General features: G+C 39.7%; 4 protein-coding genes across 4 annotated transcripts; all 4 read left to right on the forward strand.

Moving 5' to 3' along the window:
- Positions 1-5,586: 5,586 nt before the first annotated feature.
- On the forward strand, positions 5,587-6,531 carry LOC125283550 (olfactory receptor 2W1-like). Its single transcript, XM_048225570.2, has one exon. It carries the CDS (start codon positions 5,587-5,589, stop codon positions 6,529-6,531), a length of 945 nt encoding a protein of 314 aa, XP_048081527.2.
- Positions 6,532-33,906: 27,375 nt separating this feature from the next.
- On the forward strand, positions 33,907-34,851 carry LOC125283549 (olfactory receptor 2W1-like). Its single transcript, XM_048225569.2, has one exon. It carries the CDS (start codon positions 33,907-33,909, stop codon positions 34,849-34,851), a length of 945 nt encoding a protein of 314 aa, XP_048081526.2.
- An 11,222-nt stretch (positions 34,852-46,073) lies between these two features.
- On the forward strand, positions 46,074-47,018 carry LOC125283548 (olfactory receptor 2W1-like). Its single transcript, XM_048225568.2, is given in 1 exon segment — positions 46,074-47,018. A coding segment is annotated over 1 exon segment (945 nt).
- A 22,064-nt stretch (positions 47,019-69,082) lies between these two features.
- On the forward strand, positions 69,083-70,027 carry LOC125283546 (olfactory receptor 2W1-like). The gene has a single exon (XM_048225566.2). It carries the CDS (start codon positions 69,083-69,085, stop codon positions 70,025-70,027), a length of 945 nt encoding a protein of 314 aa, XP_048081523.2.
- Positions 70,028-72,089: the final 2,062 nt, after the last annotated feature.

The following is a 72,089-nucleotide window of genomic DNA, read 5'->3' on the forward strand; positions in this document are numbered from 1 at the left end:
GCACTGGAGGAGATAATGCTAAGCGAAATAAGTCAAGCAGAGAAAGACAATTATCATATGCTTTCACTCATTTATGGAACATAAGAAATAGCAGGAAGATTGGTAGGAGAAGGAAGGGAAGAAGAAAGGGGGGGTAATCAGAAGGGGGAATGAACCACGACAGACTATGGACTCTGGGAAACAAACTGAGGGCTTCAGAGGGGAGTGGGGTGGGGGAATGGGATAGACCGGTGATGGGTAGTAAGGAGGGCACGTATTGCATGGTGCACTGGGTGTTATACGCAACTAATGAAGCATGGAAGTTTACATCAAAAACCAGGGATGTACTGTATGGTGACTAACATAATATAATAAAAAAACATTAAAAAAAAAAAGAACACTTTGAGAGAAAATGCCTTGTAAAGTCTGCTTATTCCATAACCAGGAATTCGTATGCCAGGTATGCACCCTAATCATCCTGCATACATGCCCCAAGAGACATAAACAAAATTGTTCAGCCAAACGTCTTTTATATGAGTGAAAAACTGTAATCAGCAAAAATGGCAATCAGGAAGTGAAGAGACAAAATAATTCTAATATAGTCACACAACTGAATATTATACAGCAGTGGAAATAAATGAACCACAGCTATGCAATAAACACTGAATAATCTCACTGACAAATGGTGAAAAAAGGAAAGTCACAAAAGTATATATATGATAACTTTTGTGGAAGTTCAAATAAACTAATCCTTAAAATACATGCTATTTAGGCAAAGACGTGTGTATGTGAGTATGTTGATATAGAAATTATATTCTAATGCAAGTGTGTGAAGAACACAGAATGAAAATCATGATTTCCCTGGTGGACAGGCAGGAAGAAGTAGGCTGTAAGGGCACAGAAATAGCAATAGCTAGTAGTAAGATCCCGGCTTTTGACTTGAGTGTTAAGCTACACATGTTCATGGTACTATTTTTAACTCATTGAAAATGGAAAAATGATGATATGGCTCACGAACCACACAATTATGATTATTTACTAATTTAAAAAAATATATATTTTCTCTCCTGCAAATACACACCTAGATAATTGCCTATATTTCTGAAACTTGACTGATGTCTTCCCCACCAAAAAAAAGTTCAATTAAATGTGTTTATCAATATGGTTTACATTAATTTTCAATATTCAATAGTAAATTTCATACATAAATAAGTTCATCTCTGAAATGAATTTCCACGGAGGATATCTTAAAAAAAAAAAAGAAAAAAGAAAAAGAAACAGACAAGATGGGTGGTGGGGAGGACACATATTGCATGGTGCACTGGGTGTTATACGCAACTAATGAATCATCGAACTTTACATCAAAAACCAGGGATGTACTGTATGGTGACTAACATAATATAAGAAAAAAAAATTTAAAATAAAAAAAGGAATGTTAATAAATTTTAGATTACAAATTGTTTTCAATAAATAAATCTATTCATTCAAAAAAGAAAAAGACAAGATGAAATATGCCTTAAGGGAAGCTTTCCTAAAATAGTTGTTTGGATAACCCTCTGACAATAGTCTAAGATCTGTTAATCACCTTTGTGGGGCACTAGTCCCCCGGGGTCTACACCACATTAACCTTTAGAGTCCTACAAAAACACTTCTTGGAGCACACAGAGACCAGTAGAGGGCTCTCCTGGTTGAACTGGTCAGAGATCCACCTACAAATGTGTCCAACAGGAGTGCACACAAAAGACAACAAATATCCCATCAAAAATACATTCAACAAACCAAATTCACCAACATTTTCACCAGTCCCACATCTAATTTTCCTCCAGCATTCACATTAAAGAGAGACTTCACTGAATCTTAGTTCAGCTGTTGCATTCAGTGCAAATGTGATCATGACACGTGTTAGTACAGGACAGTGGTGGCCAATCAGTATTTCATGGACTCACTGACTTGCCAAACAAGAATCCTTCTGATTACCCGTGAAATGAAGGCTCGTCATCGTGGGAACATGGGTACCACCGGACTACATGAGACACAACAGCTGTGAATTCTTCCCTCCTGAAACGTAAATATGTTCTAATTTTCTTTCTTGTTTTCTCTCCACATCATTCTGTACATTCAAATTATATTTAAATATGTTTGCTTCATTTGTCTTACATTTCAAGGAAAAAAGTAATTTGTAAATTCACTACACTATTAGAAAATGGATTCCATACCATGAAAAATGAAAAACCTGCTTCAGTGAAAACATTGCGTGCCTCTTTTTTAACACCTGTTTCTTCAGCTTGTGCTATCTCATTTTTTTTAAAGATTTTATTTCTTTATTCGACAGAGATAGAGACAGCCAGCGAGAGAGGGAACACAAGCAGGGGGAGTGGGAGAGGAAGAAGCAGGCTCATAGCAGAGGAGCCTGATGTGGGGCTCGATCCCACAACACCGGGATCATGCCCTGAGCCGAAGGCAGACGCTTAACCGCTGTGCCACCCAGGCACCCCTGTGCTATCTCATTTTTAATGTCACCTTCACATTCAAATTAAAATTACAACAATAGCTAAAAGTTGACCCAAGGCTAAAATGAATATGGAAAATGTTCACAGGCACAGAAAGACAATTCCTATATTTGATTTCACAACATTAAATTAATGAAGTATAATTCCAAGCTTGACACTTCTGAAAAGGATATCTGGATTCTTATAAGACCCAAAGCATAAACTGACCTGGTAATGTTTTCCACCTGCTAAACTAACATATATATTAGAAACTGTACATGCATCATGGATGCCCACTGTCTTCTTCAGTGGTATGCCACACCTACAGTACTGTGTTCACTTCTCAACTCATAACCAAAGGCATTTGATAAAACACGGTGAGTCAAACGGATAGCAAGCAGAAAAACACGGTAATTAAACATCACCCAGTGCTAGGAAGAACTGACAACTACCAAGCACTTATGGGAACATAAAGCTAAGGGTATCTTTGATAATAGCTTCTAATATTGAAGGAAACTCAAAACACATATAAAAAATTTTAATGAGCCAAACTTAACAATATTGTCTAGAGATGCACATTTGGGTAACCAAGCTATTAATACAAGGAGGTGATTATTATACATGAGGATAGTGGATACTCTGAGGGACAGGGATGGGTAACAATCAGGACAAGTCACAAAGAGAAGCTCTCAGCGTGCTTTCCAAGTTCTATTTCTTTTTTTTTTCTTTTTTTTTTATAATGATTTTTTATTATATTATGTTAGTCACCATACAGTACATCGAAAACCGGGGATGTACTGCAAGTTCTATTTCTTGACCTGCATTTTATTTACAAGAATATTCACCTTAATTCATCGAGCTTTTGCTTTTTCTGTATCTGTGTTTTATTATAAAATAATACTGTCTTTATAATGAAGCCATGTTGAATTGACTTAGTCCATGTTATTTCCAGAATAAAAAGAGCCAATGCTCTGTTAAAGAGGCATCTCTCACTCCCATAAGGAGTCAGAGGCACAGATGAAAGGACAGCTATGAAGCTCTGAAAACAGGATTCGTGTGAACATTCTCTGGAAGACCTCCTTCAGGGGCAGAAGCCTGGATCATGCTTTCTGAGTCTATTTCAACTCTAAAATTCTATGGCCTTTTAATTCCCAACACTATCCCAACCTTACGTGGTCAAAGAATACTGAGTACATTTTGTAATCAACCATGTTGGGAGCTAAGTCCTCTGTCCTCTCCTGCCTCTGGATTTATCAGTTCAGTACGTACATCTTGCTTGTGGGCCCTTTTGTGTACATGAGTGTCTGTGCATTTAAAAGTTATGCAAATATAAAATTGTAAGCATTCCAGTTTAGTTCTAGACCATCATAAAATCACCAGTGTGAAAAATGAAGACGGGAAGGAGTGAGTAGAATAATAATGTGTGGGTAGGTGAATACAATTTTTAATTCTGAGAATTAATATGAGCCAAGCACAGTTCCTAGTGTTTTCACAAATACTAACCCTCACCACCTCCCTTTGAGGAATATTATTATCTTCAGTGAACATACAGAAAACCTGGTGTACAAACAGGTTACATAACTGCCCAAGGACACATTACCTCCAAGTAGTGAAGCTGGGGTTGGACACCAAGCTCTGAGTCCAGAATCTGTGCACTTAAGCACTATGCTCGACTTAGCTGACCTCCGACCACATAAAAACTTCACATCATTAATTAAATTAAATTCCCATTTTGAGAAAAAATATAACCCTAACCCATACTACTTGGTAATAACAGCTCTTTCTCCATGATTGTAACATTTTCATGTTTTAACTGAACTGTTTGTAACAATGATATACTGTAGGTAATTTACCTTATTTCGATGTAACTGCAACAAATCAACTTATTTTTCCTTGGCCCCAAACACACGTGAATATAAAGCACCCTACATCTGTAGTTGATGGTCAGAAATTATATACATAAAAAATTATAAGCCAAAAAGATAGAAAATATTTTTAAATTAATTCAGTCACTAAAACTTCCATCTATTTAATGATATGATAAGAATTCAGAAATAGAGAAAAAAGATACATTTCTTAGATATACCCCCTTTCTGTATTCATTTAGAATTGAAATGGGGTTCTACCTATACAGTCCCGAAGCAACCAGAGGATTACCTCAGATGGCTGGTAAATTATACACGGAAAAACAACTCGCTGACCGATAGATGAGATGCTTTTTGATCGAGTTCCCTCCCTTGCTAATTTTGCTGACTGGCCGGTGAGTAGGAGCTAACACAGGTGGTGACTGGTGCATGTGGTAACCAGAGGCTTCTGGAATTAGTTCAGTTTTTAACTCTGAAACAAATCAGTGAGGCTAAAAAATGCTGTAATCACAGTCATGAAAGGTATTCCAGGAAACACAGGGCCTCTGTACATGCCAATGAAAGTTAATAAGAAAGATGAGTATTCCTGGCACCAAAACGCATGCACAAAATGGGCCACTATAGGGGAGAACACCAAAATTGATACAGGAACAGCAGTGTCTACACTGCTGAATAGGAGGGAAAACAAGAGGAGGAGGCTGGTGGTGATGTGATGATGATGGCTGGAACGAACACGTCTGGACTGAACGTGGAAACTGATCCTGCTACATAATGCTGGCTCTTAAGTCAAGAAAATGGATCATTTAACTTTTTACCCCAAACTCCACTCCTTTGAAAAGGGAAACATTTGTCATGATCAAGTGATGCTTATGCCATACATTCAAGAAGAAATAATTCCTCCAAATATATCTGAATCTTAAAATTATATCATTAACTTTGTGGATTTACTACTTAACCAAAATACACACAACCATAGGTGTCATGGCATAGTTAAACCCTTTTAATGACTTACAATTCGGTGCGATTGGGTTTACCATATTATTTTCAGAACCACTCTGGTTATGAGTAACACAGAGAGGTTTTGGGCACTGAACACAGGGAGAGTGTTAACAGAGGTGTTCCAAACGGGAGAGAGCACACCAACAACTGCATCTGGGATACTCAGAGCAAACTACAGAGATTTTTATTTCTATCTAGGGGTAGACGCTATTTATTATTACCTTGGTTTGTCTCCTAGACTTTCCTAAGGAGCCATGGACACAAACAATGGAAGTTCCACTACGGATTTCATCCTGCTGGGGTTTTCTGATCGACCCCAATTGGAACGCATCATCTCTGGGCTTGTCTTCATCTTCTATATTGTGACTCTGGTAGGAAACACAACCATCATTCTTGTATCTTACCTAGACGCCCAGCTCCATACTCCCATGTATTTCTTCTTATCCAATTTGTCTTTTTTGGATCTCTGCTATGCAACTAGCATTGTCCCCCAGATGCTGGTGAATCTATGGGGTCCATCAAGGTCTATTACCTATGGAGGGTGTGTGCTCCAATTCTTCTTTGCCCTTGACCTGGGATCTGCTGAATGTCTTCTCTTGGCTGTGATGGCCTATGACCGCTATGCTGCTGTCTGTCAACCTCTTCACTACACAGTGATAATGCACCCTCAGCTTTGCCAGAAGATGGTGCTCACCGCCTGGTTGGGTGGCCTTGTAGGTGCTTTAATTCTTTGCTCCCTGACATTGAAGTTACCAAGATGTGGGCACCGGGAAATGGATACCTTCTACTGTGAGATGCCAGCATTGATCAAGATGGCTTGTGTCTACTCAAAAGTAATGGAGATCGTTGTCTTTGCTCTTGGAGTGGTATTTCTTCTAGTACCTCTATCACTAATTCTCATCTCATACGGATTTATCACTCAAGCTGTCATGAGGATCAAGTCAGAGGCAAGGTGGCGTAAGGTCCTTAATACATGTGGCTCCCACCTCACAGTAGTAACTCTGTTTTATGGAACAGCCATTTACATGTACATGAAGCCACAGAATAGCACATCCCAAGATGAGGGGAAGTTCCTTTCTCTCTTTTACACGATCATCACACCCACCCTTAACCCTCTGATCTACACTTTAAGAAACAAAGATGTAAAGAGTGCAGTAAAGAGAATAATGTGTGTAGGAAAATGGTCAGCCAAGTCATGAGTTAGGTGGAAGAGAACTAGGAAATAATATTGACCTTTATCAACAGAATATTAATGAACTCATTTATGCAAAGACTATTTTTGGGGTGTTTACCATGACCAAGAATTGTACTAGGTACTGACTTTCTAAATAAGTAGGAACTAGACAGAAATTATAAAGAGAGAGAGATACAGACACATAAAGAAACTTCAATTCATACATTTAAAAGGCTTCAGGACTAATCAGGGGCCACAGATAAGTAAACATATAGTTACAAGATGTGATTAAGTATAGTAACAGAGATATGTACAAAGTATTAAGAAAATATTTCACAGGGAAATTTATTTAATATGGGATTAAGAGGATACTTATTACTTTCTTTGTAGAAGTATCACTTTTATGGGAAATAACACTTTCTTTCATCAACCTAATACTGACAACAGGGCCTTTGTGGTAGAGACCAACTGCCCACTGATACCCATTCCACCTTCTGCTTATATGAAGCCATTTGCCCTCACCCTACCATCTCCCCTTCCTCTGGCTATAATGAGAATGTGGAGGTATCTAGCTTTGGAAAAAAAAAAAAAAACAACATGGAATGGAACAATAAGATGGACTCAGAACCACCCACCACCAGTCAATGCCTCCAGTCTATTACAAGAGAAATGCTTCTATGTTATCGAATATTAAATAAGCCACTCTGCTCTGGTGGTCTCTCAGAGTGGCTTAACTTCACCCTCCACGGCTTGATGAGGAGGTTGGGCTTTTTGCTGTAAGGTAGTGTGTCCTTCAATCAGCAGCAACAGCATCACTTGGCCCCTTATCAGAACTGGACACTCTTGGGCCCACCTCAGACCTACTGACCAACCATCTGAGGATTGACCCAGAAACTGATGCTTTTTTAACAAACACTTGAGGTGATCAGACAAAAGTTTGAGAATAACTGTCACCAAAAAATAGGGAGATGTTGAATTTCTTTTTTTTTTTTATGTCTTTTTTTATTATATTATGTTAGTCACCATACAGTACATCCCTGGTTTTTGATGTAAAGTTCCATGATTCATTAGTTGCATATAACACCCAGTGCACCATGCAATACGTGCCCTCCTTACTACCCATCACCAGCCTATCACATTCCCCCACCCCCCTCCCCTCTGAAGCCCTCAGTTTGTTTCCCAGAGTCCACAATCTCTCATGGTTCATTCCCCCTTCTGTTTACCCCCCGCTTTCTTCTTCCCTTCCTTCTCCTACCGATCTTCCTATTTCTTATGTTCCATAAATGAGTGAAACCATATGATTAACAGATGTTAACAAATGTTGGTGAGGACGCAGAGAATGGGGAACCCTGTTAAACTGCTGGTGGGAATGTAAACTAGTACAGCCACTCTGGAAAACTGTATGGAGGATCCTCAAAAAGTTAAAAATAGAGCTACCCTACAACCCAGCAATTGCACTACCAGGTATTTACACAAAGGATACAAACATTGTGATGTGAAAGGGTTTATACCAGCAATGTCCACAATAGCCAAACTATGGAAAAAGCCCAAATGTCCATTGACAGATGAGTGGATAAGGAAGATGTGGTATATATATATATACAATGGAATATTACTCAGCCATCAGTAAAGGATGAGATGTTACCATTTGAAACAACATGGATGGAACTAGAGGGTATTATGCTAAGTGAAATAAGTCAATCAGAGAAAAAAATTATCATATGGTTTCACTCATACATGGAATTTAAGAAACAAAACAAAGGATCATAAGGGAAGGGAGGGAAAAATAAAATAAGAGGAAATAAGAGAGGGAGATAAACCATAGGAGATTCTTAATTATAGGAAACAAACTTAGGGTTGCTGGAGGGGAGTTGGGTTGGGGGATGGGGTAACTGGGTGATGGGAGGGCATGTGATATAATGACCACTGGGTGTTATATGCAACTGATGAATAACTGAAGTCTATATCTGAAACTAATGATACACAATATGTTAATTAATTGAATTTAAATAAAAAAGATTAAAAAATGACACTAGGTGATATTGCAGGAAAAGACATACTGAGTGGTAGAGCAGAATTCAAAGCCCAAAATATACCAGCACCCTCACATGCACACACACATATGCAGATCCTTGATATAGTCAAGAGCTATGATGGCAATTTCAATAAATCAAACTGGAATTTGGTTACTTATATGGAAAACCAAGTTTGGACCTCACCCTCTACCATACACATACATTAATTCCAGGTATATTTAGGGTATGACTTTTAAAAGTTTAGGAAAAAATATAACTTAATATCTTTCTCATTTTGGAATAGAGGATTTCATAAAGACTAATTAAAAGATTCTTCCAAAAGCTTTTTATCTTGATGAAGTCCCAAAAGTTCATGTTTGCTTTTGTTTCCCTTGCATTTGGAGACATGTCTTGAAAGAAGTTGCTATCGCCAATGTCAAAGAGCTTGCTGCCTGTGTTCTCCTCTAGGATTTTGACGGATTCCAGTCTCACATTGAGGTCTTTCTTTCTTTTTTTTTTTTTATTACAAAGAAACATGTTTTATTTTTTTTAATAATAATATTTTTATTATATTATGTTAGTCACGATACAGTACACTTTCAATGCCATCCCGATCAAAATACCAATGACATTTTTCAAAGAACTGGAACAAACAGCTCTTAAATTTGTGTGGAATCAGAAAAGGCCCCAAATCGCCAAAGAATTGTTGAAAAGAAAAAACAAAGCTTGGGGCATCACAATGTCGGTTTTCAAGCTGTACTACAAAGCTGTGATCACAAAGACAGCATGGTACTGGAAAAAAAAACAGACACATAGACCAGTGGAACAGACTAGAGAACCCAGAAATGGACCCTCAGCTCTTTGGGCAACTAAGCTTTGACAAAGCAGGAAAAAACATCAGTGGAAAAAAGACAGTCTCTTCAATAAATGGTGCTGGGAAAATTGGACAGCTACATGCAAAAGAATGAAACTTGACCACTCTCTCACACCATACACAAAGATAAACTCCAAATGGATGAAAGACCTCGATGTGAGACAGGAATCCATCAAAATCCTAGAGAAAAACCAGGGATGTACTGTGTGAGGTCTTTCTTTCATTCAGAGTTTATCTTTGTATATGGTGTAAGAGAATGGTCCAGTTGCTTCTGCATGTGGCTGTCCAATTTTCCCACCACCATTTATTGAAGAGATTCTCTTTTCCAATGGATATTTTTTCCTGTTTTGTCAAAGATTAGTTGACCAGAGAGTTGAGGGTCCTTTCCTGGAGACTATATTCTGTTCCATTGACCTATGTGTCCTTTTTTGTGCCAATACCATGCTGTCTTGGTGATCACAGCTTTGTAGTATAGCATGAAATCAGGCAACGGGATACCCCCAGCTTTATTTTTTTTTTAACATTTCCTTGAAGATTCAGGGTCTTTTCTGGTTCCATATAAATTTTAGGATTGTTTGTTCCAGCACTTTGAAAAATGACATTGGTATTTTGATCAGGATGGCACTAAAAGTGTAGGTTGTTCTGGGCAACACAGATATTTAACATGTTTATTCTTCCAATCCACGAGCATGGAATGTTTTTCCATCTTTTTGTATCTTCCTCAAATTCCTTCATACGTGTTTTCTGTAGTTTCTAGAGTATAGATCCCTTAACTCTTTGGTTAGATTTATTCCTAGGTATCTTATGGTTTTGGTGCTATTGTAAATGGAATAGATTCCCAAATTTCTCTTTCTACAGCTTCTGCACAGGAAAGGAAATGGTCAACAAAACTAAAGGCAACCCACGGAATGGGAGAAGATATGACATTACAGATAAAGGGCTGGTATCCAAGATCTATAAAGAACTTCTTGAACTCAACACCCAAAAAACAAAGTCAAAATATTGGCAGAAGTCATGAACAGACATTCCTCTAAAGAAGACATACAAATGGCTAATAGACACATGAAAAAATGTTCAACATCATTAGCCATCAGGGAAATTCAAATCAAAACCACATTAAGATAACACCTTACACCAGTTAGAACAGCAAAAATTGACAAGGCAGGAAACAACAAATGTTGGAGAAGATGTGGAGAAAGGGGAACCCTCTTACACTGTTGGTGGGAAGGCAAGTTGGTACAGCCACTCTGGAAAACAGTGTGGAGCTCCCTCAAAAAGTTAAAAATAGAGCTACCCTATGACCCAGCAATTGCACTACTGGGTATTTACTCCCCAAAGATACAGATATAGTGAAAAGAAGGGCCATATGCACCCCAATGTTCATAGCAGCAATGTCCAGAATAGCCAAACTGTGGAAGGAGCTGAGATGCCCTTCAACAGACCAATAGATAAAGAAGATGTGGTCCATATATACAATGGAATATTACTCAGCCACCAGAAAGGATGAATACCCGCCATATGCATCAACATGGATGGAACTGGAAGGGATTACGCTAAGTGAAGTAAGGCAAGCAGAGAAAGACAATTATCATACAGTTTCACTTATTTGTCAACATAAGGAATAGAAGGGAGGACATTAGGAGAACGAAGGGAAAAACGAAGGGGGTGAAAACAGAAGGGTAGCTGAACCATGAGAGACTCTTCAGTCCTGGAAACAAACTGAGGGTTTTAGAAGGGAGGAGGGTGAGTGGATGGGTTAGTCTGGTGATGGGTATTAAGGAGGGCACATGTTGTAGTGAGCACTGGGTGTTATACACAACAACGAATCATGGAATACTACATCAAAAATTAAGGAAGTACTGTATGGTGACTAACATAACATAATAGAAAAAGAAGACATACAAATGTTTAACAGATACATGAAAAAATGTTCAACATCATTAGCCATCAGGAAAATTCAAATCAAAACCACATTGAGATAACACCTTACCAGTTAGAACAGCAAAAATTGACAAGGCAGGAAAGAACAAATGTTGGAGAAGATGTGGAGAAAGGGGACCCTCTTACACTGTTGGTGGGAAGGCAAGTTGGTACAGCCACTCTGGAAAACAGTATAGAGGTTCCTCAGAAAGTTAAAAGTAGAGCTACCCTCTGAGCTGGCAATAGCATACTGCTATGTATTTACCCCAAAGACACGGATGTAGTAAAAAGAAGGGACACACGCACCCCAATGTTCATAGCAGCAATGTCCACAATAGCCAAACTGTGGAAGGAGCTGAGATGCCCTTCAACAGACGAATGGATAAAGAAGATGTGGTTCATATATACAATGGAATATTACTCAGCCATCAGAAAGGATGAATACCCACCATTTGCATCAACATGGATGGAATTGGAGGGGATTATGCTAAGTGAAATAAGTCAAGCAGGGAAAGACAATTATCATATGGTTTTGCTACTATGTGGAATATAAGGAATAGCACAGAGGACATTAGGGGAAGGAAGGGAAAACTGAAGGGGGGAAATCAGAGGGAGAGACAAGCCATGGGAGACTATTGGACTCCAGGAAACAATCTGAGGGTTTCAGAGAGGAGGGGGTGGGGAATGGGGTAGCCCAGTGATGGGTGTTAAGGAGGGCACATGTTGTAGTGATCACTGGGTTTTATACACAAATAATGAATCATGGAACACTACAACAAAAACTAATGATGTACTGTATGGTGACTAACATAACAATAAAAAAAGATTCTTCCATTTTTCAGTTTACAAATTCTGATGTCCAAGAGACACATTTTTAAAGTAAAATGTCAAGCGGGGCACAGTCGTTAAGCGTCTGCCTTCGGCTCAGGGTGTGATCCTGGCATTCTGGGATCGAGCCCCACATCAGGTTCCTCAGCTGGGAGCCTGCTTCTTCCTCTCCCACTCCCCCTGCTTGTGTTCCCTCTCTCGCTGGCTGTCTCTCTCTCTGTCAAATAAATAAATAAAATCTTTAAAAAAATAAAAAATAAAGTAAAATGTCAAGCAACAAGCATAGAAAATGTCGCAGAGCACACAACCAACAGACAGTTAAAAGCAATTATAAAGCCCTTAAAAATTAATAAGAAAAACAGAGAAGCAATGACAAAGAATAAACAAACAGGTTTTTCACAGAAAGACAATTGTACATAGCAGTAAGTATATGAAGATGTAGTCAACCTCATTCGTTCTTAGGAAGATGAAACTCAAGGCCACAGCTAGATAGCATTTATAATCTTTCAGTTGGCAATGACTTAAAACTTGCAATACTAGGTGTTGGAGAAAATGCAGATCAATGGAATAATTTATACAAAACTACGGTACGATAAATTGATAGAACCACTTTGGAAGAAAATGCCTTGTAAAGTTTGCCTATCCCATAAACAGCAATCCCTGTCCTAGGCATACACCACAAAGACCTTCCTGTATACAGGACCCAAGAGTTCCAAACACAATTATTCATCATAATGCCTTTCATATGAGCCAGGAACAGTAATCAAAAAGTCAACACACAAAAATAATATAGTTCACACAATGGAATATTATATAGTAGTTGAAATAAAGGAACCACACCCACACAAAAATACTGGATAATCTCACTGACAAAATGTTAGGTGAAAAACGTCAAGTCCCAAAGCACATACAAGATATGATAATTTTTGTGGGAGTGCAAATTAATATTAAAATACATACCACTTAGGCATTGACATATATATTTGAGTATGTTGCTATAGAAATGATATTCTAATGCAAGTGTGTGATGAACACCAAATTCAAGGTCATGATCTCCCTGGGGGTCAGGTAGGAACAAGAGAGAGTGTAAAGGCATAGAGATAGCTATGGGCTGGTAGTGAGATCCCCGTTCCTGAGTTGCTATGGGCTGGTAGTGAGATCCCCGTTCCTGAGTTGCGTGGTAGGCTCCTTATGTTCATGGTACTATTTTCAACTCACTGAAAATGGAACAGTGATGATGTGGCTCATGAGCCACATAATTATGTTATTTACTAATCTTTTTTTAAAGCAAGTATTTTCCAAGAAAAGATGGCGGAGGAGTAGAGGACCCCTTTTTCAGCTGGTCCCCTGAGTCGAGCTGATTATCTACCAGACAAACCTGAACATCCACGGAATCAGCCTGAGACGCAGGAAGATACACCTGGATCTCTATGAATGAACATCTCCAGCGCTGAGTATTGAGGTACGAAGCTGGGAGCCGTGAATCCGCGCACAGATATCGGAAGATAAACGGAAGGGGGAGGGAGCCGCCGCACTCGGGTGCCGGGAAGCAGTAGCCACCTGCACTGGGGAACGGGCCAGACTAAGGACCGGTACCTGCGAGAAAGCAGACTGAGACCGTGATCCTGGGAACACACATGAGACCAGACTGAAAACCGGAGCTCTGGAGTGCTCTCTGGAGCGCTCACTGGAACCGGACTGAAACTGGGAGCTCGAGAGCGTGCGAGTATGCGCGCGTCCAAACTGAAAACTGGAGCTCCGGTCTGGCCAGAAAGAAACCCAGCGATCTGGAGCATGCGCGAACCACACTGAAACAGGGAGCTTGGGAGCCCATCCAGGTAACGGCGGCTGGCGGTGTTAGAAACACAAAGGACAGAGACGAGCCAGCCTTGGAAGTGAGGGCTGGGACACCGGCTGTGGGGCGCACAACCCCAGACGCTGCAGGGTTTTTAGCAGCAATGACAGAAACAGAGTTAAAGTGGCCAAGAGAGCTCAGTGGAGAGCGGACTGCAATCTCTCTGTTCTGAGACAGAGGCTGGGATTCGGCCACTGCTGCTCTGACTCTCAGAACAGGCACAGCAAACTGCCAGGGAAAGCCGCCAGAGAACAAAAGCCTGGAAATACCAGGTCACATTGTGCCCATCCCCATTCCCCCTCACAGGGGACACGGAGACTCTACCCAAACAGGGTTGCCTGAGTATTGGTGCGGCAGACCCCTCCCCCAGAAGGCAGGCTGAAAAATCAAGAAGCCCACATCCCTAAGGTCCCTATAAAACAGGTGCACACTGCCTGGGTCCTGGTCAATAATTTGGGCTCCGGACAACCCCACAACCTCTCCTCATCAGAATGAGGAGGAGGAGAAGTCCCCCCCAGCAAAGAAAAGACAATGAGTCTGTGGCCTCTGCCACAGAACTAATGGATATGGATATAACCAAATTATCAGAAATGGAATTCAGAGTAACAATGGTCAAGATGATGTGTAGACTTGAAAAAAATATTAATGAGAATATAGAACCTCTAAGGGCAGAAATGAGAGCGAATCTGGCAGAAATTAAAAATGCTTTGAGTCAAATGCAGTCTAAACTAGACGCTCTGACGGCCAGGGTGAATGAGGCAGAAGAACGAATTAGTGACTTGGAGGATGGGATGGTAGAAGAGAAAGTAAAAACAGAAACTTGGCTCAAAAAAAATCCAATCTCAAGAATGTAGATTACAGGAGATTACTGACTCAGTGAAATGTTCCAATGTCAGAATCATCTGCATACCTGAGGGGATGGAGAAAGAGAGAGGTCTAGAAGAGATATATGGAGGGGTTAAGATGGCGGAGGAGTAGGGGACCCCTTTTTCAGCTGGTCCCCTGAGTCAAGCTGGATAGGTACCAGACCAGCCTGAACATCCACAGAATCAGCCTGAGACGCAGGAAGATACTGGATCTCTACAAATGAACATCTCCAGCGATGAGTATTGAGGTACGAAGCGGGGAGGCATGAAACCATGCACAGGTATCGGAAGATAAACGGAAGGGGGAGGGAGCCGCCGCGTTCGGGCGCTGGGAAACGGTAGCCACCTGCACGGGGGAGCAGGCAGACTCGCGGACAGATGGCACCCGCGAGACAGCAGACTGAGACAGTGAGATGAGAGCGCGCGCCACCAGAATTCTCAAGGAACTCCGGTGTGCTCACTGGAACCAGACTGAGACCGGGAGCTCCGGGAGCGCACGGGGACGGCTGGCGGCTGGCGGTGTTAGACACACAAAGAACAGAGACGCGCTGGCCCTGGAAGTGAGGGCTGGGATGCTGGGTGTGGGGCGCACACCCCGGGACACTGCAGGGTTGAGCAGCACCAACAGAAACAGAGTTAAAGTGGCCAGAACATCAGTGGAGAGCGGTCCACGATCCCTCTGCTCTGTGACAGAGGCTGAGATTCGGCCACTGCTGCTCTGACTCTCAGAAGAGGCACAGCAAACCACCAGGGAAAGCCGCCAGAGAACAAAAGCCTGGAAATACCGGCTCACAGGGTGCCCATCCCCATCCCCCCTCGCAGGTGACACGGAGACTCTACCCAAACAGAGTTGCCTGAGTGTCGGCACGGCAGGCCCCTCCTCCAGAACACAGAAGGCAGGATGAAAAATCAAGAAGCCCACAACCTGGGGCGCCTGGGTTGCGCAGTCATTGAGCGCCTGTCTTCGGCTCAGGCCGTGATCCCGGCGATCCGAAAAGGAGTCCCTCATCGGGCTCCTCCGCTGGAAGCCTGCTTCTTCCTCTTCCACTCCCCTGCTTGTGTTCCCTCTCTCACTGGCTGTCTCTCTGCCACATAAATAAATAAAATCTTTAAAGAAGAAGCCCACACCCCTAAGATCCCTATAAAACAAGGGTGCACGGCCTGGGCCCCAGTCAATAATTTGGGCTCTGGACAACCCCGCGACCTCTCCTCATCAGAATGACGAGAAGGAGAAGTCCCCCCCAGCAAAGAAAAAACAATGAGTCTGTGGCCTCTGCCACAGAACTAATGGATATGTATGTAACCAAATTATCAGAAATGGAATTCAGAGTAACAATGGTCAAGATGATGTGTAGACTTGAAAAAAGTATTAACGAAAATGTTAATGAGAATATAGAATGCCTAAGGGCAGAAATGAGAGTGAATCTGGCAGAAATTAAAAATTCTATGAGCCAAATGCAGGCAAAACTAGAGGCTCTGACGGCCACGGTCACTGAGGCAGAGGGACGTATTAGTGTATTGGAGGATGGGTTAGTAGAAGAAAAAGCAAAAATAGAATCTGGACTTAAAAAAATCCACACCCACGAATGTAGGTTACGGGATCACTGACTCAATGAAACGATCCAATGTCAGAATCATCGGCATCCCCGAGGGGGTGGAGAAAAACAGAGGTCTAGAAGAGATGTTTGAACAAACTGTAGCTGAAAACTTCCCTAATCTAGCGAGGGAAACAAACATTCATGTCCAAGAGGCAGAGAGGACCCCTCCCAAGCTCAACCACGACAAACCTACGCCACGTCACGTCATAGTGCATTTCGCAAATATTAGATCCAAGGATACAGTATTGAAAGCGGCCAGGGCAAAGAAATTTCTCACGTACCAAGGCAAAGGCATCAGAATTACGTCAGACCTGTCTACACAGACCTGGAATGAGAGAAGGGGGGGGGGGCATTTTTAAAGCTATTTCAGAGAAAAACATGCAACCAGGATCCTTTATCCAGCACTCAGAATTGATGGAGAGATAAAGACCTTCCAGAATCGCCAGTCATTGACCAATTTCATAACCACAAAACCAGCCCTACAGGAGATTTTAAGGGGGGTTCTATAAAGGTAAAAAGGCCCAAGAGTGATACAGAACAGTAAGTCACAATCTATAGAAACAAAGACTTTACAAGCAATATGTCATCATTAAAATCCTTTCTCTCAATAATCAGTCTCAATGTAAATGGCCTAAATGCGCCCATAAAACACCACAGGGTTGCAGATTGGATAAAAAGAAATGACCCATCCATTTGCTGTCTACAAGAGACTCATTTTGAACCTAAAGATACATTCAGACTGAAAGTAAACGGATGGAATACCATCTTTCAAGCCAATGGACCTCAAAAGAAAACTGGGGTAGCAATTCTCATATCACACAGATTGGATTTTAAACTAAAGACTATAGTTAGAGACACAGAAGGGCACTATATTATTCTTAAAGGATGTATTCAACAAGTGGATATGACAATTATAAATATATATGCCCCAAACAGGGGAACAGAGAGATACACAAGCCAACTCTTAACCAGAATAAAGAGACACATAGATAAAAATACTTTAATAGTAGGGGACGTCAACAACCCACTATCAGAAATAGACAGAACACCCTTGCAAAAACTAAGCAAAGATTTAAGGCTTTGAATGCCATACTCGACGAGTTGGACCTCATAGATATATATAGAACACTACACCCCAGAACCAAAGAATACTCATTCTATTCTAATGCCCATGGAACATTCTCAAAAAAAGACCATGTTCTGGGACACAAAACAGGTCTTAACCGATACCAAAAGCCTGAAATTATTCCCTGCACATTCTCAGACCACAATGCTTTGAAATTGGAACTCAACCAAAGGAAAAATTTGGAAGAAACTCAAACACTTGGAGACTAAGAACCATCCTACTCAGGAATGATTCGACAAACCAGGAAATCAAAAATCAAATTAAACAATTTATGGAGACCAACGAGAATGAAAACAAAACGGTCCAAACCCTATGGGACACTGCAAAGGCAGTCCTAAGGGGGAAATACATAGCCATCCAAGCCTCACTCAGAAGAATAGAAAAATCTAAAATGCAGTTTTTATATTCTCACCTCAAGAAGCGGGAACAGCAACAGAGGGACAGGCCTAATCCACACACGAGGAAGCAGTTGACCAAAATTAGAGCAGAAATCAACGAATTAGAAACCAGGAGTACAGTAGAGCAGATCAACAGAGCTAGAAGCTGGTTCTTTGAGAGAATTAATAACATTGACAGACCTCTGGCAAGACTTATCCAAAAGAATAGAGAAAGGACCCAAATTAATAAAATTATGAATGAAAAAGGAGAGGTCACAACCAACACCAATGAAATTGGAAGGATTATTAGAAACTTTTATCAACAGCTTTATGCCAATAAATTAAGCAATCTGGAAGAGATGGAGGCCTTCCTGGAAACCCATAAACTACCAATACTGAAACAGGAAGAAATTGATTTTTTAAACATGCCAATTAATTATGAAGAGATTGAGTCAGTAATAAACAACCCTCCAAATAACAAAGCTCCAGGCCCGGATGGTTTTCCTGGGGAATTCTACCAAACGTTCAAAGAAGAAATAATACCTATTCTCCTAAAGCTATTTCAAAAAATAGAAACAGAAGGAAAGCTACCAAACTCATTCTATGAGGCCAATATTACCTTGATCCCCAAGCCAGGCAAAGACCCCCTCAAAAAGGAGAATTATAGACCGATTTCCCTAATGAACATGGATGCCAAAATTCTCAACAAGATCCTGGCTAATAAAATCCAACAGTACATTAAAAGGATTATCCATCATGACCAAGTGGGATTCATCCCTGGGATGCAAGGGTGGTTCAACATTTGCAAATCGATCGGTGTCTTAGATTTGATCCAGAAGGAAAAAGCCAAAAATCATATGATTCTCTCAATAGATGGAGAAAAACCATTTGACAAAATACAGCATCCTTTCCTGATTAAAACACTTCAGAGTGTAGGGATAGAGGGTTCATTTCTCAACCTCATAAAATCCATCTATGAAAAGCCTACAGCAAATATTATTCTCAATGGGGAAAAGCTGGAAGCCTTTCCCTTAAGATCAGGAACACGACAAGGATGCCCACTCTCGCCACTATTATTCAACATAGTACTAGAAGTCCTTGCAACAGCAATCAGACAACAAAAAGGGATAAAAGGTATCCAAATCGGCAAAGAAGAAGTCAAACTGTCTCTCTTCGCAGACGACATGATACCCTATATGGAAAACCCAAAAGAATCCACTCCCAAACTATTAGAAGTTATAGAGCAATTCAGTAATGTGGTGGGATACAAAATCAAGGCTCAGAAATCAGTTGCATTTCTATACACGAATAACGAGACCGAAGAAAGAGAAATTAGGGAATCCATCCCTTTTACAATAGCACCAAAAACCATACGTTACCTTGGAATTACCTTAACCAGAGACGCAAAGGATCTATATTCTAGAAACTATAAATCACTCTTGAAAGACATCGAGGAAGGGGGCGCCTGGGTGGCACAGCAGTTAAGCGTCTGCCTTCGGCTCAGGGCGTGATCCCGGTGTTATGGGATCGAGCCCCACATCAGGCTCTTCCACTATGAGCCTGCTTCTTCCTGTCCCACTCCCCCTGCTTGTGTTCCCTCTCTCACTGGCTGTCTCTATCTCTGTCGAATAAATAAAAATAAAATCTTAAAAAAAAATAAAAAAGAAAGAAAGACATCGAGGAAGACACAAAAAGATGGAAAAATATTCCATGCTCATGGATCGGAAGAATTAACACAGTTAAAATGTCCATGCTACCCAGAGCAATCTACACTTTCAATGCTATCCTGATCAAAATACCAATGACATTTTTCAAGGAACTGGAACAAATAGGCCTTAAATTTGTGTGGAACCAGAAAAGGCCCCGAATCACCAAGGAACTGTTGAAAAGGAAAAAAAAAGCTGGGGGCATCACAATGCCACATTTCGAGCTGTACTACAAAGCTGTGATCACAAAGACAGCATGGTACTGGCACAAAAACAGACACATAGACCAATGGAACAGAATAGAGATCCCAGAAATGGACCCTTGGCTCTTTGGGCAACTAATCTTTGATAAAATAGGAAAAAACATCCAGTGGAAAAAAGACAGTCTCTTCAATAAATGGTGCTGGGAAAATTGGACAGCTACATGCAAAAGAATGAAACTTGACCACTCTCTCACACCATACACACAAAAAAAAACTCCAAATGGATGAAAGACCTCGACGTGAGACAGGAATCAATCAGAATCCTAGAGGACAACATAGGCATCAACCTCTATGACATCGGCCAAAGCAACCTTTTTCATGACACATCTCCAAAGGCAAGAGAAACAAAAGATAAAATGAACATGTGGGACTTCATCAAGATAAAAAGCTTCTGCACAGCCAAGGAAACAGTCAAAAAAACTAAGAGGCAGAACACGGAATGGGAGAAGATATTTACAAATGATGCTACAGATAAAAGACTGGTATCCAAGATCTACAAAGAACTTCTCAAACTCAATACGCAAGAAACAAATAAACAAATCATAAAATGGGCAGAAGATATGAATAGACACTTTTCCAATGAGGACATACAACTGGCTAACAGACACATGAAAAAATGTTCAAAATCATTAGCTATCAGGGAAATTCAAATCAAAACCAAACTAAGATACCACCTTACGCCAGTTAGAATGGCAAAAAATCAACACGGCAGGAAATAGCAATTGCTGGAGAGGATGTGGAGAAAGGGGATCCCTCCTACATTGTTGGTGGGAATGCAGGTTGGTGCAGCTCCTCTGGATAACAGTGTGGAGGTCCCTTAAAAAGTTAAAAATTGAGCTACCCTATGACCCAGCCATTGCAATACTGGGTATTTACCCCAAAGATACAGACGTAGTGAAGAGAAGGGCCATATGCACCCCAATGTTCATAGCAGCATTATCCACAATAGCTAAATCGTGGAAGGAACCGAGATGCCCTTCAACAGATGACTGGATTAAGAAGCTGTGGTCCATATATACAATGGAATATTACTCAGCTATCAGAAAGAACGAGTTCTCAACATTTGCTGCAACGTGAACGGCACTGGAGGAGATAATGCTAAGTGAAATAAGTCAAGCAGAGAAAGACAATTATCATATGATTTCTCTCATCTATGGAACATAAGAACTAGGAAGATCAGTAGGGGAAGAAAGTGATAAAGAAAGAGGGGTAATCAGAAGAGGGAGTGAAGCATGGGAGACTATGGACTCTGAGAAACAAACTGAGGGCTTCAGAGGGGAGGGGGGTGGGGGACTGGGATAGACTGGTGATGGGTAGTAAGGAGGGCACGTATTGCATGGTGCACTGGGTGTTATACGCAAGTAATGAATCATCGAACCTTGCATCAGAAACCAGGGATGTACTGTATGGTGACTAACATAATGTAACAAAAAAACATTAAAAAAAAAAAAGGCACTGACACTACCTAAAAAAAAAAAAAAGAAGAAGAGGAAGAAGAGATATATGAACAAATTGTAGCTGAGAACTTCCCTAATCTGGCGAAGGAAACAAGCATTCTTGTCCAAGAGGCAGAGAGGACCCCTCCCAAGGCCAATGAGAACAGACCTACACCACGTCACATTATAGTGCAATTCACAAATATTACATCTAAGGATACAGTATTGAAAATGGCCAGTGGGAAGAAAATCCTTACGTACAGAGGGAAAAATATCAGAATTGTCAGACCTGTCTACAGAGACCTGGCAGGCTAGGAAGGGTTGGTAGGGTATTTTCAAACCTCTATCTGAGAAGAACATGCAGCCAAGGATCCTTTATCCATCAAGGCTATCATTCAGAATTGATGGAGAGATAAGGACCTTCCAAGATCAGCAGAAACTGAAGGCATTTGTAACCAGCAAACAAGCCCTACATGAGATATTAAGGGGGGTTCTATAAAAGTAAAAAGGCCCCAAGAGTGATACAGAACAAAAATTTACAATCTATAGAAATAAAGACTTCACAGGCAACATGACATCATTAAAATCATATCTCTCAGTAATCACTCTCAATGTGAATGGCCTAAATGCTCCCATAAAACACCACAGGGTTGCAGATTGGATAAAAAGACATGACCCATCCATTTGCTGTCTACAAGAGACTCATTTTGAACCTAAAGATACATCCAGACTGAAAAGGAAGGGATGAAAAACCATTTTTCATGCCAATGGACTCAAAAGAAAGCTGGGGTATCAATTCTCATATCAGACAGATTAGATTTTAATGAAAGACTGTAGTTAGAGATACAGAAGGACACTATATTATTCTTAGAGGATGTATCCAACAACTGGATATGACGATTATAAATATCTATGCCCCCAAGAGGGGAGCAGCAGGATACACAAGCCAACTCTTAACCAGAATAAAGAGACATATAGATAATAATATGTTAATAGTAGGGGACCTCAACACTCCATTCTCAGCAATAGACAGATCACCTAAGCAGAAAATCAACTAAGAAACAAGAGCTTTGAATGACATACTGGACCAGATGGACCTCATAGATATATATAGAACACTACACCCCAGAACAACAGAATATTCATTCTTTTTGAATGCACATGGAACTTTCTCCAGGATAGACCATGTTCTGGGTCACAAAACAGGTCTCAACCAATACCAAAAGACTGAAATTATTCCCTGCACATTCTCACAAAGACCACAATGCTTTGAAATTGGAACTCAACCAAAAGGAAAAATTTGGAAAAAACTCAAACACTTGGAGACTAAGAACCATCCTGCTCAGGAATGATTCAATAAACCAGGAAATCAAAAATCAAATTAAACAATTTATGGGGACCAACGAGAATGAAAACACAATGGTCCAAAACCTATGGGACACTGCAAAGGCAGTCCTAAGGGGGAAATACATAGCCATCCAACCCTCACTCAAAAGAATAGAACAATCTAAAATGCAGTTTTTATATTCTCACCTCAAGAAGCCGGAGCAGGAACAGAAGAACAGGCCTAATTCACGCACGAGATAGTAGATGATCAAGATTAGAGCAGAGATCAATGAATTAGAAATCAGGGGCACAGCAGAGCAGATCAACAGAACTAGAAGCTGGTTCTTTCAAAGAATAAATAAGATCGATAAGCAACTGGCCAGACTTATTCAAAAGAATAGAGAAAGGACCCAAAATAACAAAATTATGAATGAAAGAGGAGAGATAACGACCAACACCAAGGAAATAGGAAGGATCATTAGAAAATTTTATCAACAGCTTTATGCCAATAAATTAAGCGATCTGGAAGAGATGGAGGCCTTCCTGGAAACCTATAAACTACCAAGACTGAAACAGGAAGAAATTGATTTTTTAAACAGACCAATTAATTATGAGAGATTGAAGCAGTGATCAAAAACCTCCCCAAAAACAATAGTCCAGGGCCTGACAGATTCCCCGGGGAATTCTACCAAACATTCAAAGAAGAAATAATACCTATTCTCCTGAAGCTGTTTCAAAAAACAGAAACAGAAGGAAAACTACCAAACTCATTCTATGAGGCCAGTATTACCTTGATCCCCAAACCAGGCAAAGATCCCATCAAAAAGGAGAATTACAGACTGATATCCCTGATTAATATGGATGCCAAAATTCTCAACAAGATCCTAGCTAATAGGATCCAACAGTACATTAAAAGGAAGCAGAGAAAGATAATTATCATATGGTTTCACTGATTTATGGAATATAAGACATAGGAAGATCAGTAGGAGAAGAAAGGGAAGAAGAAAGGGGGGTCAACAGAAGGGGGAATGAACCATGACAGACTATGGACTCTGGGAAACAAACTGAGGGCTTCAGAGGGGAGGGGGTGGGGGAATGGGATAGGCTGGTGATGGGTAGTAAGGAGGGCATGTATTGCATGGTGCACTGGGTGTTATACGCAAGTAATGAATCATGGAACTTTACATCAAAAACTTGGGATGTACTGTATGGTGACTAACTTAATATAATAAAAAATTTTTATAAAAATAAATAAATAAATAAATAAATAAATAAATAAATAAATAAAAGGATGATCCATCAAGACGAAGTGGATTCATCCCTGGGATGCAAGAGTGGTTCAACATGTGCAAACTGATCAGTGTGATAGATCATATCAACAACAAAAGAGTCAAGAACCATATGATCCTCTCAATTGATGCAGAAAAAGCATTTGACAAAATACAGCATCCTTTCCTGATTAAAACCCTTCAAGTGGAGGGATAGAGGGTACATTCCTAAATTTCATAAAAACCATCTATGAAAAGCCTACAGCAAATATCATTCTCAATGGGGAAAAACTGAAAGCCTTTCCCTTTAGATCAGAACATGACAAGGATGCCCACTCTCGCCATTATTATTCAACATAGTACTAGAAGTCCTTGCAACAGCAATCAGACAACAAAAAAGTATAAAAGGTATCCAAATCAGCAAAGAAGAAGTCAAACTGTCTCTATGCAGATGACATGATACTCTATATGGAAAACCCAAAAGAATCCATTCCCAAACTATTAGAAGTTATAGAGCAATTCAGTAATGTGGCGGGTTACAAAATCAATGCTCAGAAATCAGTTGCATTTCTATACATGAACAATGAGACTGAAGAAAGAGACATTAGGGAATCCATTCCATTTACAATAGCACCAAAAATCATACGTTATCTCGGAATTAACTTAACCGGAGAGGTAAAGGATCTATATTCCAGAAACTACAGATCACTATTGTCAGACATTGAAGAAGACACAAAAAGATGGAAAAATATTCCATGCTCATGGATCGGGAGAATTAACATAGTTAAAATGTCTATTCTACCCAGAGCAATCTACACTTTCAATGCCATCCCGATCAAAATAACAGTGACATTTTTCAAAGATTGGAACAAACAGCCCTTAAATTTGTGTGGAACCAGAAAAGGCCCCGAATAGCCAAGGAATTGTTGAAAAGGAAAAACAAAGCTGGGGGCATCACGTTGCCAGATTTCAAGCTATACTGCAAAGTTGTGATCACCAAGGCAGCATGGTACCGGCACAAAAACAGACACATAGACCAATGAAACAGAATAGAGAACCCAGAAATGGACCCTTGGCTCTTTGGGCAACTAATCTTTGATAAAGCAGGAAAAAACATCCAGTGGAAAAAAGACAGTCTCTTCAATAAATGGTGCTGGGAAAATTGGACAGCTACATGCAAAAGAATGAAACTTGACCACTCTCTCACACCATACACAAAAATAAACTCCAAATGGATGAAAGACCTCGATGTGAGACAGGAATCCATCAAAATCCTAGAGGAGAGCGTAGGCAGCAACCTCTATGACACCGGCCACAGCAACCTTTTTCATGACACATCTCCAAAGGCAAGAGAAACAAAAGATAAAATGAACTTGTGGGACTTCATCAAGATAAAAAGCTTCTGTACAGCCAAGGAAACAATCAAAAAAACTAAGAGGCAGCCCATGGAATGGGAGAAGATATTTGCAAATAACACTACAGATAAAAGACTGGTATCCAAGATCTACAAAGAACTTCTCAACCTCAATACGCAAGAAACAAATAAACAAATCATAAAATGGGCAGAAGATATGAACAGACACTTTTCCAATGAAGACATACAAATGGCTAACAGACACATGAAAAAATGTTCAAAATCACTAGCCATCAGGGAAATTAAAATCAAAACCACACTGAGATACCACCTTACGTCTGTTAGAATGGCGAAAATGGACAAGGCAAGAAACAACAAATGTTGGAGAGGATGTGGGAAAGGGGATCTCTCTTACACTGTTGGTGGGAATGCAAGTTGGTACAGCCACTTTGGAAAACAGTGTGGAGGTCCCTTAAAAAGTTAAAAATTGAGCTACCCTATGATCCAGCCATTGCACTACTGGGTATTTACCCCAAAGATACAGACGTAGTGAAGAGAAGGGCCATATGCACCCCAATGTTCATAGCAGCATTGTCCACAATAGCTAAATCGTGGAAGGAGCCGAGATGCCCTTCAACAGATGACTGGATTAAGAAGTTGTGGTCCATATATACAATGGAATATTGCTCAGCCATCAGAAAGAACGATTACACAACATTTGCAGCAACATGGACGGGACTGGAGGAGATTACGCTAAGTGAAATAAGTCAACCAGAGAAAGACAATTATCATAGGGTTTCACTCATTTATGGAACATAAGAAATAGGAAGATCGGTAGGAGAAGGAAGGGAAGAATGAAGGGGGGGTAAACAGAAGGGGGAATGAACCACGAGAGACTATGGACTCTGGGAAACAAACTGAGGGCTTCAGAGGGGAGGGAGTGGGGGATTGGGATAGGCCGGTGATGGGTATTAAGGAGGGCACATACTGCATGGAGCACTGGGTGTTATATGCAAATAATGAATCATGGAACACTACATCAAAAACTAAGGATATACTGTATGGTGACTAACATAACATAATAAAAAATTATTTTAAAAAATAAAAGTATTTTCCTTCCTGTGAACAGAACACTTAGATAATTGCCTATAATTCTCCAATTAGATCGATACCATACCCACTGAAAAAAACAAAGTTCAACTAAATGTGTTAATTTTTATAGACATGGTTTAGATTAATTTTCAATATTCAATAGTCAATTTCATACATAAATAAGTTCATCTCTGAAATAATTTCCATGGAGGAAATCTAAAAGTAAATAAAGAAAAAAGAACAGGTGAAACCCAATGTTTTAAGGGAACCTTTCCTAAAATACTTGTTTGGATAAGCCTCTGACCATGGCCTAAGATCTGTTAACCACCTCTGTGGTACACTAGTCCCCCGGGGTCTACACCTCATTAACTTATTAGCCTTTGCATTCCTACATTAACGGTTGTTGGAGCACACATAGATCAGCGGAAGGCTCTCCTAGTTTAATTGGATCCACCCACAAATGTGTCTAACACCAAAAGACTACAAATATCCCATCAAAAATACATTCAGCAAACCAAATTCATCAAATGTTATGCCAGTCCCACAACTAGTTTTTCTCCAACATTCACACCAGAGATTTCACTGAATCTCAGTGCAGCTATTGCATTTAAACACAAATGTGATTGTGGTGTTAGCACAAGGAGTCGGGGCTAATCAGTATTTCACGGACTCAGTAACTTGCCAAAGAAGAATCCTTCTGATTACCCGTGAAATGAAGGCTCATCATCAAGGGAACATGGGTACCTTTGGACTATGTAAGAACACGACAGCTGTGAACTCTTCCCTCCTGAAACGTAAATATGTTCTAATTTCCTTTCTAGTTTACCCTCCACATTGATGATTCTGTACATTCAAATTATGTTTAAATATGTTTGCTTCATTTGTTTTTTTTAATTATATTATGTTAGTCACCATACAGTACATCCCCAGTTTTTGATGCAATGTTCTGTGATTCATTATTTGCATATAACACCTAGTGCACCATGCAATACGTGCCCTCAATACCCATCACCGACCTATCCCAATCCCCCACCCCCTCCCCTCTGAAGCCTCAGTTTGTTTTCCAGAGTCCATGGTCTCTCATGGTTCAGCTCCCCCTCTGTTTTCCCCCTCTTCATTTTTCCTTTCCTTCTCCTAATGTTTATCTCATTTGTGTTACATTTCATAGAACAAGGTAATTTGTAAACTCATGCTATGCTATTCTATTAGCACCTGAAGTCCGTAGCATGAAAAATGAAAACCTGTTTCAGTGAAAACATCACATGTCTCTTTTTTAACATCTGTTTCTTCTGCTTGTGGTTTCTCCTTTTTAATATCATGTTGACATTTAAATTAAAATTATAATTAAAAAATTAAAAATAAATTAAATAAATAATAAAATAAATAAAATAAAATAAGCTGGGTGAAGGGCATATAGGAACCCTGTGCTGTTTTATTTTTATTTTTATATTTTTTTAATATTTTATTTACTTATTTGTCAGAGAGAAAGAGCACAAGCAGGGGTAGCAGCAGGGAGAGGGAGAAGGAGGTTCCCTGCTGAGCAAGGAGCTCGACGCAGGACTTGATCCCAGGACTCTGGGATCATGACCTGAGCCAAGGCAGACACTTGGCTGACTGAGCCATCCAGGCATCCTGCTTTTATTTTTATTTTTAGACTTTAAGTCTAAAAATGTTTCAAAATAAAAAGTAAAAAAAAAAAAGTTTGGATATGAATCAAATAAATAATAAAATTACAATAATAGCTAAATTTGTACCCAAGGCTTAAACCAATATGAAAAATGTTTACAGCATAAAGAAAGAGTCCTATATATGGATTCACAACAAAAATTACATAAAGCGTAATTTCAGGCTTGACACTTCTGATAAGGATACCAGGGTTTTTGTCTGACCCAGGCATAAACTGAGCCATTAATGTTTTCCACATGCTAAACCTAGCAAACATATGTTAGAAACTCTACATGCATCATGGATGCTCACAGCCTTCTCCAGTGGAATAGCACACCTGCAGTACTGTGTTGATCTCTCAACTCATCATGGAAGGCATTCAATAAGCCATGGTGAGTCCAATGGATAGCAACCAGAGAAGTATGCTAATTAAACATCATACAGTGTTAGGAAGAGTTGACAGCCATCAAGCACTTAGTCTAGGAATGTAATTCTAAGAGTATATTTGATAATAGATTCTACTATCAAAGGAAACTCAAGAGACATATAAAAAATTGTAATGAGCCAAACAAAACAATATTGTCAAGAGATGTACATTTAGGCAATCAAGTTATTAAATACAAGAAGGTGTTTAGGAGGAGCACCTGCACGGCACAGTTGTTTAAGCGCTGGACTCTTAGTTTCAGCTCAGGTTGTGATCTCAGCGTCGTAAGATCGAGCCCTGATCAGCACAGAGTTGGCTTGAGTTTCTCTCTCCCTCTCTCGCTGTCCCTCCCTGCCATGTTCTCTCAATCTCTCTCTTTACAATAAATAATTAAATCCTTTAAAAAAAAAAGTAGGCGATTACTATAAACATCAGGATAGTGGATACCTCAGTGACACTGAAGGGTAATGATTGGGATGCAGCACAAAGAGAAGCTCTTGGGGTGCTTGCCAAGGTTCTATTACTTGACCTGTCTGTTAGTTAAAAGAATATTCAACTGAACTCAGTGAACTTTTGCTGTTCTCTGTATCTATGCTTTACTGTATAATGGGGGAATGGGATAGACCGGTGATGGGTAGTAAGGAGGGCACGTGTTGCATGGTGCACTGGGTGTTATATGCAACTAATGAATCATCAAACTTTACATCAAAAACCAGGGATGTACCGTATGGTGACTAACATAATATAATAAAAAATATTATAATAAAAAATAAAATTTCTTATAAAAAAATAAAACTGTTTTTGTAATGAAGCCATGTTGAATTGACTTATTCTCTGTTATTTCCAGAATAAAAAAAAAGCATCAGTGACTGGATGTTAAAGAGCCATCTCTGAGCTCGACATGAGAAGTAGGGATGAAGCACAGATGAAAGAACAGCTATGAAACTCTGAAAACAGGAGTCGTGTGAACATTCTGTGGAAGACCTCCTTCAGGGGCAGAAGGCTGGATCGTGCTTTCTCATTCTATTTCAACTCTAAAATTCTGTAGCTTTTTAATTCCCAACCTTATGTGGTCATGTTGGGAGCTAAGTCCTCTGTCCTCTCCTGCCTTTGGGATTATCAGTTCAGTATGTACATCTTACTTGTGGGACTTTTTTCTTCCTTTTTAAAAATTTTTTTATTATGTTCAGTTAGCCAACATATAGTACATCATTAGTTTTTGATGTAGTGTTCAACGATTCATTAGTTGCATATAACTCCCAGTTCTCATCACAACACGTGCCCTCCTTCATGCCCATCACCCAGTTACCTAATCCCCCCACCTCCCTCCATTTTGTAACCCTTAGTTTGGTTCCCAGAGTCCAGAGTCTCTCACAGTTGGTCTCCCTAACTGATTTCTTCCCCTTCAGTTTCCCTCCCTTCCCCTATGGTCCTCTGAGCTATTCCTTATGTTCCACTTATAAGTGAAACCATATAATAACTGTCTTTCTCTGCTTAACTGATTTCACTTAGGAAAATACCCTCCAGTTCCATCCATATCAATGCAAATGGTGGGTATTCATCCTTTCTGATGGCTGAGTAATATTCCATTGTATATATGAACCACATCTTTGTGGTTCCATTCATCTGTTGAAGGGCATCTCAGCTCCTTCCACAGTTTGGATATTGTAGACATTGCTGCTACGAACATTGGGGTGCATGTGTCCCTTCTTTTCACTATGTCTGTATCTTTGGGGTAAATACCTAGCAGTGTGCAATTTCTGGGTCATGCGGTAGCTCTATTTTTAACTTTCTGAGGAAACTCCATACTGTTTTCCAGAGTGGCTGTACCACCTTGCATTCCCACCACCAGTGTAAGAGGGCTCCCCTTTCTCCACATCCTCTCCAACATTTGTTCTTTCCTGTCTTGTTAATTTAAGACATTCTGAGTGGTGTAAGATGGTATCTCATTGTGGTTTTCATTTGTATTTCTCTGATGGTTAGTGTTTATGGGCACGTTTATGAAAATGAGTGTTTGTGCATTTAAAAAGTTATACAAACATGAAATTTTAAGCATTTTGGTTTAGTTCTAGACCAACATGGTAAAATCATCAGAGTGAAAAATGAAGACAGTAAGGAGTGAACAGAATAATAAATTGTGGATAGGTCAATACAATGTTTAATTTTGAAATTAAATATGAACCAAGCACAGTTCCCAGTGTTTTCACAAATACTAACCCTCACCACCTCCCTTTCAGGAAATTATTATCATCACTGAACATATGGAGTACCTAGTGTACAAAGAGGTAAAAAAAAACTGCCCAAAGGCACATACCGCTAAGTAGTGAATCTGGGATTTGACACCAATTTCTGAGTCCAGAATCTGTGCACTCAAGCACAATGCTCAACTTAGCTGACCTCCACCACATAAAAACATCACATTCATTAATTAAATTAAATTCCATTTTGTATTGATAAAGCTATATCTCAATCTCATGCTCTTGGTAGTAACAGTTCCTTTTCATGATTATAACATTTCCATGTTCTAACCAAACTGCTTGTAACAATCAGATACTGTAGGTAATTTAATTTCCCTTATTTTGCTGTAATGACAGCCAGGAAAGTTGTTATTCCTGGGCCACAAACACACTATGAATATAAACTACCCTATGTCTGATTCTCATGGCCAGAAAGTCTATGCAAAGAAATTTACAAGGCAAAAAAATAAAAACTAAAAAATAATAATAAACTAATTCAGTCAACAAAGATTCCATCTATACAATGATATGATCAACTATTCAGAAATAGTGAAATGTATGTGATCCTTATCTCTTTTCCGAATTCTTTTAGAATTAAAATGAGCTTTTACCTATAGAGGTCTGAAGCAAGCAGGGGATTGACTCATATAACTGGTAAATTCCATGAAGAAAAACAACTCACTGACTGTTTACTGAGCTGCTGCTTATTCAAGTTACCTACCACCCGAATTTTGCAGAATCGCCAGGTGAGTAGGAGCTAACACAGGTGGTTGCTGTGTGTATGTGGTAACCAAATGTTTCTGGAATCAGTTCAATTTTTAACTCTGCAACACATCTGTAAGGCTATTTAAATGCTGTACAACAGTCATGAAAGGCATTCCAAGAAACACGGGTCCTCTGTACATGGAAATGAAGGTTAATAGGACAGATGATTTTCCCTGGCATCAAAAAAGGTCAGTAGAGTGGGGAACACCAAAATTGATACAGGAACAGCAGTGTCTGTGATGTGGAAGAGGAGGAAGGCAAGAGGAGGAAGTTGGTAGTGATGGTGACGACAATGGCTGGAATGAACACATTTTAAAATGAACATGGAAGCGCCCCTGCTACCAAATGGTGGAGCTCATCCCTAGAAAACGGTCATGTAACTTTTTTTTTTTATTAATAATGATTTTTTATTATATTATGTTAGTCACCATACAGTACATCCCCGGTTTTCGATGTAAGGCTCGATGATTCATTAGTTGTGTATAACACCCAGTGCACCATGCAATATGTGCCCTCCTTACTACCCATCACCGGTCTATCCCATTCCCCCACCCCCCTCCCCTCTGTAGCCCTCAGTTTGTTTCTCATAGTCCATAGTCTCTCATGTTTCATTCCCCCTTCTGATTACCCCCCCTTTCTTTATCCCTTTCTTCCCCTACTGATCATTCTAGTTCTTATGTTCCATAGATGAGAGAAATCATATGATAATTGTCTTTCTCTGCTTGACTTATTTCACTAAGCATTATCTCCTCCAGTGCCGTCCATGTTGTAGCAAATGTTGAGAACTCATTCTTTCTGATTGCTGAGTAATATTCCATTGTATATATGGACCACAACTTCTTAATCCAGTCATCTGTTGCAGGGCATCTCGGCTCCTTCCACGATTTAGCTATTGTGGACATTGCTGCTATGAACATTGGGGTGCATATGGCCCTTCTCTTCACTACGTCTGTATCTTTGGGGTAAACACCCAGTAGTGCAATGGCTGGATCATAGGGTACCTCAATTTTTAACTTTTTAAGGGACCTCCACACGGTTTTCCAGAGTGGCTGTACCAACTTGCATTCCCACCAACAATGTAGGAGGGATCCCCTTTCTCCACATCCTCTCCAACAATTGTTGTTTCTTGCCTTGTCTATTTTTGCCATTCTAACTGGCGTAAGGTGGTATCTCAGTGTGGTTTTGATTTGAATTTCCTTGATGGCTAATGATTTTGAACATTTTTTCATGTGTCTGTTAGCCATTTGTATGTCTTCATTGGAAAAGTGTCTGTTCGTATCTTCTGCCCATTTTTTGATTTGTTTATTTGTCTCTCGTGTATTGAGTTTGAGAAGTTCTTTGTAGATCTTGGATACCAGTCCTTTATCTGTAGTGTCATTTGCAAATATATTCTCCCATTCCGTGGGCTGCCTCTTAGTTTTTCTGACTGTTTCCTTGGCTGTGCAGAAACTTTTAATCTTGATGAAGTCCCATTAATTCATTTTATCTTTTGTTTCTCTTGCCTTTGGGGATGTGTCATGAAAAAGGTTGCTTTGGCTGATGTCGTAGAGGTTGCTGCCTATGTTCTCCTCTAGAATTTTGATGGATTCCTGTCTCACATCGAGGTCTTTCATCCATTTGGAGTTTATTTTTGTGTATGGTGTGAGATAGTGGTCAAGTTTCATTCTTTTGCATGTAGCTGTCCAATTTTCCCAGCACCATTTATTGAAGAGACTGTCTTTTTCCCACCAGATGTTTTTTCCTGCTTTATCAAATATTAGTTGCCCAAAGAGCTGAGGGTCCATTTCTGGGCTCTCTATTCTGTTCCATTGGTCTATGTGTCTGTTTTTGTGCCAGTACCATGCTGTCTTTGTGATCACAGCTTTGTAGTACAGCTCGAAATCCGGCATTGTGATGCCCCCAGCTTTGTTTTTCCTTTTCAACAGTTCCTTGGAGATTCGGGGTCTTTTCTGGTTCCCGGTCATGTAACTTTTTACCTCAAATCCCGCTTCTTGGGTAAGGCAAAAATTTGGCATGACCAAGTATGCTTATGTCATAATTTCAACAAGGAACAACTCCTCCAAATGTATCCCAATCTTAAGTAATATCTTTAAATTTATGGATGTATTACTTAACCAAAACACACAACCATAGGTGTCGTGGCTTAATTAAGCCCTTTAGGGATTTCCAATTCATGTGATGGGGTTACCATGTTATTTCAGAACCACTCTAGTTATGAGTAAACACAGAGAGGTTTTGGGCACTGAACACAGGGAGAGTGTTAACAGAGGTGTTCCAAACGGGAGAGAGCACACCAACAACTTCATCTGGGATACTCAGAGCAAACTACAGAGATTTTTATTTCTACCTAGAGCTGATGCTATTTTGATTACCGTGGTTTGTCTCCTAGACTTTCCTAAGGAGCCATGGACACAAACAATGGAAGTTCCACTACGGATTTCATCCTGCTGGGGTTTTCTGATCGACCCCAACTGGAACGCATCATCTCTGGGCTTGTCTTCATCTTCTACATTGTGACTCTGGTAGGAAACACAACCATCATTCTTGTATCTTACCTAGACGCCCAGCTCCACACTCCCATGTATTTCTTCTTATCCAATTTGTCTTTTTTGGATCTCTGCTATGCAACTAGCATTGTCCCCCAGATGCTGGTGAATCTATGGGGTCCAACAAGGTCTATTACCTATGGAGGGTGTGTGCTCCAGTTCTTCTTTGCCCTTGACCTGGGAGCCACTGAATGTCTTCTCTTGGCTGTGATGGCCTATGACCGCTATGCTGCTGTCTGTCAACCTCTTCACTACACAGTGATAATGCACCCTCAGCTTTGCCAGAAGATGGTGCTCACCGCCTGGCTGGGTGGCCTTGGCAGTGCATTAATTCTTTGCTCCTTGACTTTGAAGTTACCAAGATGTGGGCACCGGGAAGTCAATAATTTTTTCTGTGAGATGCCAGCATTGATCAAGATGGCTTGTGTCTACTCAAAAGTAATTGAGGTCGTTCTCTTTGCTCTCGGAGTGATATTTCTTCTAGTACCTCTATCACTAATTCTCATCTCATATGGAGTTATCACTCAGGCTGTCATGAGGATCAAGTCAGAGGCAAGGTGGCGTAAGGTCCTTAATACATGTGGCTCCCACCTCACAGTAGTAACTCTGTTTTATGGAACAGTCATCTACATGTACATGAAGCCACAGAATAGCACATCCCAAGATGAGGGGAAGTTCCTTTCTCTCTTTTACACGATCATCACACCCACCCTTAACCCTCTGATCTACACTTTAAGAAACAAAGATGTGAAGAGTGTAGTAAAGAGAACACTGCGTGTAGAAAAATGGTCAGTCAAGTCATGAGTTAGATGGAAGAGAACTAAAGAAATAACATTGACCTTTATCAACAAAATATGAATCATCTCATTTAAGCAAAGAGTATTTATTGGGGGTTTACCATGTACCAAGAATAGTACTAAGTACTAACTTTGAAAATAAGCACAGAAAAAAATATAAGGAGAGAGAGATACAGACACATGAAACTTCAATTCATACACTTAGAAATTTTCAAGATAATCAGGGGCTACAGATAAGTAAACATATGAAATGTGATTAAGTACAGTAATAGAGATATGTACAAAGTGTAAAGAAAATATTTCACAAGCAAATTAATTTTAATGTCGGATTACACTAGACATTGATTTTTTTCTTCTCAGAATTATCACTTTGATGGGAAATAACATTCCTTTTCATCCACCTGATATTGCCAGAAGGGAAAATATTATACTTTTTTTTTCAAGTTTTGATTCCTTTTTTGCAGGTAATTTTAACATTGCCAGGTGTGTAAGCCCTGGGAATAATAATCCGAGAGAGGGTGATGATACCCAAAGACAGGAAGGCTAGAGACAATATAATCTTCATGATGCTGTGAGGACATTGTGAGGAGAACATACAGAATGGTGACTATGTAGACACTAGAAAAGAGTATCAACTCTTCTTTGTGAGAAAAGCTCATCCCCAATTTTGCTAAGTAATTTGACTTATAAACCTTTACTCCTAAACTCAGTTGACATCTTAATTCAGGAGACATATCCTTATAATCTCATCAATCTGTCCTGTGAATTCCCTCCAAATCCTGTCCTGACACTATTTTGACATTCTCTCATTTTATATATTTGTCTGTTTGTATGATTGAGGAAAAGGCAATGGTGAGATTTTCATTTTTTTATTTTTCTATTAGCAGTCTCTAACCTATATGTTCTCTTTTTATTATTATTATGTCCAATTAGCCAGCATTCAGTACATCATAAGTTTTTGAGGTAGTGTTCAGTGATTCATTAGTTGCATATAACACCCACTGCTCATCACCACACGTGCCCTTCTTAATACCCATAATACAGATACCCCATCCCTCCCACCCCTCAAGCTTCTGTAATCCTCAGTTTCGTTCCCTGAGTCCAGAATAGAGACCCCAGAAATGGACCCCCAATTCTATGGTCAACTAATCTCCAACAAAGCTTGAAAAAAAAGAATATCCAATGGAAAAAGAAAGTCTCCTCAATAAATGGTGCTGGGAAAATTGGACGGCCACATGCAGAAGAATGAAACTGGACGATTCTGTTACACCATACAAAAAGACGAACTCAAAATGGATGAAAGACCTCAATGTGAGACAGGAATCCATCCAAATCCTAGAGGAGAACACAGGCAGCAACCTCTTCGACCTTCACCACAGCAACTTCTTGCTAGACCTATCTCCAAAGGCAAGGGAAACAGCAAAAATCAACTATTGGGACTTCATCAAGATAAAAAGCTTCTACACAGCAAATTGCGACAAAACTAAAAGCAACCTACGGAATGGGAGAAGATATTTTTTTTTATTTTAATGTTTTTTTATTATATTATGTTAGTCACCATACAGTACATCCCTGGTTTTTGATGTAAAGTTACATGATTCATTAGTTCCGTATAACACCCAGTACACCATGCAATACATGCCCTCCTTACTACCCATCACCAGTCTATCCCATTCCCCCATCCCCCTCCCCTCCAAAGCCCTCAGTTTGTTTCTCAGAGTCCATAGTCTCTCATGCTTCATTCCCCCTTCTGATTACCCCCCTTTCTTTATCCCTTTCTTCCCCAACCGATCTTCCTAGTTCTTATGTTCCATAGATGAGAGAAATCATATGATAATTGTCTTTCTCTGCTTGACTTATTTCACTTAGCATTATCTCCTCCAGTGCCGTTCATGTTGCAGCCAGTATTGAGAATTCGTTCTTTCTGATAGCTGAGTAATATTCTATTGTATATATGGACCACAACTTCTTAACCCATTCATCTGTTGAAGGGCATCTCGGTTCCTTCCACGATTTACCTATTGTGGATAATGCTGCTATGAACATTGAGGTGCATATGGCCCTTCTCTTCACTACGTCTGTATCTTTGGGGTAAATACCCAGTAGTGCAATGGCTGGGTCAAAGGGTACTTCAATTTTTAACTTTTTAAGGGACCTCCACACGGTTTTCCAGAGTGTCTGTACCAACGTGCATTCCCACCAACAATGTAGGAGGGATCCCCCTTCTCCACATCCTCTCCAGCAATTGTTGTTTCTTGCCTTGTCAATTTATGCCATTCTAACTGGCGTAAGGTGGTATCTCAGTGTGCTTTTGATTTGAATTTCCCTGATGGCTAATGATTTTGTACATTTTTTCATGTGTCTGTTAGCCATTTGTATGTCATCATTGGAAAAGTGTCTGTTCACATCTTCTGCCCATTTTATGATTTATTTGTTTCTTGAGTATTGAGTTTGAGAAGTTCTTTGTAGATCTTGGATACCAGTCTTTTATCTGTAGCATCATTTGCAAATATATTCTCCCATTCCGTGGGCTGCCTCTTAGTTTTTTTGATTGTTTCCTTGGCTGTGCAGAAGCTTTTTATCTTGATGAAGTTCCACAAGTTCATTTTTTCTTTTGTTTCTCTTGCCTTTGGAGATGTGTCATGAAAAAGGTTGCTGTGGCTGATGTCGTAGAGGTTGCTGCTTATGCTCTCCTCTAGGATTTTGATGGATTCCTTTCTCACATTGAGGTCTTTCATCCATTTGGAGTTTATCTTTGTGTATGGTGTGAGAGAGTGGTCAAGTTTTATTCTTTTGCATGTAGCTTTCCAGTTTTCCCAGCATCATTCATTGAAGAGACTGTCTTTTTTCCACCGGATGTTTTTTCTGCTTTGTCAAAGATTAGTTGCCCAAAGAGCCGAGGGTCCAGTTCTGGGTTCTCTATTCTGTTCCATTGGTCTATGTGTCTGTTTTTGTGCCAGTACCATGCTGTCTTTGTGATCACAGCTTTGTAGTACGGCTCGATTTCCTGGGGAATTCTACCAAACATTCAAAGAAGAAATAATACCTATTCTCCTAAAGCTATTTCAAAAAATAGAAACAGAAGGAAAGCTACCAAACTCATTCTATGAGGCCAATATTACCTTGATCCCCAACCAGGCAAAGACCCCATCAAAAAGGAGAATTACAGACCGATTTCCCTAATGAATATGATGCCAAAATCCTCAACAAGATCCTGGCCAATAGAATCCAACAGTACATTAAAAGGATTATCCACCATGACCAAGTGGGATTCATCCCTGGGATGCAAGGGTGGTTCAACATTCACAAATTTATCAGTGTCTTAGATTTTATCCAGAAGGAAAAAGCCAAAAATCATATGATTCTCTCAATAGATGCAGAAAAAGCATTTCACAAAATACAGCATCCTTTCCTGATTAAAACCCTTCAGAGTGGAGGGATAGAGGGTACATTTCTCAATCTCATAAAAACCATCTATGAAAAAAGCCTACAGCAAATATCATTCTCAATGGGGAAAAGCTGGAAGCCTTTCCCTTAAGATCAGGAACACGACAAGGATGCCTACTCTCGCCACTATTACTAAACACAGTACTAGAAAAGTCCTTGCAACAGCAATCAGACAACAAAAAGGGATAAAAGGTATCCAAATCGGCAAAGAAGAAGTCAAAATGTCTCTCTTCACAGGTGACATGATACTCTATATGGAAAACCCAAAAGAATCCACCCCCAAACTATTAGAAGTTATAGAGCAATTCAGTAATATGGCAGAATACAAAATCAATGCTCAGAAATCAGTTGCATTTCTATACATGAATAATGAGACTGAAGAAAGAGACATTAGGGAATCCATCCCATTTACAATAGCACCAAAACCATACGTTACCTTGGAATTAACTTAACCAGAGATGTAAAGGACCTATATTCTAGAAACTATAAATCACTCTTGAAAGACATTGAGGAAGATACAAAAAGATGGAAAAATATTCCATGCTCATGGATCGGAAGAATTAACATAGTTAAAATGTCCATGCTACCCAGAGCAATCTACACTTTCAATGCTATCCTGATCAAAATGCTGATGACATTTTTCAAAGAACTGGAACAAATAGTCCTTAAATTTGTGTGGAACCAGAAAAGGCCCCGAATCACCAAGGAACTGTTGAAAAGGAAATACAAAGCTGGGGGAGAAGATATTTCTAAATCACATATCAGAGAAAGGGCTAGTATCCAAGATCTGATATGTGATTTGGAAATATCTTATCAAACTCAGCACCCAAAAAACAAAGAATCCAGTCAAGAAATGTGCAGAATGGTGCTGAGAAAATTGGACAGCTACATGCAAAAGAATGAACTTGACCACTCTCTCACACCATACACAAAGATAAACTCCAAATGGATGAAAGACCTCGATGTGAGACAGGAATCCATCAAAATCCTAGAGGAGAGCATAGGCAGCTACCTCTATGACATTGGCCACAGCAACCTTTTTCATGACACATCTCCAAAGGCAAGAGAAACAAAAGAAAAAATGAACTTGTGGGACTTCATCAAAATAAAAAGCTTCTGCACTGCCAAAGAAACAGTCAAAAAAACTAAGAGGCAGCCCACGGAATGGGAGAATATATTTGCAAATGACACTACAGATAAAAGACTGGTATCCAAGCAATTGCACTACTGGGTATTTACCCCAAAGATACAGACGTAGTGAAGAGAAGGGCCATATGCACCCCAATGTTCATAGCAGCAATGTCCACAATAGCCAAATCGTGGAAGGAACCGAGATGCCCTTCAACAGATGACTGGATTAAGAAGTTGTGGTCCATATATACAATGGAATATTACTCAGCTATCAGAAAGAACGAATTCTCAACATTTGCTGCAACATGGACGGCACTGGAGGAGATAATGCTAAGTGAAATAAGTCAAGCAGAGAAAGACAATTATCATATGATTTCTCTCATCTATGGAACATAAGAACTAGGAAGATCGGTAGGGGAAGAAAGGGATAAAGAAAGGGGGGGGTAATCAGAAGGGAGAATGAAACATGAGAGACTATGGACTATGAGAAACAAACTGAGGGCCTCAGAGGGGAGGGGGTGGGGGAATGGGATAGATTGGTGATGGGTAGTAAGGAGGGCACGTATTGCATGGTGCACTGGGTGTTATACGCAACTAATGAATCATCGAGCTTTACATCGGAAACTGGGGATGTACTGTATGGTGACTAACATAATATAATAAAAAATCATTAATTAAAAATAAATAAATAAATAAAATCTTTAAAAAAAAAAAAAGAAGATGTGGTCCAAAAATACAATGGAATATTACTCAGCCATCAAAAAAAAAACGATTTCTCAACATTTGCTGCAACATGGACGGCACTGGAGGAGATAATGCTAAGCGAAATAAATCAAGCAGAGAAAGACAATTATCATATGGTTTCACTCATTTATGGAACATAAGAAGTAGGAAGATTGGTAGGAGAAGAAAGGGAAGAAGAAAGGGGGTAAACAGAAGGGGGAATGAACCATGAGAGACTGTGGACTCTGGGAAACAAACTGAGGGCTTTGGGGGGGGCAATGGGATACGCTGGTGATGGGTATTAAGGAGGGCATGTATTGCATGGTGCACTGGGTGTTATACGCAACTAATGAATCATGGAACTTTACATCAAAAACCAGGGATGTACTGTATGGTGACTAACATAATATAATAAAAAATATTATTATTAAAAAAAAGAAATGTGCAGAAGACATGAACAGACACTTCTCCAAAGAAGACATACAAATGGCTAACAGACACATGAAAAAATGCTCCACATCACTTGGCATGAGGGAAATACAAATAAAAACCACAATGAGATACACCTCACCCCAGTCAGAACGGCTAAAATTAACAAGTCAGGGAAAAACAAATGTTGGCAAGGATGCAGACAAAGGGGAACATCTTACACTGTTGGGGATGCAACCTGGTGCAGCCACTCTGGAAAATGGTATGGAGGAGTTTCCTGAAAAAGTTGAAAATACAGCTACCCTACAACCCAGCAATTGCACTACTGGGTATTTACCCCCAAGATACAGATGTAGTGAAAAGAAGGGGCACATGCACCCCAATGTTCGTAGCAGCAATGTCCACAATAGCCAAACTATGGAAAGATCCCAGATGATCACTGACAGATGAATGGATAAAGAAGATGAGGTATATACATACACAATGGAATAATATTCAGCCAGCAAAAAAAGAAAAAGAAAAGAAAAGAAACCTTACCATTTGCACCAACATGGATGGAACTAGAGGGTATTATGGTAAGTGAAATAAGTCAATCAGAGAAAGAGAATTATCATATTATCTCACTCATGCGGAATTTAAGAAACAAAACAGGATCATAGGGGAAGAGAGGAAAAAATAAAATAAGATGAAACCAGAGAAGGAGACAAACCATAAGAAACTCTTAATCATAGGAAACAACTGAGGGCTGCTGAAGGGGGATGGGGTAACTGGATGATAGACATTAAGGACGGCACATAATGTAATGAGTATTAGATGCGACTGATGAATCACTGACCTCTACCTCTGAAACCAATAATACATCATATGTTAATTACTTGAATTTTAATTTTTTAAAATGGAAAAAATAAAACTCATTATGAAATGAAAACAAAACAAAAAAGTTCAATTATGTTAGTTTTTATATAAATGATTAACATTGTATTTTCAATCTTCAATAGTAAATTACATACATAAATAAATCCATCTCTGAAATTAATTTCCATGGAGGAAATCTAAAGGAAAAATAAAGAAAAAAAAGAACAGGTGAAACCCAATGTCTTAAGGGAATCATTCCTAAAGTTATTAGGATAGGCCTCTGACCATAGTCTAAGTCTTGTTAATCACCTCTGTGGTGCACCTGTCCCCAGGGTCTACACCACCTTAACTTACTAGCCTTTAAGTCCTACATAAACACTCCATGGAGTACACACGGACCACTGGAGGGCTCTCCTGGTTTAATTAGACAGACATCTACCCACAAATGTGTCTAACACCAAAAGACTACAAATATCCCATCAAAAATACATTCAGCAAACCAAATTCATCAAATGTTATGCCAGTCCCACAACTAGTTTTTCTCCAACATTCACACCAGAGATTTCACTGAATCTCAGTGCAGCTATTGCATTTAAACGCAAATGTGATTGTGGTGTTAGCACAAGGAGTCGGGGCTAATCAGTATTTCACGGACTCAGTAACTTGCCAAAGAAGAATCCTTCTGATTACCCGTGAAATGAAGGCTCATCATCAAGGGAACATGGGTACCTTTGGACTATGTAAGAACACGACAGCTGTGAACTCTTCCCTCCTGAAACGTAAATATGTTCTAATTTCCTTTCTAGTTTACCCTCCACATCATTCTGTACATTCAAGTTATCTTTAATACGTTTGCTTCATTTGTGTTACATTTCATAGAACAAGGTAATTTGTAAACTCATGCTATGCTATTAGAACCTGAAGTCCAGGGGCGCCTGGGTGGCGCAGTCGTTAGGCGTCTGCCTTCGGCTCAGGGCGTGATCCTGGCGTTCTGGGATCGAGCCCCACATCGGGCTCCATGCTCTGCTGGGAGCCTGCTTCTTCCTCTCCCACTCCCCCTGCTTGTGTTCCCTCTCTTGCTTGGCTGTCTCTATCTCTGTCAAATGAATAAATAAAATCTTTAAAAAAAAAAAAAAAAAAGAACCTGAAGTCCATACCATGAAAAATGAAAACCTGTTTCAGTGAAAACATCACATGGCTCATTTTTAACATCTGTTTCTTATGCTTGTGGTTTCTCCTTTTTAATACCATGTTCACTTTTAAGTTAAAATTAAACCATACCTAAATTTGTACCAGGGCTTAAACCAATATGAAATAGTTTACAGCATAAAAGTCCAATATTTGGATTCATAACATAAAATTACATAAAGTGTAATTCCAGCTTAACACTTCCAATAAAGATATGAGTTCCTAAGTGACCCACAGTGTAAACTCAGCTGTTAATATTTTTCCCCTGCTAAACCTAGCAAACATATATTTTAGAAACTGTACATGCCTCATGGATGCTCACTGTCTTCTTCAGTGGTATGCCACACCTACAGTAGTGTGTTCACTTCTCAACTCATAATCAAAGGCATTTGATAAACCATGGTGAGTCCAATGGATAGCAACCAGAAAAGTATGCTAATTAAACATCATACAGTGTTAGAAGCAGCTGATAGCCATCAAACACTTAGTCTAGGAATATAATTCTAAGAGTATATTTGATAAGAGGTTCTAATATTAAAAGAAACTCAAAACACATATAAAAAACTTTCATTTTTTTAAAAGATTTTATTCATTTATTGAAGAGAGAGAGACACAGCGAGAGAGGGAACACCAGCAGGGGGAGTAGGAGAGGGAGAAGCAGGCTTCCTGATGAGCGAGGAGCCCAATGTGTGGCTCGATCCCAGGACCCTGGGATCACTACCTGAGTTGAAGGCAGACGCTTAATGGCTGAGCCACCCAGGTGCCCCTATAAAAAACTTTTAATGAGCCAAACTAAACAATATTGTCTACAGATGCACATTTGGATAATCAAGCTATTAAATACAAGATGGTGATTACTAGGGGCACCTGAGTGGTACAGTTATTTAAGTGGCCAACTTTTGGTTTTGGTCAGGGCAAGATCTCAAGGTCATGAGATAGAGCTATGCCAGGAGCTGTGCGCTCAGGGCACTCTGCTTGAGTTTCTCTCTCCCTCTCCATGTGCCCCATCCCCCCCCCCATGCTCTCTCTCTCTCTAAAATAAATAAATGTTGTTTCTTTTTCTAACTAGATGATTACTATAAACATCAGGATAGTGGATAGTTTGAGGGACAGGGAAGTGTAATGACTAGGACCAGTTGTGAAGAGAAGTTCCTGGGGTGCTTGGCAAGACTCTTATTTCTTGACCTGCCTGTTAGTTACAAGAATATTCACCTTAACTCATCGAGCTTTTGTTTTTCTCTGTATCTATGTTTTCTTTTATAATGAAACTGTTCTTCATAATGAAGTCATGTTGAATTGACTTACTCCATGTTACTTCCAGAATAAAGAAAAAGACCCAGTGCGTGGATGTAGGGATGACGCACTGATGAAAGGACAGCTACGAAGCTCTGAAAACAGGAGTCGTGTCAACATTCTGTGGAAGACCTCCTTCAGGGGCAGAAGGCTGGATCGTGCTTTCTGAGTCTATTTCAACTCTAAAATTCTATGGCCTTTTAATTCCCAACACTATCCCAACCTTACGTGGTCAAAGAATACTGAGTGCATTTTGTAATCAACCATGTTGGGAGCTAAGTCCTCTGTCCTCTCCTGCCTCTGGGTTTATCGGTTCAGTATGTACATCTTGCTTGTGGGCCCTTTTGTGTACTTGAGTGTCTGTGCATTTAAAAGTTATGCAAATATAAAACTGTAAGCATTCCAGTTTAGTTCTAGCCTATCTTGGTAAAATCACCAGTGTGAAAAATGAAGACAGGAAGGGGTGAGTAAAATAATAATAATTTGTGGGTAGGTGAATACATTTTTAATTCTGAGAATTACTATGAGCCAAGCACAGTTCCTAGTGTTTTCACAAATACTAACCCTCACCACCTCCCTTTGAGGAATACTATTATCTTCAGTGAACATACAGAAAACCTGGTGTACAAACAGGTTACGTAACTGCCCAAGGACACATTACCTCCAAGTAGTGAAGCTGGGGTTGGACACCAAGCTCTGAGTCCAGAATCTGTGCACTTAAGCACTATGCTCGACTTAGCTGACCTCCGACCACATAAATACTTTGCAATCATTAATTAAATTAAATTTCCAAGTTGTATTGAGACAAACTATATCTCTATCTCATACTACTTGCTAATAACAGTTCCTTTACATGATTATAACATTTTCATGTTCTAACTGGACTGCTTATAAAAAATCATATACTATAGACAATTTACCTATTTTACTGTAATGATAGCCAGTAAAGTTATTATTCCTTGGTCACAAACACACTATGAATATAAACTACCCTATGTCTGATTCTCATGGCCAGAAAGTCTATGCAAAAAATATTTATAAACCCAAAAATAAAAACTAAAAATATTTATAAACTAATTCAGTCAGCAACAATCCATCTACTTAATGATGTCATAAAGTAATCAGAAATAGTGAAATGTATGTGATCCTTATCTCTTTTCCGAATTCTTTTAGAATTAAAATGAGCTTTTACCTATAGAGGTCTGAAGCAAGCAGGGGATTGACTCATATAATTGGTAAATTCCATAAAGAAAAACAACTCACTGACTGTTTATTGAGCTGCTGCTTATTCAAGTTACCTACCACCCAAATTTTGCAGAATCGCCAGGTGAGTAGGAGCTAACACAGGTGGTTGCTGTGTGTATGTGGTAACCAAATGTTTCTGGAATCAGTTCAATTTTTAACTCTGCAACACATCTGTAAGGCTATTTAAATGCTGTACAACAGTCATGAAAGGCATTCCAAGAAACACGGGTCCTCTGTACATGGAAATGAAGGTTAATAGGAAAGATGATTTTCCCTGGCATCAAAAAAGGTCAGTAGAGTGCGGAACACCAAAACTGATACAGGAACAGCAGTGTCTGCGATGTGGAAGAGGAGGAAGGCAAGAGGAGGAAGTTGGTAGTGATGGTGACGATAATGGCTGGAATGAACACACTTTAAAATGAACATGGAAGCGCTCCTGCTACCAAATGGTGGAGCTCATCCCTAGAAAACGGTCATGTAACTTTTTACCTCAAATTCCGCTTCTTGGGTAAGGCAAAAATTTGGCATGACCAAGTATGCTTATGTCATAATTTCAACAAGGAACAACTCCTCCAAATGTATCCCAATCTTAAGTAATATCTTTAAATTTATGGATGTATTACTTAACCAAAACACACAACCATAGGTGTCGTGGCTTAATTAAGCCCTTTAGGGATTTCCAATTCATGTGATGGGGTTACCATGTTATTTTAGAACCACTCTAGTTATGAGTGAACACAGAGAGGTTTGGGGCACTGAACACAGGGAGAGTGTTAACAGAGGTGTTCCAAACGGGAGAGAGCACACCAACAACTGCATCTGGGATACTCAGAGCAAACTACAGAGATTTTTATTTCTACCTAGAGCTGATGCTATTTTGATTACCGTGATTTGTCTCCTAGACTTTCCTAAGGAGCCATGGACACAAACAATGGAAGTTCCACTACGGATTTCATCCTGCTGGGGTTTTCTGATCGACCCCAACTGGAACGCATCATCTCTGGGCTTGTCTTCATCTTCCACATTGTGACTCTGGTAGGAAACACAACCATCATTCTTGTATCTTACCTAGACGCCCAGCTCCACACTCCCATGTATTTCTTCTTATCCAATTTGTCTTTTTTGGATCTCTGCTATGCAACTAGCATTGTCCCCCAGATGCTGGTGAATCTATGGGGTCCAACAAGGTCTATTACCTATGGAGGGTGTGTGCTCCAGTTCTTCTTTGCCCTTGACCTGGGATCTGCTGAATGTCTTCTCTTGGCTGTGATGGCCTATGACCGCTATGCTGCTGTCTGTCAACCTCTTCACTACACAGTGATAATGCACCCTCAGCTTTGCCAGAAGATGGTGCTCACCGCCTGGCTGGGTGGCCTTGGCAGTGCATTAATTCTTTGCTCCTTGACTTTGAAGTTACCAAGATGAGGGCACCGGGAAGTCAATAATTTTTTCTGTGAGATGCCAGTATTGATCAAGATGGCTTGTGTCTACTCAAAAGTAATTGAGGTCGTTCTCTTTGCTCTCGGAGTGATATTTCTTCTAGTACCTCTATCACTAATTCTCATCTCATACGGATTTATCACTCAAGCTGTCATGAGGATCAAGTCAAAGGCAAGGTGGCGTAAGGTCCTTAATACATGTGGCTCCCACCTCACAGTAGTAACTCTGTTTTATGGAACAGTCATTTCCATGTACATGAAGCCACAGAATAGCACATCCCAAGATGAGGGGAAGTTCCTTTCTCTCTTTTACACGATCATCACACCCACCCTTAACCCTCTGATCTACACTTTAAGAAACAAAGATGTGAAGAACGCAGTAAAGAGAATGCTACATGTAGGAAAATGGTCAGTCAAGTCATGAGTTAGATGGAAGACAGCTAGAAAATAATACTGACTTTTACCAACAAAAAATGAATTGATTCATGGCTGCAAAGAGCAGTTATTGGGTGTTACCATGTACCAAGAATTATACTAGTGAATGACATTGTAAAAAAGTATAAAGAGAGAAAAATTATAAGGAGAGAGAGATACAGACACATAAAAAAACTTCAATTCATACACTTAGAAACCTTCAAGACTAATCAGGGACTACAGATAAGTAAACATATATTTATGAAATGCGGTAAATACATTAATAGAGATATTTAATAAGAATTAACATTTCACATGAAAATTATTTTAATATAGGATTACACAGTACACTGATTTGCCCTTCTCACACTTACCAATTTTATAGGAAGTAACCCTCCTTTCATCCACCTGATACTGCCATTGGAGCCTTTGTACTGGAGATCATCTGCCCACTAATACCCATTCCAACTTCTCTTCTAGTTTTAACTGGGCGCAGGGCCACAATGTGCCTATGGCATATCTGAGCCTGGCCTCCTACTAACACAATGCCAGGGAGGCAATGTGTGTAACTCCTGGGTTATCTTCTCAAATATGAAGCCATTTGCTCTCACCCTTCTTCTTCCCCTTTCTCTTGGCTGGAATGTGAATGTGGAGAGTACCTAGTTGTACCAAAAACTCTATGAGGCAATGGAACAATAAAATGGAAACAGATCCAACCCTGAAGCAGAGCAATGCTTCCAGACTATTACAGGAGGAAAAGTTCTATATTATTTAATATTAAGCCACTCTACTCTGGGGTCTCTCTGTTAGAATAGCTTAACTTTTACCCTCCATGACCTGATAAGGAGTTTGAGCATTTCCTGTAAGGTAGTGTGGTCCTTGGACCAGCAGCAACAGCATCACTTGGCACCTTATCAGTAACGCACACTCTTGGGCTCACCTCAGACCTACTGAAACAACCATCTAAGATGGACCAGCAACTGATGTTTTTAACAAACACTACAGGTGATCAGGCTAAAGTTTCTGAACCACTATTATAGAGAAGAGGGAGATGTTGAGACTCTAAACTGAAAATTAACAGGGCTTTATAGATTTTAATTAATTTCCTTCCTATACACCTGTGAAAGTAGGTGGATAATGGTTTCTCTAGGTTCTGAGATAAGAGAAATGAAGGAAAGGAGGAGTATCACCTAAATGAAATCAATATAAAAGGGTATTCATTATTTAATACTATCTTCTTGGTCTGGTTTTATTTTTTTTTCTTTTATTGAATTAAGGTGGTAATAGATAGTAATTTTTTTGGAAAGTGGCTTGATGCTCTTATTTGACAAAAGAAGAACTTAGCAATCTCATGTTTGTTCCCCATATCTTTTTACTTTGTTTTACTGGTAAATACATTCGATCTCTGAGGACCTCTGTGCCAGAGAGAGAAGTACTCCCATTCTATACAAGACTTCCATTTCGAGAGATTGGAAATCCTCTCTGCACATGACAGTCGTCACATTGATGGTGCCCTTGCTCTGTGATTTCAAGGCCAAGTCAGCTGCCATCCACCTGGAGTATTTGGGTGGGAGCACAGGGTTTGTACGGGTTAATGGTCTTTCCTCTCCTATCTTCAAACCTTGTGGTTCCCAGGATGCCACAGGGAAAACACTATACCTTTATTTTATAGTTTTAATTCCTTTTTGGAGGTAATTTTAAAATCACCACGTGGGTAAGCCTTGGGAATAATAAGGAATCCGAGAGAGGGTGATGATACCCAAAGACAGAAAGGCCTAGAGACAATATAGACTTTATGGTGTTCTAAGGACTTGGGAGGAGAACGTACACAATGGTGGCAGTGTGGCCTCTGGAAACGAATATCACCTCTTCTTTGTGAGAAAGACTCGTCCCCAATCTTGATAACCTACTGATCTATCACTTACAAACCTCTTACTGGACTCCTAAACCCAGGTATAATCTTACCTCTGGAGAGATATTCTTACAAATCTCATCAATCTACCCTTTGAATTCCTTCCAAAACCTGTCCCTGCCACTATGTTGACATTACCTCATTTTATATACTTACCTGTATGTATATTTGAGAAAAGGCATCGAGCTTTGCAACAACATAGTCTCTTATTCATGTGTGATTTTCCTGTGTTTAAATTGGCTTCTGATATAAATTACATATTTAATAAATATGGAGAATTAATAAGTGAATGGATACTTTCTTAATAAATACACATGAAATGTTCTTATTCTACATAATATGACAAATGTTCATTGGGCAATGAATACAGGAGCAACATATTCAGTCTTTTAACATTTAGGACATTTGCAACACCTGAAACCTAAGAGAAGGGAAAGACACTATAGGTTTTCTTTCACCAGCATAATATTATAGAATCCTTTTAAGTGTGTATTTGGACATGAGAAAAACAGGAAAAATAAAAGAAAAAGTTTCTCATTATCTCATAACCTAGAAATAATGACTGTTAACATTTTAGTTGATTTCCTTTTAAATTATTCCCTTCCACACTAAAGTTTGAGTCACACTGAGTAGCTGATTTATTTCTCCCAATGTATTGAATACATTCACATCAGATAAATCACTCCCAAGGGAGAAAAACTTCGCCCCTAGAGGAGCGGAAAAAATCTCAGCTAGTACAGTGACTGGTGCCCCTCCAAAGGCCACTGTACATGAACAGACTCCCCATATAACTGTGATGTGAAAGTGTCACTGGGAGGAAGATGCTGACACTGACAACAAGACTGGAAAAACAATGTCTCCGTGTTATAGCACATGCTTGTCCCGGTCTGCACAGATGACTGAGATCTCCCCTGAGCCAAACCAATTCACGAGGAAACATACCCAGGCTCTAGCACCTGAGGAAGGCATGAACGGTCTTCTAGGTTGGTGACTGACAGCTTGGACCCAAGGATGGCCTCAGTTAATCAGGGTCAAATGCTGGAGATTCCCTGGAATAACATTTATACGTGTTATAACATAAAATATTATTGTGAGTTTGGGGAAACAGACATCTCACTCTTTCCTGGTTGTATTAGTTATCAGATGCCACATAAACACTTACTTTAATTACTTAAATTCAAAGTAGTTAACATATAGTGTATTATTCGTTTCAGGGGTAGAATTTAGTGGTTCATCAGTTGCATATAACGCCCAGTGCTGATTACATCAAGTGCCCTCCTTAATGCCCGTCACCCAGTTACTCCATCCCCCCAGCAACCTCCCCTCCAGCAACCCTCAATTTGTTTCCTATAGTTAAGAGTGTCTTATGGTTTGCCTCCCTATTTTTATCATATTATATTTTTCCTTCCATTCTCCTGTGTTCATCTGTTTTGTTTATTACATCTATGAATGAAATCATATAGTATTTGTCATTCTCTGATGGATTTATTTCCCTTAGAATAATACTCTCTAGTTCCATCCACATCATTGCAAATGGCAAGATTTCACTTTTTGAAGGCTGAGTAATATTCTATTGTCTATTTATACCACATCTTCTTTATCCATTCATCTCAGTGGACATCTGGGCTCTTTCCATACTTTGGATATTGTGGACATTACTGTTATAAACATTGGGGTGCAGGTGCCCCTTCAACTCACTATGTTTGTAACCTCTGGATAAATACCTAATAGTGCAATTGCTGGGTCATAGGGTACCTCTGTTTGGAAAACAGTATGGAGGTTCCTCAAAAAGATAAAAATAGAGCTACCCTATGAGCCACAAAAACACTTTTTAAAGATAAAGCAGAACTGCTAGAAATGACAGACTAGGTTGAAAATCCTCTCCCCACCAATTCCGAATCTAAAACTCTGTTCATGAGGAAAAAAGATGGTGGAGGAGTAGGGGCCCCTTTTTCAGCTGGTCCCCTAAATCGAGCTGAATATGTACCAGACCATCCTGAACACCCACGAAATCAGCCTGAGACACAGGAAGATACATCTGGATCTCTACAAATGAACATCTCTGGTGCTGAGGATTGAGGTAAAAAGCGGGAAGCCGTGAATCCGTGCACAGATATTGGAAGATAAACAGAAGGGGGAGGGAGCTGCCATGCTCCAGCGCCGGGAAGCAGTAGCCACCTGCACTGGGGAGCAGGCCGGACTCATGGACCGGCAGCACCGGGAAACCAGACTGAGACTGGGAGCTCGGGAGCTCCGGAGCGCTCAACTCGAACCACACTGAAACAGGGAGCTCGGCAGTGCATGCAGGAACCGGGGCGGCTGGTGCTGTTAGAAGCACAAAGGGCGAGACGGGCCTGCCTGGGAGTGAGGACTGGGAGAACGGCTGTGGGGCGCTCAACCAAGGACGCTGTGGGTTTTTAGCAGCACTGACAAAAATGGAGTTAGAGTGGCCAGGAGAGCTCAGTGGAGAGCGGACTGTGAACTCTCTGTTCTGAGACAGAGGCTAGGATACGGCCACTGCTGCTCTGACCCTCAGAAGAGTCACAGAAAACCACCAGGGAAAGCCACCAGAGAACAAAAGCCCAGAAAAAACGGTTCTTACGGTGCCCATCCCCACCCCCCCTCCCACGGGACAGGGCGACTCTGTCGAAACAGGGTTACCTGAGTGTCAGCACAGCAGGCCCCTCCCCAGAACGCAGGCTGAAAGAACAAGAACCCCATATCCCTAAGGTCCCTATAAAACAGGTGCACATTGCTTGGGTCCTGGTCAATAATCTGGGCTCTGGGCAACCCCACAACCGCTCCTCATCAGAATGACAAAGAGGAAGAACCCCCAACAAAGGAAAGAAACAGAGACTGTGGCCTCTGCCACAGAACTAATGGATATGGATATAACCAGGATGTCAGAAATGGATTTCAGAGTAACATTATCAAGATGACGTGTAGGCTTGAGAAAAATATTAACAAAAATATAGAATCTCTAAGGGCTGAAATGAGAACAAATCTGGCAGAAATTAAAAATTCTATGAATCAAATACAGTCTAAACTGGATGCTCTGACGGCCAGGGTAAACAAGGCAGAAGAACAAATTAGTGAGTTAGAGGATGAGATGATAGAAAAGAAGGAAAGAGAAGAAACATGGCTTAAAAAACTCCACTTTCAAGAAAAAAGACTACGGAAGATTACTGACTCAATAGAACATTACAATGTCAGCATCCTCAAGGGAGTGGAGAAAGAAAGATGTCTAGAAGAGATATTTGAACAAATTGTAGCTGAGAACTTCCCTAATCTGGTGAAGGAAACAAGCATTCGTGTGCAAGAGGCAGAGAGAACCCCTCCCAAGATGAGTAAGAACAGACCAATAATACGTCACATAATAGTACAATTCACAAATCTTAGATCCAGGGAAACAATCTTGAGAGTGGCCAGGGGGAAGAGATTCCTTACGTACAGAGGGAGGAACATCAGAATAACGTCAGACCTGTCCACAGAGACCTGGCAAGCCAGAAAAAGCTGGCAAGACATATTCAGAGCACTAAGTGAGAAGAACGTGCAGCCAAGAATCCTTTATCCAGCAAGGCTGTCATTAAGAATGGACAGAGAGACAAGGAGCTCCAAAACTGGCAGAAAATGAAAAAATATGTGACCACCAAGCCAGCCCTGCATGAAATATTAGGGGGGGGGTCTATAAAAGTAAAAAGACCCCAAGAGTGATACAGAACAGAAATTTATAATCTATAGAAATAAAGACTTCACAGGCAGCATGACATCATTAAAATCAGATCTCTCAATAATCACTCCCAATGTGAATGGCCTGAATGCTCCCATGAAACACCACAGGGTGGCAGATTGGATAAAAAGACATGACCCATCCATGTGCTGTCTACAAGGGACTAACTTTGAGCCTAAAGATACATCTAGACTGAAAGTGAAGGGATACAGAACCATTTTTCATGCCAATGGACTTCAAAAGAAAGCTGGGGTAGCAATTCTCATAACAGATAGATTAGATTTTAAACTAAAGACTTTAGTTAGACATACAGAAGGATCCTATATTATTCTTAAAGGGTGTATCGAAAAAGAGGATGTAATAATAATAAATATCTACGCGCACAACAGGGGAGCAGCCACATACACAAGCCAACTCTTAACCAGAATACAGAGACATATAGATAAAAATACGTTAATAGTAGGGGACCTCAACACTCCACTCTCAGCAATAGACAGAACACCTAAGCAGAAAATCAACAAAGAAACAAGAGCTTGGAATGCCATACTAGACCAGATGGACCTCATAGATATATATAGAACACTACACCCGAGAACAACAGAACAAATTCTTTTCGAATGCACATGGAACTATCTCCAGAATAGACCACATACTGGGTCACAAAACAGGTCTCAACCGATACCAAAAGACTGAGATTATTCCCTGCATATTCTCAGACCACAGTGCTTTGAAACTGGAGCTCAATCACAAAGAAAAATTTGGAAGAAACTCAAACACTTGGAAACTAAAAACCATCCTGCTTAAGAATGATTGGGTAAACCAGGATAAATATCAGATTAAACAATTTTTGGAGACTAATGAAAATGAAAACACATCGGTCCAAAACCTATGAACACTGCAAAGGATGTCCTAAGGGGAAAATACATAGCCATCCAACCCTCACTGAAAAGAATAGAAAAATCTAAAATGCAGTTTTTATATTTTCACCTCAAGAAGCTGGAATGGCAACAGAAAAACAGGCCTAATTCACGCACGAGAAAGCAGTTGATCAAGATTAGAGCAGATATCAATGAATTAGAAACCAGGAGCACAGTAGAGCAGATCAGCAGAACTAGAAGCTGGTTCTTTGAAAGAATAAATAAGATCGATAAGCCACTGGAAAGACTTATTCAAAACAATAGAGAAAGGACCCAAATTAACAAAATTATGAATGAAAGGGGAGAGGTCACAACCAACACCAATGAAATAGGAAGGATCATTAGAAACTTTTATCAACAGCTTTATGCCAATAAATTAAACAACCTGGAAGAAATGGATGCCTTCCTGGAAACCTATAAACTACCAACATGTAAACAGGAAGAAATTGATTTTTTAAACAGACCGATTAATTATGAAGAGATTGAAGCATGGATCAAAAACCTCCCCCAAAACAGGAGTCCAGGGCCTGACGGATTCCCCAGGGAATTTTACCAAACATTCAAAGAAGAAATAATACCTACTCTCTTGAAGCTGTTTCAAAAGAAGAAACAGAAGGAAAACTACCGAACTCATTCTGTGAGGCCAGTATTACCTTGATCCCCAAACTAGGCAAAGAGCCCTTCAAAAAGGAGAATTACAGACTGATATCCCTGATGAATATGGATGCCAAAATTCTCAACAAGATCCTAGCTAATAGGATCCAACAGTATTAAAAAGATTACCCATTAGGGGCGCCTGGGTGGCACAGCGGTTAAGTGCCTGCCTTCGGCTCAGGGCGTGATCCCGGCGGTATGGGATCGAGCCCCACGTCGGGCTCCTCCACTATGAGCCTGCTTCTTCCCCTCCCACTCCCCCTGCTTGTGTTTCCTCTCTCACTGGCTAAGTCTGTTAAATAAATAAATAAAAAAATCTTAAAAAAAAAAAAAAAAAAAAGGATTACCCATCATGACCAAGTGGGATTCATCCCTGGGATACAAGGGTGGCTTAACATTCACAAATCGATCAGTGTGATAGATTATATCAACAAGAAGAGAGTCAAGAACAATATGATAATCTCAATTGATGCACAAAAGGCATTTGACAAATACAGCATCCTTTCCTCATTAAAACCCTTCAGAGTGGAGGGATAGAGGGTACATTTCTCAATCTCATAAAAACCATCTATGAAAAGCCCACAGCAAATATCATTCTCAATGGGGAAAAGCCGGAAGCCTTTCCCTTAAGATCAGGAACACGACAAGGATGCCCACTCTCGCCATTATTATTCAACATAGTACTAGAACTCCTTGCAACAGCAATCAGACAACAAAAAGGGATAAAAGGTATCCAAATCAGCAAAGAAGAAGTCAAACTGTCTCTCTTCGCAGATGACATGATACTCTATATGGAAAACCCAAAAGACTCCACCCTCAAACTACTAGAACTTATAGAGCAATTCGGTAATGTGGCAGGATACAAAATCACTGCTCAGAAATCAGTTGCATTTCTATACACGAAAAATGAGACTGAAGAAAGAGACATTAGGGAATCCATCCCATTTACAATAGCACCAAAAATCATACATTATCTCGGAATTAACATAACCAGAGATGTAAAGGATCGATATACTAGAAACTACAGATGACTCTTGAAAGACATTGAAGAAGACACAAAAAGATGGAAAAATATTCCATGCTCATGGATCAGGAGAATTAACATAGCTAAAATGTCTATGCTACCCAGAGCAATCTACACTTTCAATGCCATCCCGATCAAATTACCAATGACATTTTTCAAAGACTGGAACAAATAATCCTTAAATTTGTGTGGAACCAGAAAAGGCCCCGAATCACCAAGGAATTGATGAAAAGGAAAAACAAAGCTGGGGGCATCACAATGCCGGATTTCAAGCTATACTACAAAGCTGTGATCACAAAGACAGCATGGTACTGGCACAAAAACAGACACATAGACCAATGGAACAGAATAGAGAACCCAGAAATGGACCCTCGGCTCTTTGGGCAACTAACCTTTGATAAAGCAGGAAAAAACATCCAGTGGAAAAAAGACAGTCTCTTCAATAAATGGTGCTGGGAAAATGCGACAGCTACATGCAAAAGAATGAAACTTGACCACTCTCTCACACCATACACAAAGATAAACTCCAAATGGATGAAAGACCTCGATGTGAGACAGGAATCCATCAAAATCCTAGAGGAGAACACAGGCAGCAACCTCTACGACATCGGCCAAAGCAACCTTTTTCATGACACATCTCCAAAGGCAAGAGAAACAAAAGACAAAATGAACTTGTGGGACTTCATTTAAACTTCTGCACAGCCAAGGAAACAGTCAAAAAACCTAACAGGCAGTGAACGGAATGGGAGAAGATATTGGCAAATGACACTACAGATAAAAGACGTATCCAAGGTCTACAAAGAAATCCTCAAATTCAATACACAAGACACAAATAAATCAAAAAATGGGCAAAAGATATGAAAAGACACTTTCCCATTGAGGACATACAAATGGCTAACAGACACATGAAAAAATGTACAAAATCATTAGCCATCAGGGAAATTCAAATCAAAACCACACTGAGATACGACCTTACACCAGTTACAATGGCAAAAATGGACAAGGCAGGAAACAACAAATGTTGGTGCAGGTGTGGTAAAAGGGGATCCCTCCTACACTGTTGGTGGGAATGCAAGTTGGTACAGCCACTCTGGAAAACACTGTGGAGGTCCCTTAAAAAGTTAAAAATTGAGTTACCCTATGACCCAGTCATTGCACTACCAGGTATTTACCCCAAAGATACAGACATAGTGAAGAGAAGGGCCATATGCACCTCAATGTTCATAGCAGCATTGTCCACAGTAGCCAAATCGTGGAAGGAAACGAGATGCCCTTTAACAGATGACTGGATTAAGAAGTTGTGGTCCATATATACAATGGAATATACTCAAGCTATCAGAAAGAACAAATTCTCAACATTTGCTGCAACATGAACGGCACTGGAGGAGATAATGCTAAGTGAAATAAGTCAAGCAGAGAAAGACAAATATCATATGATTTCTCTCATCAATGGAACATAAGAAAGAGGATGATCGGTAGGGGAAGAAAGGGATAAAGAAAGGGGGGGTAATCAGAAGGGGGAATGAAACATGAGAGACTATGGACTATGAGAAACAAACTGAGGACCTCAGAGGGGAGGGGGGTGGGGGAATGGGATAGACCGGTGATGGGTAGTAAGGAGGGCACGTATTGCATGGTGCACTGGGTGTTATACACAACTAATGAATCATCGAGCCTTACATCGGAAACCGGGGATGTACTGTATGGTGACTAACATAATATAATTAAAAAAATTAAAAATTTTTTTTAAAAGTTAAAAATTTTGCTACCCTATCATCTAGGAATTGCACTACTGGGTATTTACCCCAAAAATACAAACATAGTGAAGAGAAGGGCCAGATGCACCCCAGTGTTCATAGCAGCATTATCCACAATAGGTAAATCGTGGAAGGAGCCAAGATGCCCTTCAACAGATGACTGGATCAAGATGTGGTCCAAACCAGCCCTACAGGAGATATTAAGGGGGGTTCTATAAAAGTAAAAAGGTCCCAAGAGTGATACAGAACAGAAAGTCACAATCTATAGAAACAAAGACTTTACTGGCAACATGACATCATTAAAATCAGATCTCTCAATAACCAGTATCAATGTAAATGGCCTAAATGCTACCATAAAGCGCCACAGGGTGGCAGAATGGATAAAAAGACATGAACCATCCATTTGCTGCCTACAAGAGACTCATTTTGAACCTAAAGATACATTCACTGAAAGCAAAGGGATGGAATACCATCTTTCACACCAATGGACCTCAAAAGAAAGTTGGGGTAGCAATTCTCATATCAGACAGATTGGATTTTAAACTAAAGACTATAGTTAGAGACACAGAAGGGCACTATATTATTCTTAAAGGATGTATCCAACAAGTGGAATGACAATTATAAATATATATGCCCCCAACAGGGGAGCAGCCAGATACACAAGCCAACTCTTAACAAGAATAAAGAGACATATGGATAAAAATACGTTAATAGTAGGGGACCTCAACACTCCACTATCAGCAATAGACGGAGCACCAGAGCAGAAAACCAACATAGAAACAAGAGCTTTGAATGCCATACTCGACAAGTTGGACCTCATAGATATATACAGAATACTACACCCCAGAGCCAAACAATACTCATTCTAGTCTAATGCCCATGGAACATTCTCAAGAATAGACCATGTTCTGGGTCACAAAACAGGTCTCAACCAATACCAAAAGTCTGAAATTATTCCCTGCATATTCTCAGACCACAACGCTTTGAAATTGAAACTCAACCACAAGGAAAAATTTGGAAGAAACTCAAACACTTGGAGACTAAGAACCATCCTGCTCAAGATGATTCGATAAACCAGGAAATCAAAAATCAAATTAAACAATTTATGGAGACCAATGAGAATGAAAACACAACGGTCCAAAACCTATGGGACACTGCAAAGGCAGTCCTAAGGGGGAAATACATAGCCATCCAAGCCTCACTCAAAAGAATAGAAAAATCTAAAATGCAGTTTTTATATTCTCATCTCAAAAGAAGCTGGAACAGCAACAGAGGGACAAGCCTAATCCATGCACGAGAAAGCAGTTGACCAAGATTAGAGCAGAAATCAATGAATTAGAAACCAGGAGAACAGTAGAGCAGATCAACAGAACTAGAAGCTGGTTCTTTGAAAGAATTAATAAAATTGACAGACCACTGGCAAGACAGATCCAACAGAATAGAGAAAGAACCCAAATTAATAAAATTATGAATGAAAAGGGAAAGGTCACAACCAACACCAATGAAATTGGAAGGATTATTAGAAACTTTTATCAACAGCTTTATGCCAATAAATTAAACAACCTGGAAGAGATGGAGGACTTCCTGGAAACCTAAAAACTACCAACACGGAAACAGGAAGAAATTGATTTTTTAAACAGGCCAAATAATTATGAAGAGATTGAAACAGTGATAAAAAACCTTCAAAAAAACAAAACTCCTGGACTGGACGGTTTTCCTGGGGAATTCTACCAAACATTCAAAGAAGAAATAATACCTATTCTCCTAAAGCTATTTCAAAAAATAGAAACAGAAGGAAAGCTACCAAACTCATTCTATGAAGCCAATATTACCTTGATCCCCAAACCAGGCAAAGACCCCATCAAAAAGGAGAATGACAGACCGATTTCCCTAATGAACATGGATGCCAAAATTCTCAACAAGACCCTGGCTAACAGAATCGAACAGTACATTAAAAGGATTATCCATCATGACTAAGTGGGATTCATCCCTGGGATCCAAGGGTGGTTCAACATTCGCAAATCGATCGGTGTGTCTTAGATTTTATCCCAAAGGAAAAAGCCAAAAATCATGTGATTCTCTCAATAGATGCAGAAAAAGCATTTGACAAATACAGCATCCTTTCCTGATTAAAACCCTTCAGAGTGGAGGGATAGAGGGTACATTCTTCAATCTCATAAAAACCATCTATGAAAAGCCTACAGCAAATATCATTCTCAATGGGGAAAAGCTGGAAGCCTTTCCCTTAAGATCAGGAACACGACAAGGATGCCCACTCTCACCACTATTACTCAACATAGTACTAGAAGTCCTTGCAACAGCAATCAGACACCAAAAAGGGATAAAAGGTATCCAAATTGGCAAAGAAGAAGTCAAACTGTCTCTCTTCGCAGAAGACATGATACTCTATATGGAAAACCTAAAAGAATCCACTCCCAAACTATTAGAAGTTATAGAGCAATTCAGTAACGTGGCGGGATACAAAATCAAGGCTCAGAAATCAGTTGCATTTCTATACACGAATAACGAGACTGAAGAAAGAGAAATTAGGGAATCCATCCCTTTTACAATAGCACCAAAAACCATACGTTACCTTGGAATTAACTTAACCAGAGACGTAAAGTACCTATATTCTAGAAACTATAAATCACTCTTGAAAGACATTGAAGAAGACACGAAAAGATGGAAAAATAGTCCATGCTCATGGATCGGAAGAATTAACATAGTTAAAATGTCTATGCTACCCAGAACAATCTACACTTTCAATGCTATCCCGATCAAAATGCTGATGACATTTTTCAAAGAACTGGAACAAATAGTCCTTAAATTTGTGTGGAACCAGAAAAGGCCCCGAATCACCAAGGAACTGTTGAAAAGGAAAAACAAAGCTGGGGGCATCACAATGCCGGAGTTCGAGCTGTACTACAAAGCTGTGATCACAAAGACAGCATGGTACTGGCACAAAAACAGACACATAGACCAATGGAACAGAATAGAGAACCCAGAAACGGACCCTCGGCTCTTTGGGCAACTAATCTTTGACAAAGCAGAAAAAACATCCAGTGGAAAAAAGACAGTCTCTTCAATAAATGGTGCTGGGAAAACTGGCCAGCTACAAGCAAAAGAATGAAACTTGACCATTCTCTCACACCATACACAAAAATAAACTCCAAGTGGATGAAAGACCTCGATGTGAGACAGGAATCCATCAAAATCCTAGAGGAGAGCGTAGGCAGCAACCTCTATGACACCAGCCACAGCAACCTTTTTCATGACACATCTCCAAAGGCAAGAGAAACAAAAGATAAAATGAACTTGTGGGACTTCATCAAGATAAAAAGCTTCTGTACAGCCAAGGAAACGGTCAAAAAAACTAAGAGGCAGCCCACGGAATGGGAGGATATATTTGCAAATGATACTACAGATAAAAGACTGGTATCCAAGATCTACAAAGAACTTCTCAACCTCAATACGCAAGAAACAAATAAACAAATCATAAAATGGGCAGAAGATATGAACAGACACTTTTCCAATGAGGACATACAAATGTCTAACAGACACATGAAAAAATGTACAAAATCATTAGCCATCAGGGAAATTCAAATCAAAACCACACTAAGATACCACCTTATGCCAGTTAGAATGGCAAAAATGGACAAGGAAAGAAACAACAATTGCTGGAGAAGATGTGGAGAAAGGGGATCCCTCCTACATTGTTGGTGGGAATGCAAGTTGGTACAGCCACTTTGGAAAACAGTGTGGAGGTCCCTTAAAAAGTTAAAAATTGAGCTACCCTATGATCCCGCCATTGCACTACTGGGTATTTACCCCAAAGATACAGACGTAGTGAAGAGAACGGCCATATGCACCCCAATGTTCATAGCAGCATTGTCCACAATAGCTAAATCGTGGAAGGAACCGAGATGCCCTTCAACAGATGACTGGATTAACAAGATGTGGTCCATATATACAATGGAATATTACTCAGCCATCAGAAAGAATGATTATACAACATTTGCAGCAACATGGACGGGACTGGAGGAGATTATGCTAAGTGAAATAAGCCAAGCAGAGAAAGGCAATTATCATATGGTTTCACTCATTTATGGAACATAAGGAGTAGGAAGATCGGTAGGAGAAGGAAGGGAAGAATGAAGGGGGGTAAACAGAAGGGGGAATGAACCATGAGAGACTATGGACTCTGGGAAACAAACTGAGGGCTTCAGAGGGGAGGGGGTGGGGGACTGGGATAGGCCGGTAATGGGTATTAAGGAGGGCACGTATTGCATGGTGCACTGGGTGTTATATGCAAGTAATGAATCATGGAATATTGCATCAAGAACTGGCGATGTACTGCATGGTGACTAATATAACAAAATAAATATTATTTTAAAAAAATAAATAAATAACCAACTAAAAAAATAATAAAAAAATAAACTCAAAAAAAAGAAAGAAACCAGTTGCATATCTATACATTAACAGTGTGACTGAAGAAAGAGAAATTAAGGAATTGATTCCATTCACAATAGCACCAAAACCCGTAAGATATCTTGGAATAAACCTAACCAAAGAGGTAAAGGATCTAGACTCTAGAAACTACAGAACACTCATGAAAGAAATGGGAGACGCAAAGACACGGAAAAATATTCCACTTTAATGGATTGGAAGAATAAACATTGTAAAAATGTCTATGCTGCCCACAGCAATCTACACTTTCAATGCCATCCCTCTCAAAATACCATCGACAATTTTCACAGAGCTAGAACAAACAATCATAAAATTTGTATGGAACCAGAAAAGACCCCAAATCACCAAGGGGTTGTTGAAAAAGAAAATCAAAGCTGGGGGCATCACGTTGCCTGATTTCAAGCTATACTACAAAGCTGTGATCACCAAGACAGCAGGGTACCGGCACAAAAACAGACATATAGATCAAAAGAACAGAATAGAGAACCCAGAAATGGACCCTCTACTCTATGGTCATGTAATCTTTGACAAAGCAGGAAAAAGCACCAAATGTAAAAAAGACAGCCTCTTCAATAAATGGTGCTGGGAAAATTGGACAGCCATGTGCAGAAGAACGAAACTGGGCCATTTCCTTATACCATATACAAAGGTAAACTCAAAATGGATGGAAATCCTCAATTTGAGACAGGAATCCATGAAAATCCTAGAGGAGAACATAGCAGTAACCTTTTCGACATCGGCCACAGCAACTTCTTTCAAGACACGACTCTAAAGGCAAGGGAAACAAAAGCAAAAATGAACTATTGTGTCATCGGGCACAGAAAAAAAGTTCTGAGACAGCAATCTGAGCGGCCATGCACGGCTGCCTCTGAGAGGGAAAGCAGGTGCAGCTGAATCCTGCACATAGCTTTAATTTTGTTTTTTATCAGAAAAGCAAGGACAGATGCCTCCAAGCATGGGAAAGGAGTACAAAAGGATGGCAAATATTGAAGCAGGCTTGCATTTTCCCTACCTGTAGGCATGCAGGGAGTCAGTTATGGATGAGGGAGGAGCAGGATGCTTGAGTAGCAGTCACCAGGTGCAGAAAGGGGAGACTGAGGGTTACATTCTTTCATACATCCTAACTTATGCCTTGCCCCTGGAATGTGGGATCCTGCTCCTACCAGGCCATTGCATTCAACAGCCCAAGAACAGGAATGCTGCTGACGTTTCAGCTGCTTCCACAGTCACCCCTTAGGGCTCACAATATACACTTTGTAAGACAACCCAGGAGATCGTGGGATCCTGCTCCTACGGGGCCATTGCGTTCAGTAGCCCGAGAACAGGAATGCTGCTGATGTTTCAGCTGCTTCCACAGTCATTCCTTAGGGTTTACAATATATTTTCTAAGAATAACTCCACACTGTTGGGACCTCATCAAGAGAAAAAGTTTTGTGCGGCAAAGGAAACAGTCGACAAAACAAAGAGGCAACCCACAGAATGGGAGAAGATATTTGCAAATGACATATCAGATAAAGGGCTGGTATCCAAGATCTATAAAGATCTTCTCAAACTCAACACCCAAGAACAAATAATCCAGTCAAGAAACAGGCTGACGACATGAACAAACACTTTTCCAAAGAAGACATACAAATGGCTAACAGACACATGAAAAAATGTTCCACATTGCTAGCCATCAGGGAAATTCAAATCAAAACCACACTGAGATACCACCTTACATCAGTCAGAATGGCTAAAATTAACAAGGGAGGAAACAACAAATGTTGGTGCAGGTGAGGCGAAAGGGGATCCCTCGTACACTGTGGTAGGAATGCAAGCTGGTACAGCTACTCTGGAAAACAGTATGGAGCTTCCTCAAAAAATTAAAAATAGAGCTACCCTATGACCCAGCAATTGCACTAGTAGGTATTTACCCCAAAGATATAGACGTAGTGAAGAGAAGGGCATATGCACCCCAATGTTCATAGTAGCAATGTCCACAATAGCTAAATCGTGGAAAAAGTGGCGATGCCCTTCAACAGATGAATGGATAAAGAAGATGTGGTCCATATATACAATGGAATATCACTCAGCCATCAGAAAGGATGTATACCTACCATTTGCATCAACATGGACGGAACTGGAGGGGATTATGCTAAGTGAAATAAGTCAAGCAGAGAAAGACAATTATCATATGGTTTCACTCATATGTGCAACATAAGGTATAGCATGGAGGACAACAGGGCAAAGGCGGGAAAACTGAATGGGAAGAAATCAGAGAGGGAGACAAACCATAACAGACTCTGGACTTCGGGAACCAAACAGAGGGTTACAGAAAGGAGAGGGATGGGGTGGGTGATGGGGTAACCAGGTGATGGGGATTAGGAAGGGCACATGTTGTGATGAGCACTGGGTGCTATATACAACTAATGAATCATTGAACACTACAAAAACTAATGATGTACTATACAGTGGTTAACTGAACATAATAAAAAAATAATTATTATTAAAAAAACTAATGATGTACTATATGTTGGCTAACTGAATAATAAAAAATGAGAAATAACAGGAAAAATATACACTAATATCTTTCTCACTCTGGAATAGAAAGGATTTCTTAAAGAATAATTAAAGATTGTTACAAGATTAAATTTAGAAATCCTAACCAGCAAGGGACACATATTTTAAAGTAAAATGCTAGTTAACAAACAGAGAAAATAAAGCAGGGTGCACAACCAACAGAGATATAAGGAATTATAAAGACCCCTATAAATTAATAAGTAAAAAATGAGAATCAATGCCAAAGAACAATTGTCAGAATTTACAAATGGGTTTTTCATAGAAAGACAACTGTACATAGCAGCAAGTGTATGAAAATGTAGTCAACCTCATTAGTTATTAGGGAAATGAAAATCAAGACCACAACTAGATAGCATTTATGATCTTTCCACTGGCACTGATTAAAGTCCACAAGACCAGGCATTGGAGAAAATGTAAATAAATGGAATAATTTATACAAATCTAGGGTAGGATAAATCAATTGAACCACATTGGGGAAAAATGGCTTGAAAAGTTTGCTTATTCCATAACCAGCAATTCCTGTCCTAGACATACACTCAAAAGACCTTCCTGCATAGATGCTACAAGAGACATAAACAAAATTGTTCATCTTAACGCCTTTCATATGAGCTAAGAACAGCTATCAGCAAAAATGACCATCAGCGAGAGAAGAGACAAAATAATTGTAATATAGTCATCCAATGGAACATTATACAGCAGGGGGATAAATGAACACCACACACCTATGAAAACGATATTGGATAATCCGACAAAATGTGAGGTGAAAAATGGAAAGTCCCAAAAGCACACGTAAGATAAGACACCTTTTGTGGAAGTTCAAATAATTTAAATTTTAAAATACATGCTACTTAGGTACAACATATGTATGTAAGTATGTTGATATAGAAATTATATTCTAATGCAAGCGTGTGATGAACACCAAATTCAAGATCATGATTTCCCTGGGGGTCAGGTAGCAACAAAATAGAGTGTAAAAGTACACAGGCAGCTATGGGCTGATAGTAAATCCCAGTTCCTGAGTTCAGTGGTAGGCTACAATATATTCATGGTACAGTTTTTAATTCGTTGAAAATGGAATGATGATAGGGCTCATGAAATACACAATTATGATTATTTCATAATCTTTTAAAAAGCAGGTACTTTCTTTCCTGCAAAAATAACACCTACATAATTGCCTGTATTTCTCCAACTTGACCAATGTCTTACCCACTGGAAAAAAAAAAAACAGTTCAATTAAATGCTAAATTTATAGATACGGTTTAAATTATATTTTTAACCTTCGACAGTAAATTTAATACATAATAACAGTCAACTCTGAAATTAGTTTTCATGGAGGAAATCTTTAAGGAAAAAAAAAGAATAAAAGACAAAATGAAACCCAAATCTTAAAGGAAGCTTTCCTAAAATGGTTGTTTGGATAACCCTCTGACCATACTGTAAGATCTGTTAATCACCTCTGTGGGACACTAGTCCCCAGGGTCTATACCACATTAACACACTAGCCTTTAGAGTCCTACATAAACACTTCTTGCAGCACACAGAGACCAGGGGAGGGCTCTCCTGGTTTAACTGGGCAGAGATCCACCCACAAATGTGTCCAACAGGAGTGCACATGAAAAGACTACACATATCCCATCAAAAATGCATTTAACAAACCAAATTCGTCAATTTTTCCACCAGTCCCACAAATAGTTTTTCTCCAGCATCCACGTGAAATAGACTTCACTGAATCTTAGTTCAGCTGTTGCATTCAGTGCAAATGTGATCATGGTGTTAGTACAGGACAGTGGTGGCCAATCAGTATTTCATGGACTCACTGACTTGCCAAACAAGAATCCTTCTGATTACCCGTGAAATGAAGGCTCGTCATCGTGGGAACATGGGTACCACCGGACTACATGAGAACAAAACAGCTGTGAATTCTTCCCTCCTCAAATGTAAATATGTTCTAATTTTCTTCTCATCTTCTCTCCACATCATTCTGGACACTGAAATTATGCTTAAATATATCTGCTTCATTTCCTACATTTCATTGAACAAAGTTACATGCAAATTCATGCTATACTATTAGCAACTGGATTCTATATCGTGAAAAATGAAAACCTGTTTCCGTGAAAATACTGATGCCACTTTCTCGACATCTGTTACTTCTGCCTGTGCTCTGTAGTTTTTATATCACGTCCACGCTTAAATTAAAATTACAATAATAGCTAAAATTTGAGACCAAGGCTTTGAAAAGTCCTATGTTTGGACTCACAACATAAAATTACATAAAGTGTAATTTCAGGCTTCACACTTCCAATAAGGATACCTGGGTTCTTAAGAGACCAAAGCTGACACTGAGCTGGTAATGTATTTCACCTGCTAAACCTAGCTAACATCTGTTTTAGGAACTGCATGTGCATCATGGATGCTCACAGCCTTCTCCAGTGGAATAGCACACCTGCAGTACTGTGTTGATCTCTCAACTCACTAATGGAAGGCATTCAATAAACCATGGTGAGTCCATGGATAGAAACCAGAAAAGCATGGTAATTAAACATCATACAGTGTTAGGAAGAGCTGACAACCATCAAGCACTTATTATGGGAACATAAAGCTAAGGGTATGTTTGGTAATAGCTTCTAATATTGAAGGAAACTCAAAACAAATATAAAAATTTTAATGAGCTGAACTCAACAATATTGTCTAGAGATGCACATTTGGGTAATCAAGCTATAAAATACAAGAAGGTGATTACTATAAACATCAGGATAGTGGCTACTCTGAGGAACAGAGAAGGGTAACGATTGGTCCAGACACAAAGAGAAGCTCCTGTGGTGCTTAGTAGGGTTCTATTTCTTGATCTGCATGTTAGTTACAAGAATATTCAACTTAATTCATTGAGCTTTTGTTTTTTCTGTATCTACGTTTTCTTTTATAATGAAACTGTCTTTTTAATGAAGCCATGTTGAATTGATTTATTCCATGTTATTTCCAGAATAAAGAAAAAGAGCCTGGATGTTAAAGAGCCATCTCTGAGCTCAACATGAGGAGCAGGGATGACGCACTGATGAAAGGACAGCTACGAAGCTCTGAAAACAGGAGTCGTGTGAACATTCTGTGGAAGACCTCCTTCAGGGGCAGAAGCCTGGATTGTGGTTTCTGAGTCTATTTCAACTCTAAAATTCTATGGCCTTTTAATTCCCAATCTATCCCAACCTTATGTGGTTAAAGAATGTCCAGTGCATTTTGTACTTTAGGCACGTTGGGATCTAAGTCCTCTGTCCTCTCCTGCCTCTGGGATTATCAGTTCAGTATGTACATCATGTGTGTGGGCCCTTTTGTGTACGTGAGTCTGTGCATTTGAAAAGTTAAGCAAACATGAAATTTTAAGCATTTTACGTTAAGTCCTAGACGATAATGGTAAAATCACCAGTGTGAAAAACAAAGAGGGTAAGGAATGATTTCAATTTTATTTTTGAGAATTAAATATGAACCAAGCACAGTTCCTAGGGTTTTCACAAATACTAACCCTCACCACCTCCCTTTGAGGAATACTATTATCTTCAGTGAACATATAGAGAATCTGGTGTACAAACAGGTTACAAAACTGCCCAAGGACACATTACCTCCAAGTAGTGAAGCTGGGGTCTGACACCAAGCTCTGAGTCCAGAATCTGTGCACTTAAGCACTATGCTCGACTTAGCTGACCTCCGACCACATAAAAACTTCACAACATTAATTAAATTAAATTTCCATTTTGTATTGAGAAATACTATATCCCAATCTCATGCTACTTGGTAATAACAGTTCCTTCTTCATGATTATAACATTTTCATGTTATAGCTAACCTGCTTATAACAGTGACATACCATAGGTAAATTACCTTATTTTATTTTACCCGCAGCAAATAAATTTAGTATTCCTTGACCCCAAAAACTCTATGAATATAAAGCACCTGAGGTCTGAAGTCCATGGTCAGAAATTATACAAATAAAAAAATTTATAAACAACAAAAACTAAAAAATATTTATAAATTAATTCAGTTTTTAATCATTCCATCTATTTAATGATATACTACAGTATTCACAATAGGGAAATATATATATTTTATCCCCTTTTTGTATTCTTTTAGAATTGAAATGGAGTTTGACCTATAGAATTCCAAAGCAACAAGACGATTGCCTCATGTAGTTGGTAAATTCCATGCAGAAAAACAACTCACTGACCTTAATGAGCTGCTTTCTGCTCCAGTTAACTCCGTTGCTACTTTTGCTGGATGGCCAGGTGAGTACGAGCTAACACAGGTGGTGGCTGTGTGTTTGTGGTAACCAGAGGCTGCTGGAATTAGTTTAGGTTTTAACTCAGAAGCAACACAGGACCTCTCTACATGGAAATGAAGGTTAATAAGAAAGATGAGCATTCCTGGCACTAAAATTCATACAGAAAATGGGGCAATATAGTGGGAAACACCAACACTGATACAAAGAATAGCAGTGTCTATAGAATAGGAGGGAAAATACGAGGAGGAGGTTGGTGGTGATGTGATGACAATGGCTGGAATGCACACATCTGGAAATGAATACGGAAAGAGGTGCTGCTACCAAGGTGCAGCTTATCCCAAGCAAAAGGGTCATTTAACTTTCTATCCCCACTACTTTGATAAGGAAAACATTTGTCATAATCAAGTGATGCCTATGTCACACACTCAAGAAAGAACATTCCTCAAAATATACCCCACTCTTACATTATATCATTAACACATGGATTTATTACCTAACCAAAACACACAACCATAGGTGTCATGGCATATTAAGCCCTTTCAGTGATTCACAATTCAGTGTGATTGGGTTTACCATACTAAGTTTTAGAACCACTCTGGTTATGAGTAAACACAGGTTTTGGGCACTGAACACAGGGAGAGTGTTAACAGAGGTGTTCCAAAAGGGAGAGAGCACACCAACAACTGCATCTGGGATACTCATGGCAAAGTACAGAGATTTTTATTTCTGCCTAGAGCTGATGCTATTTTGATTACCGTGATTTGTCTCCTAGACTTTCCTAAGGAGCCATGGACACAAACAATGGAAGTTCCACTACGGATTTCATCCTGCTGGGGTTTTCTGATCGACCCCAACTGGAACGCATCATCTCTGGGCTTGTCTTCATCTTCTACATTGTGACTCTGGTAGGAAACACAACCATCATTCTTGTATCTTACCTAGACGCCCAGCTCCACACTCCCATGTATTTCTTCTTATCCAATTTGTCTTTTTTGGATCTCTGCTATGCAACTAGCATTGTCCCCCAGATGCTGGTGAATCTATGGGGTCCAACAAAGTCTATTACCTATGGAGGGTGTGGGCTCCAATTCTTCTTTGCCCTTGACCTGGGAGCCACTGAATGTCTTCTCTTGGCTGTGATGGCCTATGACCGCTATGCTGCTGTCTGTCAACCTCTTCACTACACAGTGATAATGCACCCTCAGCTTTGCCAGAAGATGGTGCTCACCGCCTGGTTGGGTGGCCTTGGCAGTGCCTTAATTCTTTGCTCCCTGACTTTGAAATTACCAAGATGTGGGCACCGAGAGGTCGATAATTTTTTCTGTGAGATGCCAGCATTGATCAAGATGGCTTGTGTCTACTCAAAAGTAATGGAGATCATTGTCTTTGCTCTTGGAGTGGTATTTCTTCTAGTACCTCTATCACTAATTCTCATCTCATATGGAGTTATCACTCAGGCTGTCGTGAGGATCAAATCAGAGGCAAGGTGGCGTAAGGTCCTTAATACATGTGGCTCCCACCTCACAGTAGTAACTCTGTTTTATGGAACAATCATCTACATGTACATGAAGCCACAGAATAGCACATCCCAAGATGAGGGGAAGTTCTTCACTCTCTTTTACACAATCATCACACCCACCCTTAACCCTCTGATCTACACTTTAAGAAACAAAGATGTGAAGAGTGCAGTAAAGAGAACACTATGTTTAGAAAAATGGTCAGCCAAGTCATGAGTTAGATGGAAGAGAGCTAAGGAAATAATATTGACCTTTATCAACAGAAGATGTATTGATTCATTTATGCAAAAAGCATTTATTGGGTGTTTATCATGTACCAAGAATTGTACTACGTACTGACTTTGTAAATAAGTATGAATTAGACAGAAATTATACGGAGAGAAATACTCAATTCATACACTTCAAGACTAATCAGGGGCTACAGATAAATAAACATAACTATGAGATGTGATTAAGTACAGTAATAGAAATATGTATAAGGTATTAAGAAATTACTTCACAGGGAAATTTATTTTAATGTAGAATTAGCAGGACACTGATTACTTCTTCCAAGACTTGCCACTTTTATGGGAAATAACACACCCTTAGAGGCACCTGATACACCAGCAGGGCCTTTGTGCTGGAAACCAACTACCCATTGATACCCACTCTATCTTCTGCTTCTAGTTTAACAGGGCACAGGGCCACCATATGACATTTCTGCACATCACATTTCTGAACGTGGCCTCACCAACACAATGCCAGAGATTCAACGTGTGTAACTCCTGAGTTATCTTCTCAAACATGAAACCATTTGCTCTCACTCTTCCCCCACCCTTCCTCTTGGCTGGAATGTGAATGTAGAGGGTACCTAGCTTTACCAAACCCTAAGAGAGAATGGAAAAATAAGATGGAAAGAGAACCACCCACCAATAGAGGAATGCCTTCAAACGATTATAGGAGAAAAAGCTTCTATATTATTTAATATCAATCGAGCCACTCTGCTTTTGGGTCTCTCTGTTAGAGTAGCTTAACTTTTACCTACTGTGGCCTGGTAAGGATTTTGGGCGTTTCCTGGAAGGTAGTGTGGCCTTGGACCAGCAGCAACAGCATCACTTGGCACCAAATCAGAAATGCACAATCTTGGGCCCACCTCAGACCTACTGACCAACTATCTGAGCAGGGACCCAGCAACTGATGTTTTCAACAAACACTACAGGTGATCAGGCTAAAGTGTGAGAATCACTATTACAGAGAAGAGGGAGATGTTGGGTTGTAAATAGAAAATTAACATAGTTTTATGGATTTTAATTAATTTCCTCCCTATACACCTATGAAAGGAGGTGGGTAATAGTTTCTCTAGGCTCTTAGATAAGAGACATAAAGGAAACGAGGGGTTTCCTCTAAATGAAATCACTATAAAAGGGTATTCTTTATTCAATACTATCTTCTTGCTATTTGGTTTAATAATATTCTTCGTTTTGTTGAACTATGGTGGTAGTAATGGTAATATTTTGGAAAGGGCCTTGATCTTATTTAACAAAATAAAAATTTAACAATCTCATATTAGTTCTCCCATTTTTTTTAACTTTTTTTTTAGTGGTAAATGCATTCTAACTCCGAGAATCTCTATGCTGGAGAGAAAACTACTATCCTTCTGTACTAGTCAACCATTTCAGAATTGGAAATTCTCTCTCCATGTGAGAGTCCTCACATCATCGGTGTCCTTGCTTTGTGATTACAAGGCCAAATAAGCTACAACCTACCTGGAGTATTTGGGTGGGATTATGAGGGTTGTAGGGGTTAATGGTCTTCTCTCTCCCATCCTCAAACCTTGTGGTTCCCAGGATTCCACAGGGAAGACATTATACCTTTATTTTAAACACGTGATTCCTCATTGAACACTACATCAAAAACTAATGATGTCCTACATGGTGGCTAACTGAACATATAAAATAAAAAATAAAATAAATTTTTATGCTGCAAAACAAAAATTTTAAAATTTTAAAAATAAACATTTGATTCCTTTCTTCAGGTAACTTTAAAACTGCCAAGTGTGTAAGCCTTGAGAATAATAAGGAATCTGAGAGAGGGTGATGATACCCAGAGACAAGAAGCCCTAGGGACAATATAACCTGTATGGTGTTGTAAGGACTTCGTTTGGACAACATTTAGAATGGTGACACTGTGGACACTGGAAACGAGTATCAACTGTTCTTTGTGACAGAAGTTCATCCCCAATCATAGTAAATGTGATTTATCACTTACAAACCTTTTACTCAACTCTTAAAATCAGTTG

Source organism: Ursus arctos, unplaced genomic scaffold (genome assembly GCF_023065955.2).
Source record: "Ursus arctos isolate Adak ecotype North America unplaced genomic scaffold, UrsArc2.0 scaffold_31, whole genome shotgun sequence".
Classification (NCBI taxonomy): domain Eukaryota; kingdom Metazoa; phylum Chordata; class Mammalia; order Carnivora; family Ursidae; genus Ursus; species Ursus arctos.

Bases quoted from the DNA above. Each gene is read 5' to 3' on its own strand.
- LOC125283550 (XM_048225570.2), top strand. From the start codon at position 5,587: ATGGACACAAACAATGGAAGTTCCACTACGGATTTCATCCTGCTGGGG.
- LOC125283549 (XM_048225569.2), top strand. From the start codon at position 33,907: ATGGACACAAACAATGGAAGTTCCACTACGGATTTCATCCTGCTGGGG.
- LOC125283546 (XM_048225566.2), top strand. From the start codon at position 69,083: ATGGACACAAACAATGGAAGTTCCACTACGGATTTCATCCTGCTGGGG.